Source organism: Schistocerca americana, chromosome 2, assembly GCF_021461395.2.
Source record: "Schistocerca americana isolate TAMUIC-IGC-003095 chromosome 2, iqSchAmer2.1, whole genome shotgun sequence".
Lineage (NCBI taxonomy): Eukaryota > Metazoa > Arthropoda > Insecta > Orthoptera > Acrididae > Schistocerca > Schistocerca americana.
The window spans coordinates 640,134,349-640,206,437 of NC_060120.1; positions in this window are offsets into that span (position 1 = coordinate 640,134,349).

A 72,089-nucleotide genomic window follows, 5' to 3' on the forward strand; every position below is an offset into this window, starting at 1 on the left:
CACATTCTTCTGTAGCACCACATTTCGAAAGTTTCTATTGTCTTCTCGTATAAACAGTTTATCGTCAATGTTTCACTTCCATACATGGCTGCACTCCATACAAATACTTATTAACATTTAAATCTGGGAGTATATTCGGTGTTCAAACGATTTTTTATGCCATTACCTGTCGAAATTTTATATCCTCTCTTCTTCGGACATTATTATCCTGCCCAAATACCAAAACTCATCTACTACCGTAAGTGTCTCGTTTCCTAACGTAATTTGTCATCATCTGATTTAATTAGAATACATTAGATTATCCTTTTTATGCTTTTCTTGATGTTCACCTTAGAGCCTCCTTTCAAGGCACATTCCACTCCTTACAGCTGCTGTTCCAAGTCCTTTTCTGTCTCTGATAAAGTCACAGTGTCATCGACAAACCTTAAAGTTTTTATTTCTTCCTGCTGAACTTTAATTCCTACTCAAAATTTTTCTTTGGTTTCTTGTACTATTTGTTCAATGTACAGATTAAATAACATAGGGGCAAGGTTTCATCTTCTGTCAATGTTCTCCCTGATTTCTTTTTTCCTCTGCACTGAAAGTCTTCCAACTTCAGTGTTTTATTCCTAAAAGTTTCTGTCTCTTATTTACGATTCATTTATGTTGTTTCTTCCTACTTCTTTTCTTATTTTTGAAATCCATTGTCAATTTCTTCTTCCACAAAGACAATAATATTGGTTTCGTGAACCTGTTCTCGTTCATTCGGTAGAATTGTCCAAAATTATCCATTACTTCTGACATTTTCTCTATATTTTTGTAGATCTCTTCATTACTTCTCGTTTCCCAACGATCTGTAGCGCATATTGTATATATTTTTCTAACAATCCCTCTTTCAAGTACCTCTCTTATGCCCAGTTTACAGTTCGTCCCTAGGCACATCCATTTAACGTTCTGGTCGTACCATTGTGATGTAGTGTTTTAGCTTGGTTTTTCTAGATATGCATTTCTTGTTGTAAATATTCTTTGTCAAACCATACAGTCTCTCCATTTTGTTAACTCATACATTTTACTGCAAATTTTTCTAGTCCATTCTGTTGTGTTTCCTCTAAGATATTTACATTTACTTACTCACTCTGTTTTACCTATTTGCGTTTCTATGGATTTTGGTGTATTTTTTATTTTTATCATTAATTTTGTTTTCTTTTCAGCTGAAATTAAATGGTTCAAATGGCCCTGAGCACTATGCGATTTAACTTCTGAGGTCATCAGTCGCCTAGAACTTAGAACTAATTAAACCTAACTAACCTAAGGACATCACTCACATCCATGCCCGAGGCAGGATTCGAACTTGCGACCGTAGCGGTCGCTCGGCTCCAGACTGTAGCGCCTAGAACCGCACGGCCACTCCGGCCGGCGCTGAAATTAGGGAGCTATTCTATTTTCTGTTCCTTCCAGAAGATTTTTTTGAATACCTGCGTCTGCAAAATTTCCTGAAAGTATTTCAAAATTGTCTGCAAAAGCCAGGCAATTCACTTTCATTCCATCTGTTTTCCTTCCTAGAATAGTTCGATGAATTTTATCATTTTTTTACTCCAAGTTTCGGATTCTTATAATTTTTCTGAACTTAGTTAAACAGTAAACACCATTTTTATTTCAAATGGCTTAGATATTTCTCCCACCAATTTAAGATTAGATTATTATTAATATTATTATTACTCTTATTATTATTATATTATTATTATTATTATGGTGCACATCAAATACAACAATAAATCCGATACACATTTAAACAAAAAACTGCACATGTACAGCTATTTATAGTATGTAAATTATAAACGTCTTAATATCACAAGGGAACATCTGTTACGACTCTCAGTCACAGTGCTGCTCTCTGTATGAATATCTCCGTAGTCACATGTACCCTCAGTGCAAACGCCCCAAAGGTGCATGTTGTACTTGCACATACCTTTTCTAGTACGGAATCTGTTAATTCCTGGAGTACCAATGGTGTCTGCTTGAATCCACCATTTTATTATTATTATTATTATTATCATTATTTAAGTACTAGTGCTCTTTGAGTGAAACCACCGATGCTATTGCAAGACAGGGACGTCGAGTAGTACACAGCGGTATCTCTACGAGTATCGTGCATTTTAACAGTCACAACGATCAAAGAAACAATCGGCACTGAGTTTGTGCTACGTGATTGCAGGAGATTATAACGTGTGGTTTATTTTATAATGCTCACTTTGAAGTGGTAACTGACAGTGAAAATAAGTATATCAAAGTCAATTAAATATCATGAAAAGGATAAGTTGCTACTCACCTCATAGTGGAAACGCTGAGTAGCAGAAAGGAAGCAGGCCTTTCGCGGAAAGCTTACTCATTTAACAGTCTTTCTGTTGTCTGCGACACATCATCTCCATTATATGGCTAGCAGCATCTGTCCCTTTCCTAAATTTACCATTATTTTATCCTAGCTAAGCTTACTGTAACATAAATTCGGCTATGTACTTCTGCTGTCATGAGCGAGGTCAAAATGCAACCACTGGAGCAATATTTACTTCTACAAAAATTTATGGAATTTTAGGCCAATTTTTACCTTCTTTTGAGGTCTATAATTTGTTTTAGTGATTATGAGCTCATGGAACTTACGAGTTGTAGCATTGTGTCAAGCAAAAATACTATATTGGTTACAAGAAACGATGGGTGGTGGAAAACTGTTTGTCTCAGTGGTTCCAAGGTGAAACAACAACTTTAAAGCTGATTGTTTACTTTTTGCCAATTTGTTCGTGTATTCGTTGCTTACTTAGCCCTTGGATGGGTCACCGTCAGGGTCCACCGAGTGCTGTTGGCAAGTGGGGTGCACTCAGCCCTTGAGAGGCTAATTGAGGAGGTACCGGATCGAGAAATAGCGGCGCCTGTCACGAAAACTGACAACGCCCGGAAAAGCGGTGTGCTGGCCACATGACTCACCGTATCCGCGTCCGGTGACGCCTGCTGTCTGAGGATGACACGGCGGGCGGTCGGTACCGTTGGGCCTTCAAGGCCTGTTCGGACGGTGTTCGTTTGTTTCTTGGTATTCGTTGCTTGCTGTGATGAGGAAGGTTAATTTTGTGAAAAATTTTGAAATTAATTCTTTTTATATTATTAGGACTCAAAGGGTTAGGCTGCATCCACACCTCTCAAGTATGTCAAAAGTCTGGAACTTTCACAGCAGGGTTACCAGCAAGCTGGTGGTCCCGGGTTTTCGTGGTTAGCCACTGACGTTTCTAGACAGTGTCCCAGCTGAAATCAGTGGAGAGTATTTGGACTCTGCCATATGTTTGTCTTTTGGATTTGACGCGTTTCTTAGACATTGTGAGTAAATCTTTGCGAAAAAGGGTCGATTTATTTTTACAAACTTGGTTGCAGATTTACAGAGGGCCGCCTTTCGACGAAGGTGAGCTGGACAGATGTTCTACAGCACTGCCAGCCAGCATCTGGGTGTAGATCTAACTGTGTCGCTAATGGTTCTCAAGGCTTCATTCAAATCTCACCTGAACTTCTTTCACACGAGCTCTACAGAGCCAAACTGGTGCGCAATTTTCTGCTGTGGAGTATACCAACGCAAGGTATGGTCCACGGGGAACTGAACATCTGCTGCCTGCCAATTTCTTCGCTGGATTCACTCCTACTTGTACCTTCTAAGATGATGTTGAAAGGTGTTTATGATATGTCAGCATTGTGTCTAATTTCACACCAAGGTATTCTGTATTACCATTGTATTCCAGTAGACCAAGAGGGCCAAACCGTGAGATGATCTTTGCTGATCCTAAGCGATTAGACCGGTTGGAAGACACATCCATTTTAGAAACAGTAAGTCTATGTCATGGCGTTTTAAGATATTCATTGAGTTTACTGAGGCTGTTTGTTAGATATACTTCACGTATAAAAAGATCTTCACTTTGATGTGAAATGGCTCTGAGCACTATGGGACTTGACATCTGATGCCATCAGGCCACTATAGCTTAGAACTACTTAAACCTAACTAACCTAAGGACATCACACACATCCATGCCCGAGGCATGATTCGAACCTGGGACAGTAGCGGTCGCGCGGTTCCAGACTGAAGCGCCTAGGACCGCTCGGCCACACCTTTCGGCTAATGTGAAATAGCAACGTCATTGACATATTGTTACTTCCGGCAGGACAAGTTCATCTGAACAATACGGAAGGAAAAACAATGCCTCGAAGCACGTCACCATTGAGGACATACCATCTGCTCTTCCTCTCACTGTAAATTACTATAAATCGCAGACTGCTCAACTTCTTGGTTGAGACGTTACGTAGAATCTTATAAGGCACTGATTTCAGAAATTTCATTATTAGATCCTCGAGCCAGCCCGTTTCATCAGCTGCTGTCAACGAAACTACTCCCGTCTTGAGTTTCTTCTTGTACCTAGTTTCTATGCGAGTAGTCAAGGAGAGATCTTACTCACAGTATCTTCTAGGAGAACTTAATGCAGCTAGTTCAGATGGTACTACATATATCATTTGCCCTTGTAATCAAGATCATTCTTTCCAAGAGTTTGTAAACTCAGTCCGTTACGAGATGTTAGATGCTGATTAATTGCAATAGCATTTTACACAGTATGGTTTCAACTTCAAGAGTTGAAAATATTATTATTACGAGATAAAATATTGAAAGCCTGCCTCTCCTTTACAAACTGAATTTATGTGTTCATAAAGTATTATGAACCTGGTTTCTGTGCTGAAATAAAGCCGCAGACTAAACATGATCCATTACTCACGGAATCTATATTAAGTGGTGAGCGTTTTCAGAGAGGGCAAAAATTTCGGAAAGTGCAAGGAAATGAGAGAAGTTTGTCAATACTAAGACATACGAAATTTGAATTAGAACCATTACTGTAAACATCAGAGCGTAGTAAGTCGATTCTTAAGGTTACATCATGTGCAGTACAAATACGTTTGTCACATGTGACCTACGTTGCTTAAGAAACTGTAAATATATGGGCTGGTGTGGTGGAAGAAGTAAGTTACGATAAGTCCGACTTACTGTAGTATTTAGTCTTTCCTACGGTGCTGAAAGATTCTTACGGAAGATAACTCCTGGCGCTACATATTTATGATCTGTTACTCTCGAAATAATAGCAAAGAAATTGAAAAAAGAAATCGTTTTATGAAGCAAATTTTTAGTGTCTATATATATAGGTTTGGGGCACGTGGTGGAACTCGTGAACAAAAGGACAGGAGTGAAAGATAAGAGCCGGACGCTGTGGCCAAGCGGTTCTAGGCGCTTCAGTTCGTAACCTCGCTGCAGCTACTGTCGCAGGTTCGAATCCTGCCTCGGACATGGATGTGGGTGATGTCCTTAGGTTATTTAGGCTTAAGTAGTTCTAAGTCTAGGGGACTGATGACCTCAGATGTTAAGTCCCATAGTGCTTAGAGCCATTTTGAAAGATAAAAAATTCGCGAAGACCAAATGTATGAAAAAAGTGGTATTATGTTTGAAATAGACAGCATACACAAGCTAAACCGTTATGGATAAATATAGAGTATCAGATCGAACCGTGTAATTTTCCCACTGGGCATCACAGCACATAGAAAATTCAAAATAATGTTCTGAGAACTCATCATATGGAAGAGAAAAAAAAATGTTAAAATGTGTGTGAAATCTTACGGGACTTAACTGCTGAGGTCATCAGTCCCCAAACTTACACACTACTTAACGTAAATTATCCTAAGGACAAACATACACACCCATGCCCGAGGGAGGACTCGAACCTCCGCCGGGACTATCCGCGCGAGAGAAAAACTGTCTGTAAGTCACGTGGATTCACGGCTTGTTAAATTGGAAACAGCTGCTGATCTGCGTGTGTTCTGATGAGATCGAGAGAGAGAACAAAGGCATCAAGTTTCCCCACGCAAGCACAATGCACCACGAAAGGAATAAAATTCTGCATGACCTTAAATCACGCGTAAATTCAAATGATCTCAAAGAATTCGTGACAAATGTCAAGTGAATGCGCTAGTCTAGTCTAGTCTAGAAAACACAAGATAAGTGTCCAAATCACTGTCGATACTACGCTCTGCAAGGAACAGGAAAGTTTTGTACATTGATGCATCGGGCGTTCAAACCGAGATGTAAGCGCCCAGCGCTGTGATTCGCTGACAACGGCCAAAGCTCACGCTTCATAGTAAGACTCACCAGTATCTTGAAAAGACCTAACTCACTGGCAGGCAGACATGTGACTTACGCGAGTGTACGATGTGAAAGAGGCTCTCGCTTTGAAGCGGGTGTGTGTAAATGTCATCGTACAACGTGGAATTGCAATAGGGTGCATTTCGATCCGTTTACTTTTCACTTAACTTGCACAGAGATTTAAATGAATCCTCATGGAAATCCCACTCTACGAAGAGGTACTGTTCTTGGCTTTACAAAAGAAAAGCGCTGTAATGGATTAGAAAAAAATTATTTAGTCAACAATTTCCCCCTTGACCTCTAGACATCTATGGGATCTTTGTTCCAGCTTCTTCAACACACCTAAAATAAGCAGACCACTCATCGACAATCTTTCTGGCTTCCTCATTGCTCAGAAGTAGTCTTCCATTGAGATGGTTTCTTGGGCCATGTCAGCTGAATATGGCAGATGTTTGTGGATTTCCGAGTGAAGATCTGCCAATTTCTGTTGAGTGATGGCTGCTTTGTCAGGAGGGGCATTGTCTTGCAGAAAAAAGATTTGTTTTCTCAGTCTTCTTCCACAACTGGAGAGTAATTGTTGCTTCAGCTTGTGGAGAAGTTTAACACAGTACTTTACCATTATGGTTTTACCACGTTGTGAGTAGTCAATAAGTAGGTTTCCATTTTAATCCCAAAAGACGGATGTGAGCAACTCCTCCGCTTATCTACGTGTTTTGTTCCTCGGACGTTGCGAACGGCACCGGCTAAAATTTTTTTTTGTCTGCTCTTCGACCTCTGGATCATAACTGTACATTCATGATCCATTAATGGTGCCGAGACGATCCCAAAATCCCACAGAATTCCGTTGATATTGAACCAAAATGTACTGTGAAGCAGTTGTCAACTGAGACGTTTGGGAACCCCTTTGGCTAACAGTATTTTAATGTCCAAAATTTCATGAGTAATATGACCCACACGTTTTCAAGGTGTGCCTAGTGTCGCTGCAATATTTTTACCAGTTATCCTTCGCTCACCTTGGATTATTGAATGAACAGCATCCAAGGTTTCCAGAACTGTGAATTGAGTTGGCCTCCTAGGATGCTCTTTATCTTCAATGCTTAAATGACCTGTTTTATGCGCGGTAACCCCATTCTTGAGAAGGCTGTAATAAGAGCAGTTACCACCCATTGTACCAGACATATCATCATAAATTTGTTTGGCTGTGTTCCCGTTTTTTTAACAAAGAGATACTTCATCACAGCACTACTCTTTTCACTGTGAATTCCCTATTTTCTATCACCATGTTCACATCAAAATTGCATAGAAAAATAAAAACCAATGATACTGCTAGCCAATTACTATACAGACCAGACCCATTAGTAGGAGAAACGCCTATTGTTCGATGCCAACTTTCAATAACCACTCAGACACGGCGGCAGATGACAGTAACAGCAATATGGCATACAAAGAGTGTCCGATGGAGGGGGGGGGGGGGGGGGGGGAGGGGACGCGGATAACAGTGCAGCAGTTGTCGTAAAGCGGAAAAGGAGCTATTTATTTGACGTCCTAAAGAGCATGGTCTTTGGTCTTCGGGCCAAGACGTAGAACTATTGAGGAAGTTGCCACCCCGATGAACCAGGGGATACGAACAGAGTCTCCTCAACGACCGTTTAGCGAACGTTGCTGCATGTGGGCCACATCAGCAGGTGCCTGGTTCATGCATCCATGCGCACTACAGTCCACTGGCGACGAAAATTGAAATTGGACCGCCAACACAGCAAGTGGACGTCCAATGAGTAGCGACAGCTGTCCCTTCCAGATGAATCAGATTTTATACTCCATCGGGCAGATGGCCGTTGGCATGTATGGCGTGATATATCTGAAAGCAAACACCCTGCAACAATCGTCGAAAGGATCCAGGCCAGAGGGCATTCCCTTTATGACCTCGTCTTTCTGGAAGGCTTAATGGATCAACACGAGTATTCAGTTATTCTTGTGGACCATGTCAACCCACAAATGTCCTGTCAGCATTATGTCATTTAGCAGAAGGACAATGCAACATATAAGGCAGCTAGTAGTGTACGAAAATGGTTCGAAGATAATCAGTTTGAGTTTACTGTAAACCCCTTGCCAGTATAGCCCAGTCCAGTATCTTAGCACCGCCTCGGTAGGGCTGTTCGCTTCATGGATCCTCAACCGAGAAACCTAGCGCAGCTGACCGTGGCACTGGAATCTGCATGACTCCTCATGACCAGAACCCCACTGACGCTCTTCCTGCTAGTGTGGCAGCTGTCCACGCTGCAAAAGATGGTTATTTAGGCTTTTACCAAGTGGCCCCATTAATGTAACTGGACAGCGTATTACACATAATGTAAGAAACGAGATTTATTGTCAGCACATCAGAATGAATTTACATCAATTTTAGTTGTAGATGCCAAGGACTTGTCTGCGTCCCCTTGTGTCTTTAAGCATAGGGTATGAAAAACAACTGAAGAAGAAAGGATATTCGGGAGCTTTCTCTTGGTTATCATGTGAATGCCGGAACTGGAAAGCGGGAGCACCTCTACCATCACTCATCAACACAACTAAACAAAGAAATACAGTTTTCCATCGACAAACGGTTTCATTTTTTTTCTCTGGTAGGTATGCCCCAGAATTAAATCGACTATAGTTAGCTCTCCACCAGCCAGGTTTTGCCTAAGGATTTCAGAAAGTTTCTCTTGCTTCTAATGTAAATTTCTGGACTGAAAAACCGGACAAAATGTTCCCACTTGTGACTTCCTTTGCCCTGCTTCCAGCTGGCCTGGCTGAAAAACTCTCTGTGGCTTCAATAAGTCATTACTAAAACAGTCCTCTCGACCTACAGAATGAAAAGCTGAAAGCTGTCTGTTGTAAATAACTTTAATGTTTCCAGAATGAGATTTTCACTCTGCAGCGGAGTGTGCGCTGATATGAAACTTCCTGGCAGATTAAAACTGTGTGCCGGACCAAGACAGTAGAGCACTTGCCCGCGAAAGGCGAAGGTCACGAGTTCGAGTCTCGGACCGGCACCTATTTTTAATCTGCCAGGAAGTTTCAGATCAGCGCACACTCAGCTGCTGAGTGAAAATCTCATTCTGCCGGCGTCGAGTCGCTGCACTACGTCGGGCAAAATAAAGTGCGACACGTTATTAGGATGTATCCTATGTCTTTTGTCATCTCAGAGTGGAAGACAGTGTAGTCAATGTTTTTGGAAAAGAGCAAAAAACATATGCCAGTAAATACAATTTCCGTGTCAGACAGACATTGTCTGATACCTTAAAATTGCCTTACAGTCTTGCGCTGAGGGTAATGAATGAATCTGAGCCTGTATAGCGTTTTCATACATGTGTAGTGACAGAGAAACAAGTTATCACGCTCAACACCAAATTCCTCAGGGGGCTTGCCTGGGAACAAAAGTGGCAGTAAGCATGAAAAAGCGCCGCCGCCTTCCACACACGTTGTGGACGCGGCGCAGGTCCCGAAGCCTGCAGACGCCGAGGTAAGAGGCTTAGCGCGCTCTCTGCTGTGCGCTCAGCCCCGGCGGCCAGCTACGGCGCTGTCCACAGCTGAGAGCTGGGGAGCTGCTTAGCGCCGCACGCGCTGCCACACTCGACACCGGTGGCCGGAGAGCCTCTGGCGGTCAGGCAGGACACTACATTACCGAGACACCCTGGTCATGTCAGCACGTGGAGGCACGGCGAAGCAACCCAATGAAGTCTACTGTGACAGAGCAATGTGTGGCGAAAGCGTCGCCCTCAAGCTGCGTCACTGTCCGGTTAATCATGTCCTTTGCAAAAGAGAAGAAAATCTTCCTGTAATTCTAGTTGACATTTCCGCAACAGCTACAATACTGGCCATTAAGACTGCTGCACCACGAAGATGATGTGTTATAGACGCGAAATTTAACTGACAGGAAGAAGATGCTCTGATATCGAAATAATTAGCTTTTCAGAGCATTCACAAAAGGTTGGGGCCGGTGTCGACACCTGCAACCTGCTGACATGAGGAAAGTTTCCAACCGATTTCTCATACACAAATAGCAGTTGACCGGCGTTGCCTGGTGAAACGTTGTTGTGATGCCCCGTATAAGGAGGAGAAATGCGTGCCATCTCGTTTCCGACTTTGATAAAGGTCAGATTATAGCCTATCGCGATTGCGGTTTATCGTATCGCGACATCGCTGCTCGCGTTGGTCTAGATCCAATGACTGTTAGCAGAATATGGAATCGGTGGGTTCAGGAAGGTAGTACTGAACGCCGTGCTGAATGCCAACGGTCTCGTATCACTAGCAGTCGAGATGGCAGGCATCTTATCCGCATAGCTGTAACGGATCGTGCAGCCCCGTCTCGATCCATGGGTCAACAGATGGGGACGTTTGCAAGACAACAACTAACTGCACGAACAGTTCGATGATGTTTGCAGCAGCATGGACTATCAGCTCGTAGACCATGGCTGCGGTTACCCTTGACGCTGCATCACAGACAGGGGCGCCTGCGATGGTGTACTCCACGACGAACCTGGGTGCACGAATGGCAAAACTTCGTTTTTTAGGATGAATTCAAATTGTCTTTATAACATCATGATGGTCGCATCCGTGTTAGACGACATCGCGGTGAACGCACATTGGAAGCGTGTATTCGTCATCGCCATACTGGTGTATCACCCAACGTGATGGTATGGGGTGCCATTGGTTACACGTCTCGGTCACCTCTTGTTCGCATTGACGGCACTTTGACAGTGCACGTTACATTTCAGATGTGCTACGACCCGTGGCTCTACCCTTCATTCGATCCCTGCAAAACCCTACATTTCAGCAGGATAATGCACGACCGCATGTTGCATGTCCTGTACTGGCCTTTCTGGATACAGAAAGTGTTCGACTGCTGCCCTGGCCAGCACAGTCTCCAGATCTCTCACCAATTGAAAACGTCAAGTCAATGGTGGCCTAGCAACTGGCTCGTCACAATACGCCAGTCACTACTCTTGATGAACTGTGGTATGGTGTTGAAGTTGTATGGGCAGCTGCACCTGTACACGCCATCCACGCTCTGTTTGACTCAATGCCCAGACGTATCAAGACCGTCATCACGGCCAGAGGTGGATGTTCTGGGCACTGTAATCACATGTCAGTTCTAATATAATATATTTGTCCAATGAATACCCGTTTATCATATGCATTTCTTCTTTATGTAGCAATTTTAATGGCCAGTATTGTACATCTAAATTCGATTGGAACGGCTTGAGCATTCTACATCACGAAAAGCTGGTAGTCCCTTAGGGACAACCCACTGCTGGCCCGCGGCCTAGTGATGAAAAGCCCTGAAGCACTTGAGTGAAATTCTGTCACTAAGCTATGTTTTGATGTGGTTATTACTAGAGTTCTAGAACTACTGTAAGCTATCCCAGACTACCACAAGTAAGGGTAGACTTCGGTAGTTTTCCTAGTAGCTTTGACCAGTTAAAATCGTACCACTGTTGACTGTATAGTGGGTGTGTTGCGTACTTGTTGAGCGTTACCTCGTAACGAATGCTTTCTTTACCTATGCGATCAGTGTCTTACTAGATTCCCCTAAAAACCGGAAGCAATGAACTGTCTAGAGACTAAGTGAGGGTATATAAACGGCCGGGTAAACCATGGAACATTTCTGTTCTATATAGATATCCTCCAGTCTGTTACTTAGAAACACCCGGCCGCTGTGGCCGAGCGGTTCTAGGCGCTTCAGTGCGGGACCGCGCTGCTGCTACGGTCGCAGGTTCGAATCCTGCCTCGGGCATGGATGTCCGTAGGTTAGTTAGGATTAAGTAGTTCTAAGTCTAGGGGACTGATGACCTCAGCTGTTAAGTCCCATAGTGCTTAGAGCCATTTGAACCATTGGAACTTGACAACAAACAATATTCATAGCAAAACTGAATTTTTCAATATTAATTCAGATTTTACTCTAAAACTGTTGATATCTAACGTGAAACACAGGATGTTGTAGAAAAATTAAGAAAACAGTACAGATTTATCTTAGAGTGCTAGAATAAGTATTTCCTCGACAAAAAGGTAAAATGAAAAAACGCAAAACACATATACACCAAACGTATATAAAACATGTTTCTTTACTCATAAAAAACTAACATTTGACAGTAATAATAAGAAACTCTTGCCTTTGATCACGATGAAGAACGTTCTGATGAATACAAAACAACAACTATAACGAGACATATATTTCCCACGTTTGTGAACATAAACTGTACTTGCATCGAAAGTAACTTCTTTGATTACGTGAAAGCGCAGAAGTTACGCGATCAACTAATTTTTATTGCTTATATAACGCTATTTGTATTCTGTAAGGACATAAAATGGACAATGGACTAACGCTGAAAGATGTGTGGTTCTAATTATGTGAAAAACAAACAACCAAACCACAGAACGCAAAGCGTAGTCGTCAGCTCCCCTTTTCACTCTTACTCATTCATTTATGTTTATTTTTGTACCAGTTCTACCAATACTACCCCTAATTTTATAATTTAGTACGACTTTTATGTAGAGTGAACTGTTGTTGTGCTAGAGCGCAACTCTAAAAAATGGTTCAAATGGCTCTGAGCACTATGGGACTTAACATCTGAGGTCATCAGTCCCCTAGACTTAGAACTACTTAAACCTAACTAAACTAAGGATGTCACACACATCCATGCCCGAGGCAGGATTCGAACCTGCGACCATAGCAGTCGCGCGGTTCCAGACTGAAGCGCCTAGAACCGCTCGGTCAAAACGGCCGGCGATCGCAACTCTAGTTATTACTAAAGCGTTTGCTGCTACTTGTTGCGCGAAAAAGTTAATACGGAAACGTGACAGTAAATTCTTTTTCTTTGTTCGAGCAGTCGGCATTAGTCGATGACGTGAAGTGTCGCACTGACACCAGCCGGGAAGCGTAAACATTGCAACACTGTTACAGGGTCAGGACGACAGCCAATTCGACGCCCTTAAGAGAGACTACGAACAACTTAACAGAAAATGGTTAGAACAGTGCAGACTGAATCGCCTTAGTTACTCCCGTAATATTACAAAAGAGACGGTAGGTATGCGCAACAACGTCTATCCGGAGTTTGAATAAGGAGTAAACATCCTGTAACAAATTTTTTAAGCAAAGGAAGTGGAAACGAAGACCGCTGATAACTCGGGAAGATCATGATCAATTCGTTCAGTACGAATGACGAAGAGCAGAACCTCTATGCCGTTTATATTGTTCGCACTCGATTCTCTGATTATGGTATGGTAACATCTTATGTGTGAGATTGTTCTAGTGTTGGTGTTGTACTTGTTGCCCTACGAGACAATCAACGACCCGACTTCGTGCCTGTTGGAGGGCAGCATCCAGTACCGAAGGCAGCAAAGCAACCAGCGCTGACGGGTAGTCCGAGGGTCCAACGCAGAAGCTGCACTAAACTCCAGCGTGGCTACGGTCCGAAGGTGTTCCGTACCGGCAAGCCAAGTTCAACATTTAGCATGACTGCGCGGCATCCGATATCGCGATCCAGGTGAGGGAACAGGATGGACAGTAATGTTGGAGGGACTGAGTACTCCGGCATGTCCCAGGGGGTAGCTCGGCTTGGATGTAACGCTGACCACGACATGTGTGTTTTCATTCCATTTCTGGGACTGGTAGCAGAATAAATAACATTATCACAGACAGCGCAGTTTTATGCATTTTGTAAAATTTGCACATACTGTTGCCCATCGCCTAAACAAGATGCTCAAAAATAGAATCGTGACTGGTAGCAGAAAAAATTGTCCAGGCCATCAGTAGTGGAGGATGAAGCTATGACCGCGGCAGCCTCTCATACTGGAGAAACGTCAGTTAAATTGCCAAACAGACGTCGGTCGAAGAAACTCGGACAGAAATCAACAGGCAATATGCTAGCACAAAAGGTACTTAAAAGACATACCCATTGTTTTCAATTCGTAGGCCTTCGCCAATCATTTCTCGTGGATCAAATGGAGAAAGAAGTTATTATTGTTATACTCTTTATCTTATCGTGTGACGAAAAGATACTGATTGTTTCAAAATAAGGGTCGCTACACTCAGTTTAGCCGTGGCCATAATGGATAAATTTTTGTAAAAAAAGACGCGTGATGTACTTTGATTACTATCGCTCTGCTGTCTGCCCTATTTCTTACTTTTGTTATTGACTGCAAATGTTGCGCTCGAATACAGTGTTTATTTGTGTAACCTGTGTCCGGAAACGACATCCAACAACGTTACAGAGTCAAAGTTACAGGAGCTGGCGGCTCTGTGTGTGTGTGTGTGTGTGTGTCTGTCTGAAATCTTATGGGACTTAACCGCTAAGGTCATCAGTCCCTAAGCTTACACACTACTTAACCTAAATTATTCTAAGGACAGGCACACACATCCATGCCCGGTGGAGGACTCGAACCTCCGCGGGGACCAGCCGCACAGTCAATGACTGCAGCGCCCTAGACCGCTCGGCTAATCCTGCTGGCGCCTGTGTATGAGTGTATATACACAGGGTGATACCGTGATGTTACAGACATTCAGAAGTGGTGCAGAAGGTGAAATGTATTAGTTTGATGCAAGGGACCATGATCCGGAAACAAACGAGTCGGAAGTTATACAGGGTAATTCGTAAATGCGCAGTCATCTTCCTACAGCAAAAACAAGTGGGTAAACAAAAATATGAAGTAAAGTTCAGTGAGATGGGAGAAGGTGGTTGATGTTGTTGTTGATGATTATGATGATGATGATGATGATGATGATATGCAAATTTGGCGCTAAACAGTGACCTTTATTTTAGTATACGAAATACATTATCATAAATTATAGTTTTTCTGTAAAACTTTCTATTTTCTTGGGCTAAAATCAGAAGCTCTCTCATAAAAAAGCCGTTTTACAAATAATTGCAGTATGGTTTTGCTCCATCTCGAATTCATTTTTCTGCCTAATCGATGTAGGCACATGAAACATCTTTTAGCCATGTTTCAGTTCCCAAAATCTTCGGCTGTTGGCGAGTAGCTCCACAACGTGCCATGGCTTGTAGAACATTCCTTTAGAGTCGTGGGTTGCTTACGATGTTCTCAGTACGAGCAGCTGTCATTTCTTGCATTAATTCATTGGGGAAACGTCTCCCCTTATCAGATATATCTTCATGATAGTTGCGATGTTGTGAAAATAAACACAGAGTGTGTATGGATATTATATCGAATGCGTTTGTAGGTAAGTCTTAAGTCTATCCTCTTGATTGTGTCTTGCATATTTATAAACGTTCCTTCTGGTCCACAGCATCAACTCCCGATTTAATTTCATTTTACGTCCTTCATTTGCCTGTCTCAAAGTTCTCACTGCTATAATCTGTAATAGTTATTCAAATATCGGAGCACCTGCGGAAAAATTAGCCGTTGTATTAATTGCCGGGGTTCAGCTCAATGTCTTTGTTATTGTCGTTACTGTGCTTAAAGCAACACTGGTTTGTTTTATACGATCACGATCAGAAAACTGCATTCATTTCCTCAGACATAATATTCTGCCACTTTTCTTGCTGATACTGTCAGTTCACTTACCTTCTAAATTAGTGCAATGCACTATCTTCTTTAACAGTTATGCGAAATAAAATAGTTTCATCAGATCTGAGAGTGACAGTTACACTACCTGATACTGGATGAAGTGGAATTTTCATGATACTTTGTTCGCGAATTCTGTTACATGGTATTTTCCTCCAGTGCTTTCTATCAAGACCAATACAGAAATCAGAGCTTCTGTCGTCTGTCTTCACTTGAAATACTAGAGGATGTAGATTTCTTATCCTACGAGATCAGTGTCTGAATCACTCTCGTCCTACTGTCCAAAATGAGCTTCATCTTCAAGACATTCAGGGGTTGTTAATACCAAATTCTGATCACTGGTGCTCATTTCAGATGATGTTCTTTTACTTCTAATAGAAAACATGGATTCTGTGCTGTAAGGGAGGGATGAAGTACCTTAAATAAGTATTCTGTTCTTGAAACTAAACCTACGATCATCAGATTAATTTTTGCGTAAACAAATAAGCTTACCTTTCAAAAGAATATTGACTTGTCAACAATGTTTGTAGGGCTGCCGAATCGCCAATTGTTGTCAGTAATTTCCCAAACGTAATCTGCATTCCAGGCAAAAGATAAATAAACTATTGGAAATACGAGAGTTCACGAAGGGACCTAAAAGATTCCTGTCATACGTTAGACGTGCAAGACTACAAAATTGATAAAGGAGAATAATTAATTTCACTTGTACCAAACAATATTTTTCCTAAAGAAAGACAATTGCATTTCCAAATACTACGCAGAACATAAACTAATATAAACAACATTTAAGAAAATTTATTGATAAAATGGAATCTCGTCGCGACCAAAAGACCCGTGTTATGCATCTTTTGGTTAATATCAACGTCAGAGCCGACAAAAAACAACTCCCACGGACAATATCTCCAGGAGGCCGACACACAAGTGTATAACACTGAGGAAAATAAGATTTGACTAAACCTGAAAAAGACCAACATTTACGCGGAAGAAGAGCCAGTACATGTTACCGCTGGTGACGGTTGTACAATAAAAGTTAATTCAATTTGGCACTGAGATAATTTGTGACACTTTCTGCATGAAATAAACGGCAAAAATGTTGGTTGTAGAAGAACTGAGGTAGTACAGAACGATTGGAACTTGACGGTAAACAAAGTATGGGTCTCTCGCGACCCATCCCCGATTGGGAAAAGAAATGCTAATCCTGTGTGTTCTTTACGGAACAGAAACTAATAACCCAGGAGTTCTTGGATATCCTTCGGCTTTTGTCGGTGAAGACCGATGCCTTTTGCATAATACCCGTTTTTGCTTCCTCATTTTACCAATCAGGCACTACCAGCACTCTCAAGTTAAAAGGAGACAGAAGGAGACTAAGGAAAAGAAGGAGATCCTATCGATCGTGAGATCTTTAGAAACGGACAATCAGACTGGTTAAGGTTTCAGAACAAAATCGGCCTTGTCTTCCTCAAAGCAGCAAAAGCGAAATAAAAGAATCTAAAACTTGCTGGCTGAAGTGTTTTTCTCTCGACTGAGAGTCCGTTACTTACCACTCCACCATGTATCTCAGTTGGACTAACAAGTACAGTCTTACTTGTGACGATGAGAAGACAGTACTGCATATTCCCTGACAGCTCTTCCCTTTTTTCAGAAAATCACATGTATTACAACAAGTAATCTAGAACAAGTATTAAAGTATTAGAACGGAACAAGAGGGGTGCAGACAAAAACGTTGCTAATGGGGTGTGCGGTGAGCCAGGAATCAAAGTAAATGCAAACAAAAATAAAGCGAAGTATTAATACGAACAGGAAAAATTAAGAAATAAAGTCACAGTGTAGATTTTCTACTTCATTGTGACGTCCAACCAGTACAGAGAGCACTCGGTATTATCGCACTGTAAGTGAAAATTTCGCAGATATCGAAGCTGTGACAACTACGGAAGCAATTACTTGGCTAAATGTGTGTTCAAATGCTGGCGTATCGGAGCGCCTGTTGCAGTAATAACAGCAGCACTAATAACATTAGCGGTTAATCTGCTGGTACACCGTAATGTGTTTTATAGTAGCTTGCGAGACTGCGTGATGCAGCAAACGTGGATCGACTCTGTGTGGCAGTTTAACTACTGTTCACTGGTCGGAACAGCAGCAATTTTATTATTCTCTGAGATACTCCTTTATGCTGACAACTGTGATTTCAATCGGTCGCCTCAGACGGACACCACATTGACGCTGGATCCAGAGATAACGCTGTACACTGACAGCCACCTACGTTTAAGAAGACATTGAATAAAAAGGAAGCTAATTTGGAAACTAAGAGAGCATTATAGCCACTCTAGCCGTTACTCTACCCCAAGAAAGAGACAACTACCCTGAATAAGAAACAGATATTTCTGAGTGAGTACAACACTCTTTATAAGTGAATGTTATCACAGATAAGTTTACAAACGATATTTATCCAGCATTCGTATTTCGTAAATCATATGTTTCTTATACAGCAAGCTGCTGATTACCATTTTAACATCATGACAGATAAAGTTGCAATTAGAAAAATGGCTGGTTCAAATGGCTCTGAGCACTATGGGACGTAACATCTGTGGTCAGCAGTCCCCTAGAACTTAGAACTACTTAAACCTAACTAACCTAAGGACATCACACACATCCATGCCCGAGACAGGATTCGAACCTGCGACCGTAGCAGTCGCGCGGTTCCGGACTGAGTGCCTAGAACCGCTAATCCACCGCGGCCGGCTGCAATTAGAAATTCAGCAAAATGTTTTATTGTTCACGACACCGAAAAATTCATTTCGATATCTTGAATCTCTTGTGATACATATGGTAGTCCAATTTAAGTTGCACAACCAGCATGTAGTGCCTTAAACGTTAATAGAAACGCTTTTTCTTGAGCAAAAGACGTAGAGGACCATTAGTGGTCGCACATGAAGGCTTGTTACTGCCGGTCATAATCATCACGTAAGGTAGTGTAAGAGGTAATTGGAGGCAACGTGAGACTTTTAGAGCTACTGAGTCTCTGGAAAGAGGATAAATCATTGGACTTATTTTTTGTAGGAGCAGAAGCTAAGTTCTGCTCCTGTCATAATGATTTTAGATTATCCGTTGCCTTCGTTAACCAACTCAAGCAGTTTCTCGAACACGTCCTTCTATCAGATCGTTTTGTCTTTCTGCTGTGCCCCCATTCCACTTAGCTGATGCTCCGCTTGTAATTATGTCTGTGTTCGTTACACCTTAAACTCGTAGTTTCCTTTTCTCACGACTTACGAAAGCTTAATAACAGCAGACAGATTAGAACCGCAACAACTAGTAAACTGGGAAAAAGATACAGAATGTTTCCTATCACACTTTAAAAGTGGCAAGAGACAATGGGAAACTCTAAAATTAATGGTGCTTTAGAAGCCAAAAAATCCGGGAGAACTCTACATCTACATCTACATTTATACTCCGCAAGCCACCCAACGGTGTGTGGCGGAGGGCACTTTACGTGCCACTGTCATTACCTCCCTTTCCTGTTCCAGTCGCGTATGGTTCGCGGGAAGAACGACTGTCTGACAGCCTCCGTGCGCGCTCTAATCTCTCTAATTTTACATTCGTGATCTCCTCGGGAGGTATAAGTAGGGGGGAGCAATATATTCGATACCTCATCCAGAAACGCAGACTCTCGAAACCTGGCGAGCAAGCTACACCGCGATGCAGAGCGCCTCTCTTGCAGAGTCTGCCACTTGAGTTTATTAAACATCTCCGTAACGCTATCACGGTTACCAAATAACCCTGTGACGAAACGCGCCGCTCTTCTTTGGATCTTCTCTATCTCCTCCGTCAGACCGATCTGGTACGGATCCCACACTGATGAGCAATACTCAAGTATAGGTCGAACGAGTGTTTTGTAAGCCACCTCCTTTGTTGATGGACTACATTTTCTAAGCACTCTCCCAACGAATCTCAATCTGGTACCCGCCTTACCAACAATTAATTTTATATGATCATTCCACTTCAAATCGTTCCGCACGCATACTCCCAGATATTTTACAGAAGTAACTGCTACTAGTGTTTGTTCCGCTATCATATAATCATACAATAAAGGATCCTTCTTTCTATGTATTCGCAATACATTACATTTGTCTATGTTAAGGGTCAGTTGCCACTCCCTGCACCAAGTGCCTATCCGCTGCAGATCTTCCTGCATTTCGCTACAGTTTTCTAATGCTGCTACTTCTCTGTATACTACAGCATCATCCGCGAAAAGCCGCATGGAACTTCCGACACTATCTACTAGGTCATTTATGTATATTGTGAAAAGCAATGGTCCCATAACACTCCCCTGTGGCACGCCAGAGGTTACTTTATCGTCTGTAGACGTCTCTCCATTGATAACAACATGCTGTGTTCTGTTTGCTAAAAACTCTTCAATCCAGCCACACAGCTGGTCTGATATTCCGTAGGCTCTTACTTTGTTTATCAGGCGACAGTGCGGAACTGTATCGAACGCCTTCCGGAAGTCAAGAAAAATAGCATCTACCTGGGAGCCCGTATCTAATATTTTCTGGGTCTCATGAACAAATAAAGCGAGTTGGGTCTCACACGATCGCTGTTTCCGGAATCCATGTTGATTCCTACATAGTAGATTCTGGGTTTCCAAAAACGACATGATACTCGAGCAAAAAAACATGTTCTATAATTCTACAACAGATCGACGTCAGAGATATAGGTCTATAGTTTTGCGCATCTGCTCGACGACCCTTCTTGAAGACTGGGACTATCTGTGCTCTTTTCCAATCATCTGGAACCCTCCGTTCCTCTAGAGACTTGCGGTACACGGCTGTTAGAAGGGGGGCAAGTTCTTTCGCGTACTCTGTGTAGAATCGAATTGGTATCCCGTCAGGTCCAGGTCACTTTCCGCTATTGAGTGATTCCAGTTGCTTTTCTATTCCTTGGACACTTATTTCGATGTCAGCCATTTTTTCGTTTGTGCGAGGATTTAGAGAAGGAACTGCAGTGCGGTCTTCCTCTGTGAAACAGCTTTGGAAAAAGGTGTTTAGTATTTCAGCTTTACGCGTGTCATCCTCTGTTTCAATGCCATCATCATCCCGTACTGTCTGGATATGCTTCCTTGTAAACTAATTTTGTTTTTCGATGTTTGAACAGTTATGTACCAGACAAAGCTTAAGAAGAAAATGAGAGTAGAAAATAATATACAGCATAGGCAGCCTTGCTTTTTATTTGAGTGTCTGCTGCAGAAATCATCTTTTCACTTTTTGTATACTTCTCAGAAGAACAGAAAAATCAATTTCTTCTTTAACCCATATGAATTCAGAAACTTTGATTAGTTTCAAAGCCTATGGGCAAAATCTCGTGTTACACGGCGTGCTAACTGCACGTGGGAATAAAATCTGCCAGTATAGGACCACAGTGGTAGTTCTCCACCGGCCAGTGTCAATCTGTTATGTAGCCAGAGAATAAGGTCATGTAATACTACAAAGTTAAGGCGTTACTCAACCAAGACATGAACATACGTAATAATGTCTCAGCACCACTCACAGAAATCACGTAAAGACACTTCTAATGATACCAAATGATTACCCTCAAAGTGTTATAGTGATCCAGCGCGATTATAATAGTCGATAGCTAGGCAAAGATAAAGGTATATATTCTTCAGAAAACGTGGTTTTGCTTCATTTCCTGGAAACAGAAGATATGTAATACCGTTAACAGGGAACCATTTCCTAACAGTCTACACCAGCATTATCTAGTTTTTTTTCCTTCAGATGGTATGTCAGCAAAACCAGCTTGCATACTGTAAACTATACAGAATGTGCACAGTTACTAAAAACCATTATCCACAAAAGTAGTGACACGATACAGTACAATAGCTAATTACACACACACACACACACACACACACACACACACACACACACCAGGTACAATACAATACTTACAGTGTAACCACATAAGATAAACTTTGTAGGTAACCTATATAAATCGAATGCTAACAAAAAAATGGCTCTGAGCACTACGGGACTTAACTTCTAAGGTCATCAGTCCCCTAGAACTTAGAACTACTTAAACCTAACTAACCTAAGGACATCACATACATCCATGCCCGAGGCAGGATTCGAACCTGCGACCGTAGCCGTCGCGCGGTTCCAGACTGTAGCGCCTAGAACCGCTCGGCCAACCCGGCTGGCCAATGCTAACAAGCAGACCTGGGGTACACGAGCATTTACACACGGAAACTTGTCTCAGTGACCATACAGCAACGATGAATGAAGTGGAAAGGGCAGCGAAACAAGCATAAGGATTCAAGTATTCAGTATGCTAGATAAAGAGGCACTTACATCTCAAATAACAGCTTGAAACATTTATCTCTGCACAGAAGCATGTACAAATAATGTGGCTGAAGTTTGAAAGGCAAACATACCGTAGAATAGATAGACAGGACCTGTCACAAATGACAGGAAGGACCTTCCATGGTGTACAGTCACGGTAAAGAAACTTCCAAAGAATCAGCGACTACTCCATAACAGATGTAAAAAATGCGTAACGCGCTACATAGATAGATGCAGGATGAAACTTATTTGACTGTATCAAAGACAATATGTGAGGCCTTCAATGACTATCCTAGCACAGTCTAATTGAAAGATCTCTTACAAAACTAAAAGAAAGTCTAGGCATATGTAAGGACTATCAAATCCCTTAAAAGTAGTGTGCATACACTAAAGGGTAATTTATCAGTTCAAGACAAAAAATGTGTAAATTAGTCCGCGATCATCGTATGGCACTTTCATTGTAAATGCCTGTCTTGATCGTATACGTTGCACAGTTCATAATTATCGGTTTTGGCCTCTGCTATTCTCAGTTCTACTACAAATATAACAATAGTGCTATTAGTAATGAAGTTCATTTACTGAAGCTCAGTCTACAACAAGCGCGGTATCACAAAAGAATAAGTACTTGTGACGGCCTTCTGGCGTCCTGTATTTATACTATCAACTGAGGACACCAGAGGGCACTAATACTAGGGTTCATGAGTAACCAGTATCTTAAATTCAATAGTTTAAACGCGTATCCATAGTCATTAATTAAAGTTATTTGATACGGAAAAAAGTATCATCTGAGAATAAAACATGAACCAACATACAATACGTGGAATTAAATTCGTATTTAAAATCTACATAAAACGTGTAAACAGTAATAATTAAAATGTCGTAACTTGGCAAAGAAAATAAAACGCATGTGTGCAAGAGCAAGTATAAGAAGTTTAAAAGTAGCTTCATATCTATTAGTCGAAACGTTTCTGCATGGAAAAGCAGCTAAACGTAAACGTAAGTATAAATAACAAGACAATGACTGTTAATTAAAATCTCGCCAGTCTGTGACACTTTCGGAGTGTAATCTAAGTGGCGCCGCCTCGTGGCCCCTCTGTAAGAAGTTTTTGTCTTCCTGTGGTGGAGATTGCGGGAGAAGGGCCAGTCTCCTCGCCAATAGAGGCCGGCGCACACGACCGCAGGCCAGGCTGCTCCGACGCCGGACGCTGCTCAATCAAGTAGATTTCTGAATACATCAAAATAAGCATCCAAGTCGAACTCTTCCTGTTCACTCAGCAGTAATGCCGGTTGCCGTTTTCTATCTACGTAAAATTCCATTTCTCCACTACGATCAATAACTATCGGTTTGGTGTTTAATCCAGTACTTCCATTACATCGTCTATATTCTCTTCCACATTTTTTTAATGCAAATGTGAACCGAATGCTCACTTATTTCAACTATATATATATATATATATATATATATATATATATGTATATTAAAACTGCGTGCCGGCCGCGGTGGTCTAGCGGTTCTAGGCGCGCAGTCCGGAACCGCGCGACTGCTACGGTCACAGGTTCGAATTCCGCCTCGGGCATGGATGTGTGTGATGTCCTTAGGTTAGTTAGGTTTAAGTAGTTCTCAGTTCTAGGGGACTGATGACCACACATGTTAAGTCCCATAGTGCTCAGAGCCATTTGAACCATTTTGAAAACTGCGTGCCGGACCGAGGCCCGAACTCGGGACCTTTGCCTTTCGCGGGCAAGCGCTCTACAGACTGAGCTACGCAAACACGACTCACGCCCCGGCCTCACAGCTTTCATTCTACCAGTACCTCGTCTCATACTTTCCAAACTTTACAGAAGCCGTCCTGCGAACCTAGCAGGAGAGCTTCTGTAAAGTTTGGAAGGTAGGAGACGAGGTACTGGTAGAATGAAAGCTGTGAGGGCGGGGCGTGAGTCGTGTTTGCGTAGCTCAGTCTGTAGAGCACTTTCCCGCGAAAGTCAAAGGTCCCGAGTTCGAGTCTCGGTCCGGCACACAGTTTCAATCAGTTTATAACAACTGCTGAAATTACTTCCAGTCTGACCAATGAAGAACTTTTCATTGTCTTCGTAGATGATCTTGTAGTCAACAAATCTACATATTTTCTAAGGTTCCCACTTTCATGGCGTAACCTACAACCAACTGTACCTTTCGTCTGAAGTCCAGTTTTTACTTTCGTTTTTCGGAAGGCTTATGTAATTCCGTGGCTGATTGCACCATAGTGTGACACAGCAACAAACCTCTTGCCCTCTGTACCTGTTGTCCCATTGTTGGAAATTTTTTACTTTATCTTGTTATATAATCTCTTTACATAGCGGTCCCTACATCCGTTTGCCATAGCTACTTGCTTAGTGACATTTAATTCTTCCACCTCTTAGTTATGGGTGGGCTGTAGATTTAGCACCCTGTTCATCATGGCTCTAAAGTATCACTATGTATGATTTGGCGTGACTCTACCATACGTAATTAAGGAAACTTCTGACTGTAGATAAATTGAATCCTATTAAGGGAACTCCCATGTCAATCGCAGATATTTATTTAAAATTCAGGAGATGAATTATCCAGTTACGATAATCTAGAGTTGTGGGGAATGTGAACCAAACAGCTGTTCATAACACAGAGAACATTTAAAGATCAATATAACAGCGACGGCGTTTTGTTTCAGGAACATTGCAACTTTTTGGACAAAGCTGATTTTACGTGACCAACAGTAGGAAGATCTCCGAGTTTTCTTTGTTTGAGAGAAAAGGATTTGCAAAACTGAATTGAATCCATTATCTGATTGAGTTACAATGCTGTGAAGGCTAATTTTTATGCGTCGTCCCTGTTTTTGATTTGCGGTGAAATAAACGTCTGCAGCTGGCAGGCGACGGTCTAATAAAGAAGTAACAGACGAAAACAATTCGTTATATATTTCGAACATCATTGCCGTGGAAGATTATATGCTCACCTTTTCGTTACGGAGAAACGAGGACTGAGTCGTACACCTGAAAACTCACACCTATGACTGGCACGTGGCTTGTTGGTTGGGCACAGTACATTACTTTAGGTGTGCTTCCGCCGACGTGCCTAGTGAACTGTGTGTACCACCCAGTGCCACAGGATACATACTTGTGGAGACTATTCTGTAAGTATTCATCTAAATGTTAGGATGTTAGTGGCAGGAAAACAAATATAATGGATACATGAAGAAAAATATAGTGATAGGTACTGTAAATTTAGATGAAGAAAGGGCATTCCATAACGATTCAGGTAAATGTAATCTGGTATGTACCAACCATTGTTGTTGTGAAATGATATGATCGTATGGCATTTATTGGCCGGGATATCTCCTTCGGGGTTCCACCGCCGTATTGCAAGTCTTTAAGTTGACGCCACTTCGGTGACTTGCGTGTCAATGACGATGAAAATGATGATGGACACACAACACCCAGTCCCCTGCCGGGAATCGAACCCAGGACCACTTGCGTGGTAGGCGGTAATGCTACCGCTGTGCTAGGGATTACGACATTGTTGTTATCAAGAAAGTGGATTAGAACGAATAAATAATCAAACGATCGCTGCACCAAGTGTTTACCTATTCATTTTGTCAGTTTCCCTTTTGCTTTTGTGTCAGTCCACTTGATAGACAATGTGCAGTTAATCTAGATGTGTAAGTATTTTTTAGTGCATTTTTATTGCGTGACTCTCCTCTCTGTCTGTCTGTTCAGTACAAGTTATACAATTGTTTTTAAACTTCTCAATGAAGCAGACTTAGCATTTTGAACGTATCTCAGAACTGGATGACATTGCAATATTTACTCGCTTTCTGGTCTGTCTGATCCATAGTGGCGGAGATGGGGGTGAAAAAGAATGGAAACACGTGACATCTCGGCTGCCCTGCAAACAGGCAACTCGTGTGGGTAGTGTCAGAAGTTGTTCCATGTGATATGTGATCGCACAGGCACGTCTGAGTAGAGATAGGGGTGAACAGGAAATGGATATCGGTTTCTTGTCTGTCTGTCTGCCCTTGCTGTAAATTTTGCAACTGATTTTAAACTAAATTCCTGACGAGCTAGAGACTTGATATTCTAAACGTAGCTCAGAAATGGATCACAATGTAGTATTAACTCGCCTAATTTTTACTTAGTTGTCTTGAACGCTGAGTTTTTTAAATATAATTATCGGTGTCAGCTGTGCAGCAGCCATATTAAGAATCTACAATGGAAGTAAAGCTTCATACATTACTAGCTACTGGATTAAAAGGTTTAAACACATGACAGAAATTTTAACAAAAGAACGATATACCTCCCATTACGCTGTACTGCAGTAGGTAGTAATGTTCTTTCTCTTACTGGCATTATAGATTCTGAAGATGACTATTGCATAGCCGAAACCAGTATTCTCTTCCAAAATCTTCGCAATGAAGACAATTGAATAAAAATTACGCACTTCAGGAACGCTTTCCCGACTGTCATGCCAAGTTCTGTTTAGTGAACTCACTGTCTTGCCCGGCTTGTGGCAGAAGGTACTTTGTATATCACTGTCATATGCCCATTTTCCTCTTCCAGACGTGTATGGTTCGAAGGAAAATCTGTTGCTGATAAATCTGTACTTTTTATCTTCACTTTCTTTTCGCAGATATGTACGGGAGAAAGCACCATGTTGATTGCGTGAAGAAAAACAGAAATAAATTGAAATTTACATCTCTATGTTGTAATCTAATGAAAAGGTGGAAATCGATTGAAAAATTTCATACACACGGGACTGAAGGACACAAAATAATTATTTAAATAAAAATGAATTTTGATGAAACAGGTTTTCAAATCGGAAAAAGTATAAAACTATTTCTGTTAGATCCTACAGACACTTATCTCCTTACAAAAAGTGCAGAAAAATTATGATTTTAAATCCTTAATATCTATTAAATTGCGAGAAACTTTGCGCGCACACAATACATCATTCAAGCCTGAATAGCTCACCTCCTCATTATTATATGTGCTTGACATCACTCAAGTATTGGTGCGATCTAGAATAGTATGAAATATAGAAATAAGATGTTCAAGTTCAAAAATCGCAAATTAAAATTTTATTCATGTTAACCGGTTATGGCAAATCTAAGTTGCCAATCAGCATCGGATGTTACGAAACGTCCATTAGTAATGTGAAGTGTTTTATTTAAAATCTGGAGCCTCTTTCCACTCTTGCTGAGATTTGGGGGAATGTGGTTGGGCACCCCCCCTCCCCCCCCACCCCCGCTTCTCCTTTTTTTAAACATGTTTTAGACATGGATTAAAACACTTTAACAAAATCACGTTTTGTTTATGAAATGTATTAACAATGTTTTAAAAACGAGAATAAAAACGCTTTATTTTAAATATTCCCACCCTGAGTAGTATTCGGATGGACAGACGGACAAACGAAAGATAATATTGTTTGTACCTTTCTTTTGAAAAATATAATAATGTAGCTTTTGAATCTCTTGTTGTATATGATCACTAAGAGAATTCTTGTTGGTGATCTTCAGCTTAGTTTCGTTTCGCAAACGATTAACGTCTTGCTGTCATGAGTGTTCTGGCTTGTCGGCGAGCAGATTAACATATATATTTTGATTCATGTTGAACACTACAACTTCAGCTTTATACGCGTTGCAGAATCACGACTCTCACTGATAGGTACGGAGTGATTCCGGCCGACATAGCGCGGAACTCGTAGAATGAAATCTGACACTTGTGCTGCGCTTGTTTCAGATAGGAGAATCTCCGGCATGCACTGTCTAAAGCATTCATTTCAGATCACAGGGACCAATAAGATTAGTGGGAACTTTGATACGGTCCTTTATAATAATGTATACTCCCTGCATTCAAAATTGGACGTATGATTTTCATTCTCGTACTCGCTTTGAATGGGATCTGGTGAGATTTTGCCGAACACTTCCCCCTCCCTCCCCCAATTTTGAGCTCACGAAATTAGTGAATATCCCGTTATACATTTAAGGTGGAGATTTATTGAGTTGTATCTCCAGAAGATGCGATAATGGCAACTTAAATTTTCCGAAATCGGTCATCATAAATAAACACATAATCAGTATCTTGGTTGATGAAGTTTTTACTTCTCTATTTACTTACTATTACACTACTTGCTAATTGATAAATCAATAGTGGATCTGCTTGTTATTATCTCATTGCATATGCCCCACCTTTGTCGATTTACCAGGGACTCTCAATAAGCAGTGCAACACACTTTTTCTATAAGCAGGTTGGTTTTATTCATGTTTTCAGTACATCATATTATTTCCCCTTCTTTTGGATATAAAATCCTATTTTGCGACATAATCTCCGTTCAAGGTGACGCCCTGTCCGCTCCCGGTAGCTGAGTGGTCATCGTGACAGAATGTCAATCCTAAGGGTCCGGGTTCGATTTCCGGCTGGGTCAGAGATTATCTCCTCTCAGGGACTGGGTATTGTGTTGGCAGGCCCTAGTCACACGACATTTACAACGTGACGCCCTAAGGCCTCCCTTCTGAAAGAGCCGATATGCCCGGAGAGTACCACGCTACTGGTCGTCGTGGGAGCCATCATGTTGTATCAATAAGCTCCACATCAACCACGTACAGCTTCCCGCGGAGTGCAGCCGTCTTTCGGCCATTCATTTGGAAGTCGAAAGGTGCGAGATCCGGCTGTAGGGTGGACGAGGAAGAAGAGTCCAATGACGTTTTATGAGCTCCTCTCGCTTGAGCTGCCTTCTGTGAGGTTTTATGTTCTAATGGAGAAGAATAAGTTCGTTTGAATTTTTGTGGCGAGGAACACGCTGAAATCGTTTCTTCAATTTCCTCAGGGCAGCACAGTACACCTCACAGCTGATCGCTGCACTATGAGAGAGGACATCAAACACAATAACCTCTTCAGAGTCCCTGAAGACGGTCGCCACGGCTTTACCAGCTGAGGGTGTGGTGTCATCGCCAGACACCACGCTTGCTAGGTGGTAGCTTTTAAATCGGCCGCGGTCCATTAGTATACGTCGGACCCGCGTGTCGCCACTATCAGTGATTGCACACCGAGCGCCACCACACGGCAGGTCTAGAGAGACTTACTAGCACTCGCCCCAGTTGTACGGACGACTTAGCTAGCGATGCAACGCTGACGAAGCCTCTCTCATTTGCCGTAGTTCGCATAGCCTTCAGCTAAGTCAATGGCTACGACCTAGCAAGGCGCCATCACCAAGTTATATTGAGATGATAATACTATATCAACAATACCAATGTTCACCAATTGTGGATTAAAGTTAAGTATTCCAGCAGCTACGTACTTTTCTTTATAGCATTCATTACGTATCCTGTTTCAGACCTCACGCCAGCCTGCGTGAGCTTATAGCGTGCATTTCGGCTTCCTCAAACAACACGGTGTTGGCACTTCTGCCGACACTTCAGAGGGTGCAGCTTTGCACTTTTCCTTCTGAGGAGAAATGGTGTGACGTCACTCCATTGATTGTCGTTTTCTTTCTTGAACTCATCTTTCATCGCCTGTGACGATATTCGAGAAAAAATTGACACAATCAGTCTCGTAATGCGCAAGCAATTCCGAACAGAACACCGCTGGTTTTTTTATTTATTTTATTCTTTTATGCTCTACTGTTAGGCGGCGAGGAATCCAGCGGGCACAGACCTTTGAGTATCCCAGATGGTGGACGAGTGTGTCAGCAGTACCAACAGAGACGTCCAGTTGTGCACGGATGTGTTTGGTTGTGACCCGTTCCATTATTGCCGGAGTCAGGGCTGTGTGTGGCTGGCCGGAACGCGGGATACGGACAGGTTTAGGCGACCTTTTGGCGATGATGACAGACACCTCGCCTAACGGCTCACCGTGCTTTTGTTCACTGCCACGTCTCCGTAGACGTTCTGAAAGCGCCTATGAATATCTATGATGGTCAGGTTTCCGCCAAAAGAAACTCAATGACAATTCTCTGCTTGCGAAGCAACTCCTTTACAGACGCCACTTCGAACGCTGTCTATAGCGTCGCCAGCTTTTGGACATCTATGAAACTATAGGGGCTGAAGCGAGTATATTTCATGATGCCCCATAACGAAGCCCGCATTTTTCATATCGAAACTGTCGAATATAAAATTGTTGCACTACTTATTGAACGCTCTTCGTGTATATTATAAATAGTTTCATAGCTATTAGAAATTCACCGTCACGTATTGTCAAAAAAAAAAAAAAAACAATGGTTCAAATGGCTCTGAGCACTGTGGGACTTAATTTCTAAGGTCATCAGTCCCCTAGAACTTAGAACTACTTAAACCTAAGTAACCTAAGGTCACACACATCCATGCCCGAGGCAGGATTCAAACCTGCGACCGTAGCGATGGCGCGGTTCCAAACTGTAGCGCCTAGAACCGCTCGGCCACTGCGGTCGGCTCGTATTTTCAAGATTATCTGTATAGGTTAAGAATCTGTAAGGGGCCAAGGAAAATTTTTATACATTTTAGCACGATTTAAAAACTTGGTATATTAAAAATTAATTTTTCAGAACAATTATTTGCTAGTCCGTTTAGCTGATGCTTCAAGCCGGGCCAAATGGACACCCGGGAATTGCTTTCCTGCTGGATGCGACGGCTGGCCGCGGGACGGCAGCACTTGAGCACAGTGGTCGGCGCGACGCCAAGTGCGCTGTGTACGACCAGCAGAGGGCGGTGGGCGTTGCAGCAGCCGCTGGCCGGAGTGATGTATGCAAACGGCCGTAATAAAGCAGCTGCCTGCTGGATGAAGAGCTCTTCCTGCTCCCCTGGGCACTCTGCCTCTCCACGGCCAGTAGCCGTGCGTGTGCGTGTGTCGGTGAGCGCGCGCCTGTGTGCGTGCATCTTGAGTTACGACGGCGCTCAGCACGTTCCGCGGCGCGAGGCAGATGTCACGCCGGTGCTGCCATCTCGCGACGGCGATGTACGGCCGGCTACCGCTTCCGGCGGCGCAGTGGGCGCCACTCGGGCCGCCGAGAGTCCGCGGCGCTGCCGGGGCGCCGGCCCGGGCATCTGTATTCACTGTCACACGCTGCAGCCCGCCGCCGTGCTTCTCGCTGCCGTTTCCACTGCGTCTCTGCTGGAGTCACCTACACGCTCACTCGACATCCCATTACATTAAAACGGTCCAGTGGTAATTAAACAGCAAGACTAGCTCAAGAACTGTGACTTACTGCACAGTCACCGTTGATCTTTATTTTACAATTGCCATTGCCGACTTTCACCTCACCCATATAAAGAGGTACTCATCAGCATTTAACTTCTTCTTCCTTCTGGTTGACAAAACAAATGGCATGCTTTAACAAGAGTACCACAAGGCTGTTTAGCCTACAGTCCTGTAGTCTCAGCAATACTCCACGTCTTCCATGCCAAAATGTTAGCATCTGGAAAAGCTTCAAGGTCGCCATAATCTGCTTGGTTGCCCCATACAACAGCAATGTTTATCCCATTCGATAATTAAGTTTGTTTATAGGTTCCTCCAACGCTTCAGGAGGCTCCTTTGCGAAAAGTACGAGACATACTGAAAGTGAGACATATTGTGCACTACCTGATCAAAAGTATCCGGACATATCAATCTAAACTGATATACGTACGCCCCTAACTTTCATCACGGATTGAACCCTGCCGGAGACGCCATGATGTCTCTATGTCCGTGGAAGGAAGGCAGCCCATTTTTCCCCGACAGCCGAAGCCAGAGGCGGTAGTGATGTTTCACGATGAGTTGTGGAGCGCCATCGACGTTTTATCTGATCCCAGAGGTGTTCCATTGGATTCAGATCCGGCTCTGGGCAGCACAGTTCTTTTCAGGAACGTTATTGTCCACAAACCACCGCTTCACAGATGCTGCTTCATCAGAGGGTGCAGTGACATATTGATACAAACGATCGTCATGCCCGAACTATACCCTTACTCGACCCTGTACACAATTCTGTGAAATGTGTCCATATCTTGCATTTTAGCGTTTGTATAAGCGCAATAAGTGGACCAGATCCTAACCATGAAAAACACTCCCATATGGAAAGAAGACCTCCTTCGTACTTCATTATCGGTACTAAACATGACAGCAACTAACATTTTCCAGACATTCGCCTAGCCCAAACTCTTCCATCGGATTTACACAGCGTATAGCGTGATTCATCAACCTAATCACTAACTTCCAGTCGTCCATTCTCTATTCTAATCACTCTTTACATCACCTCAAGAGTGAATTAGCACGGACTACAGAAAAGTATGGCTAAACATGAGCTGTTTGGCAGTTGAACCCCAGCCTTTTTAACTCCTTACGAACAGTCACTGTGCTAACGGGACTGCTGGTAGCACTTCGGAATTCGCGAGTGATTCATTTTGCTGATATGATCAGCTTTCTGTTTTTTAATCACTCCACTGTAGCGGCACCACAGTTTATGACCGGAAAATTAGATACGGTGCAACATTTCTGAGTGCACAAGTTACAGCCAGGCACAGGCCTGTTGACAGTAAGTTAGGCTGACCAGCGGTTGTAAAGTAGAATGGAGGCCACAGGGCCGGCGAACCACTGAAAAGTGTAAACGCAGCGGTTACGTGGCGCAAGTTACAGGTGGATTGGGGCCACTGGCATAACCTAGGTGTTATGTGTACATGAATCGGAGCAGCGTAATAGCAAAACAGAGGCACACAGCTGTGTATAAATTCATTCAAGCATGGCAGCTAATGGACAGCAGGGCATGTTACACCACCAGCTACATGCAGCAGCAGGTGGGGCGCCAGCATTCCAGTCCACAGCGGGTCGTTGGTTCGACCCCCTAAGGCTGACAGGGGGTTCATAGTCAGCCTGCCAGACAGTGGTGGGCCACTCTTTGGCTCGCTACCACGGGCAGTCGTCTTGGTTCCCAGCGCACGCTGGAGGCATCCTGAGGCGAGGGTCGCAGATTTGGACGCCGGATTGCAGGCACTTGTGGTCGCCCCGATCTCAGCTACGCCACTGAGGAAGGACGCAAGGAGGCTGCCTGCGGCTCACACCAAGTGGCACTGAGTCATCTGGGACGCAGACTGCTGAGTCGACTGCCGGCAGCCTGATGACACTGCAACTCTGCTGGCGTACACGGGTCGGCACAGCATTGCATTGCACGAGCTGCTGGGGTGCTTCCTCAGCATTGCGGGGCCCTGTGACACAGACTGAGGTGTACAAGGACACTGTGGTTGGAAACAATAAATTATTTCGAAAGCTCAGGCGAGTATTAATACAGTACCTTCTACCTCTTCCCACTACATTTGGTCATCCTGATACGTTTGGTGGTAGAAGCCGCCACTACAGTGCAATGTTCGACGGCGCCTGTCCCTCGTTACATGACATCTGCCTGGTCTTGGGTTAGCTGTGGTTGTTTGGTTGTTCCTTCATGTTTCTCCTTGACAACCACCAACAGTCGATTGGACAGCTTTAAAAGAACTGAGATACCCCTCATGAATAGACCTTTAGACGTCATTGAGCTCTTCAGTCAGAGCCTTTCTGCTGTCACTCTTTCTCCCCTGATAACAGTACTTTCCACCTTCTTTTCTATAGGCGGGTTCACCTCTCGTATTGTGTAGTGACTTATTCCACATTACATAGGGATATCTGGATATGCCTGATTATGTTGTGATTCACTGCATGGAGCATCTTTAAAAATTCTTAACTCTTATCGGATGTGCTCAGTATGGGCACCGCTTGTGCCAAAGAAAACATGAAAATGTGACTGCAGTTCATTGAAATCGCCGCTGCTACTGCCTGCGTGACTGCAATGACAGCAGTCTGCTTAGGAAATCTGTCCATTTCGTTGCCTACCGGCGAGTGCCAATTATTTCAATGCCACATTACGAAGCGTATGGCTTGTCTACATGTTCTAAAGCGCCTGCCCCCTATTGGTGCGCCCTGAAACTACGTCACGGTGCGCGTTTCGACTCAGAACTTGGATGGAAGGTCTGTCCATTGTAATGTGAAATTTTTCTTTGTCTTATTTTTGTGCAGTCGTCTTCTGAAACCACTGAGGTACTTATAACCTCAGAGGTACTATTATCCCTACATTTTCCTCATCTGTGTATCGCTGCGTACGTGGCTTCCATTATTGAAAGAAATGTCAATTGTCACTCTGTTCACCAACTCTTTCTTTTTTTTAACCTCTAGCAGCTTCACGGAGCGAAGGTGGGGTCCTCTCAATGCACTTACCACTTTTGGGAACATGTAGAAAGGAACTAATTCTGGTAAACAGAGAGAATATTGGAGCTCAAAAATGGTTCAAATGGCTCTGAGCACTATGGGACTTAACTTCTAACGTCATCAGTCCTCTAGAACTTAGAACTACTTAAACCTAACTAACCTAAGGACATCACACACATCCATGCCCGAGGCAGGATTTGAACCTGCGACTGTAGCGGTCACGCGATTCCAGACTGTAGCGCCTAGAACCGCTCGACCACCCCGGCCGGCTATTGGAGCTCAACAGTGGGCTTGTCCGCTCTTTTTGTTCCTGAATTTGGTCTTTTGGGTTCACTTTTGCACGAACTTTCGCCATAGTTAATTCAATATGCAAAATTTGTCTTAATATGTCATAATTAAGAAACAAACACAGCCTTCTTGACAGCTATTTATTTACCGACCATTCAGTTTATGATCAATTGGAACAGAACAGCAATAAAAATAGCTGTTTAACAGAGGCACGATATTACGAAACTTGTAACATGACATCCCTATGCGATTTAAAATACATAATTGTTGTGCTGATATGCCGCTTTATCTCTTAACTTCGGTCTCCTCCAGTTCTTACTAGTATACAAGTTAGTAACTGAATCTTTGCCGTTTACATTTGTAATCATGTGCATTTCCTGTTATACGTTGATGTACACATATGAAACAGGGAAAGTGCATTTACATAGGATATAAGTAGACGACCCCTAAAAGAAGGGCGAACTGCTGTATTTTCTGCACAAATCATACTCAGAACTGACATGTGCGTGGTTCCAGAAACGTATCTCACAATTTGCTGACAAATCTGAAGTTAAAAACTTTCATTTTATAATTAATATTTTTGAAACTGTTTCCATGCGGTTTTAATTATGGATTTTTACAGGAAATATAGAGAAACTGTTTTACGTTTCACAGAACAGGTGAAAACATTAGTACAAACGTTTCCTTGGGCCTTCAGATTTCAGAGTTAATCCAAACATATATCAGGACAGAATATGCTGAGGGGTTTAAAATTATTTACTTTGTTATGGAACTTATTTAAACCTAGATGAGTAAGATACGTCTATTTTTGATAACAGATATTAACAACACATACTGCGATGATGTGTCTGTTTGTAGTTCAGTGACTTTGTCTGACTGAGACTGACATTAAGATGGAACGGGAGGTCAATAGCCTATGTCTGACTCGCACATGTATACCGCTTCGGGAAGATTATAACCCTCAACTTCTTCAGAAAAAAAGGGACAACGGAATACTTTCGACGTATATCAAATACGAAAAGAGTTTTAGTTGCAAATCGACGATTATTTAATAACAAGTTTCGCCCTCCTGGGACATCATAAGATTATGGAGTAATCTGCAAATAATCGTACGTCAAAACGTGTAAGATAGGGCGTCGACCTTAAACACAAACCACGTCGCAGGTATTCACGAATGCTTATTTGTCGAACACTAATAATCCAATGATGCCCTAAAAGAGTGAAAAGTATTTTGCAACCAAGACGGTTTCATTTTTTGAACTAATTCATAACGTTTGCTGCACCATCCCGCCAATGAAGTGGAATAGATTTTACATTGCACAGATGTTATTTTAGAGTTCTGTTACAGACTCTCCGTTAACGTTGCATTTCACTGGAACGCCCCTAACCGACTTGCTGACTGTAGATACTTTTATCACAGCGGTTTTAGCGAAGAGCCCTGTCCATCAAACCTTTCGCAAAATATTTCATACTAAAATTCTGTTCTGTGCATTACAATATCTTTTACATATCTTCCATGAATGTGTGACTAAATGCTCTTGTTTGAACCCGGCTTTCCCAGAGAGACTTCTGCATGACCCTCAGTTCCCTCCTCTCCCAAATCGGCGATAGCAGTTGATTTGAGGAAAAGATATGTATTCTAAATACTAAAGTGGCAGAGAACCTAATTTCTCTGTTAGCGAAAGGGAAGCGTAAATTCTGATGATTGGAAATACGTAAACAAAGCGTCATGGATACAGCAGCTATTAATGTACAAAACTCTCCACAAGTTAAATGGACTCATGTAAATTATACAAATACAGAGGAGAAACGTCGGATATGTCAAAAACACAACAAATGCTTTGCAGACTAATAAACACTTATAATGTGGTCTAGCGTTTATCCACGCCATGTGGTGTGGTTTTATCCGATAAGAGCGGACAATACAAAGTATATTTTTGCGTCTGTGTGGATTGGGAATATTTGGCCACACTTTGTTTGAGTTTTCGCGGTTTTCAGAAGATCCTATATACAGACTAAAAGATGAATAGTAGAGAATATGAAACAATTTCTGATGACGTTGTGCAATCATTACGTCAGGTGACGTAGTTCCTAGTGTGGGATCGCATCTTTCAAATGATAATGCAGATTGTCATCTACCAAAATGGTAAATTTGGTTTATAAGTTGTGTGTGGTGATCGCTAGTCACACGCAACGAACCCTAGTAAGATTCTGAACGTCTCGAATGGCGAAAACATCCCTAAACCGCATGTTTGTCAGAACAAACTTTTTTCTGCCCGAAGTTGTATTTTTTACCGGCATATGGTTCCGTAGCGGCTCTGTTTCAGCTGCCCATCGGCGTTCACACAATTGTTTTGTCTCTCCTCTTCATAATGTGCACGGCAGTGAACACAGCTCAATTAAGATTTTGCTGTGAGAATCGTAAATTTCTGACATTCTTTTCCCAGATGAATATTAAATTTACTTTAAGCAAACACTTTTTGTCTCCACAAGACATAAGGTTACAAGTTTTATGTTTCCATGTATTTATGAATGAACGTTAGAACTTGAAAGAGGCAGACAGGAGACGGGTTATCAGGATGAGAAACAGAGTGCACATTAAATTTTCAAGCGAACTGGCATATCCTGCGGGAATCTGTATCGACTATCTTAAAAAATAGTCGTGCTGAATTTTAAACGTGCTTTGTCAAAAAGTAAGCATTATTGAACCATTATAAATACATTAGGCGTGCCGATACCAGCCATTTGCAATAACGAAAACGCTTCTGAATCAACAGATGATGACAAAGAATTGCAATCTGGAATTACATATCTGAAGACAGCAATCAATAAGTATGTAAACACCACCAACATAAATTAGCGTTTTTCACAAGTTCTTAATATGCATGACGCTCCTAACTTACATTCATTAACAATGTGGTTATCTCAGTTTGTATCAGGGCGAAGTAGTGCTTCCTCTTACGATCAGAAATTGACCGGTGACGGCTGGCACTGAAAAGATATTGCTGAAATTACATATGATTGCGCCGAGAATAAACTACTTCTAAAAGATCATATATGGCCCAACACACAAACCCTCGGACATTTGTTTTGGACTACTGTTGACATTTGCAGCACTCTTGCCTTATTCAAGGCTCATTCGATTTTGCACAGCTTTTCAGTTAAATTATATGAACCAATTTAATTTCTTGGAACATGATTTTAAACTTCCGTGATTGCAATTTTAGTTTCCCGACGGCCAAAGTAATATCTATCACGTAACATTAGGAACATTATGGTGCTGTGTGCGGCGTCATTCAGAAGGCCCCATTTTTACTGTGGTAAAAAGGGATTTGGTACCAATTATGGCATCCGTATTTTCTTTCTATACGTATTCGAGCAATGGCATCAATTTTAAATATTCCGCTGGGAACTGGATCAGTTTTAATAAAGTTGCTATAATGGCAAATGTGCTGGGAAGTAAAACACGTTTGTGCCGTGTGTTCATTAGACAGAAGAGCAATTTGGTAGCTCTGGATCCTACTGACGTTAATGGGACGAGTTTATCTGACTGGCGTGTACATTAATGACTAATCTCTATACATTATAAATTCAGCCAGGCTACTGCTGACGTATTGCATATCGTATGAGCGACAGGGCACAGCATCACGAAATGACAGTTATTTATTCACAAGTACTAAAAACTGGAGCGCACATCAGTCATCATTTACACGCAGGCGGAAGCGCGACCAAGAGCACTCACCGCAGTTGCCACAACCCCTACATATTCTTGATAAATCAATGAGAGCAATGGTTGATTCCTGAGTATTAAGTTAAAGAAAATTACCTGATACAAGAAAGGGGAAAAAGTGGAACTAACGGTAGTAACTGTTCCAGTTTATTTATTAATTGTACTTCCATATGAAGAGAAGTCGTTGTTGCAGGTTGTCACCAAAAATATCGAAAATTCTATGATCTTTATACGATGCTGCAGTAAAAATTTGGCCATACGTAGGCTACATATTTTTAATGTATATAACATAAAACGTTTGTAGCACAACTTGAAAAGAAGAAGGGACCGGTTGGTAGGACATGTTCTGAGGCATCAAGGGATCACAAATTTAGCATTGGAGGGCAGCGTGGAGGGTAAAAATCGTAGAGGGAGACCAAGAGATGATTACACTAAGCAGATTCAGAAGGATGCAGGTTGCAGTAAATACTGGAAGATGAAGAAGCTTGCACAGGATAGAATAGCATGGAGAGCCGCATGAAACCGGTCACAAGACTGAAGACCACAACAACAACAACAACATAAAACGTGTATTTAATATACAAAGGGGAAAAGTTATTACCAAAAATCTCAAGAAATACCTGACCCATTTACTTCAGATTTTTACACTTCACATTAATAAATCTTTGGGCGGACATAGCATATATATCATACTAATTTATAAGTACTAATATTTAAAGACACAACGTTGTTTCCAAAAATGTAGAAAAGTTCTTGAACGAGTTACTTAATAAACAGTGAGACGGACACAGGCTACAGACTGACCAATTATATCCAGAATGCAGAAGCAGAATTTTATGTATAGGATATTCGCAACTGAGAGGCCTGATTAATAGAATGGCATCCGCTTGAGTTGTAATAATGGTTTATTGAATCCATGAGGGTTTTGGGATTTTAAAATCCCATCTACAGGTGTAGAAGAAACTGTAGCATACAGAAGGATAGGGTATAGGAAATATAATATATCTGGAAAAAATAGATGAAAAGACTAAGAAGTTTGTCATTCATTTGGATAGCATTGCAACGGTTGTTCAGGAAACGGAAAATGGCCGGCACACTCGGCAAAGATTACACATATATACTTTTATGTATGGCGAAAAATAAAAAAGAGGTTTATTAGGAAACACTGACGACTCCTGAAGCATGAAATGCCTTATAACACGTGCCTGTGCTGCCAACAAGTCCAGATGAAATTCATCACACAGTATTGTTTGTCCAGAATCACACTACAGCGTGTAGCAATGCACAAGGTCCATATTCTGAGCAAATGGTATGACAGCCGTGGTAATACATACACGAACCGTAACTGAATTAGCGTGCTTGCTCACATTTGGTCCATTAGGGCAGAGGTTTTGGAACCTCTTCTCCTGATGACGGGTCAGGGATATATTTTACACTATTTGATCAAATTCCGTTCATATTATGTCGTTTAAGTTCCCTTAGAAGCCTCTTCCAAATGCCACAAAACAAAGTATATAGTTATATTAGAAAAAAAAGTCCACGTCGTAACCCGGTGATTATCAGCGCTAAAAATTACTTGCCTACGTCAGAAATATATGTGAAGGAGAAACGGTGTTAGCAAATTTCTCGAAAGTACTTGACCGCTCTACTTCAAATTTTGGCATGACTGATAAACTTTCAGACAGACGTAGTCTGTATACATTTCTTTCAAACGATATTGTACAGGTTTTCTGTTAAGACTGTGCTGCGAAAATCTGGTGTTTGATTTTCTTCCTCGCGTTCAGTTTTAACCAAGATAGCAGGGTATGTAAACCATTACGCAAAATGTTTCTCCCTTATTTATTCTTTATAAACTCTGTACAGAACAACGGTGTGATGTCTAGTTTTCTTCCTCGCCGTCGGTTTTACAGAAAACAGGAAAATTTAACTTACGACTTATCGGCATACGATATGGAAGCAGAAGAGTCTGAAAGTTAGTAATCCTACCCCTTCACATTCTAAAACTCTGCGAAATATTGTGATCGAAGCTACTATCTTCACAGATCCAGGAGCTGAAGAGGCTTCTCTCATAACCCACTCACCAATGACGCTAACTGATTTACCAATTCATTTTAAGGGACTGCATTTCCCAGTCAAGGTTTCGTTTGTACCAACAATAAACCAGGGTCAAGGTCAAAGAAAGGGGACAAGGCGAGTTGGACATAGAGGGGGAGGAAATCGTCACAGAGAGGGGAAAGGAGAAGATGTGCAGAGAGCTGGAGAGGAGGATGGAGAAAGAGAGAGAGAGAGAGAGAGAGAGAGAGAGAGAGAGAGAGAGGAGTCGAAGGAGATGGACAGATTTAAGGGGGACGAATTGTTGCACAGAGACCGGAGGAAGGAGAGGGAGATGGATAAGGAGAGGGAGAGGACGAGTTGGACGGACAGAGGTGGTTTGAGTTTAGGATGTATATCTAATTCTCATACAGATTTAATAATTGCAAAGCATTACTTGGTCCGCTACTGGATTAGATCCTCAGGTCACACTATTGGTGAGCTGCTACCGTAAAAGTGGGCAACTTTGTGACTCAGGTATTACTTTGTAACAACAGGACGCTGTAGCGTTTTATTGTTTTACACAGTAACACTGGTCAACGTCCCAACATTCAGTTTATTGTTCTGCTGCAGTGTATTCTTGCATACTGCTGTCATTAGTGATGAAGGCTACAGATACATACATTTACTTGAGATGATCACAACGCCATTCTGTTTGCAGATGAAAAAAAAACTTTAATTAATTGAAACCCTCAGCTGCCGACAGGTGTTGTTGATATACCTCGTTGGGTTAACTGAGAATGTGTGCCCCGACCGGGATTCGAACCCGGGATCTCGTGCTTACATGGCAGACGCTCTATCCATCTTTTATTTATTTATTTTGCATTTTGTTCGTTTTTGATCGTTGTGCTTGGTCGTTGCGGACGTCACATGACATCTAGTTAAGTTCGTTTGTTGATCCTTGGACTCATTTTTTTTATTACAGAGGCCATACAGCTCTCTGACCGAACACACTGAGCTGCCATGCCGGCAGTCCATCTGAGCCACCGAGGAGACAGTAAATAGCGGGACTGCAGGGACTTATCCCTTGCACGCTTCCCGTGAGACCCACATTCCAAACTGTCCACAATCTACATACGTAATGTACCTAATAGATATTTGTCCATCCACTTACTACTCGCGCACAGTTAGATGAAGATTCCTGTAAGAGTTCGGGCAACCTGTGGGCCTTCGCACAGACAAAAGTCAATGGCTGGGTAGCCTTTAACTAATGAGGATAATAACTGTTCTCGGAAGAACAGATACCATTGATGACTGTGCAGCTTCTCTGGAATAAATGATAATTAATTGAAACCGTCAGCTTCCGACAGGTGTTGCCCGAACCCTTACGGGAATCGTCACCTTAGTGTGTGCGAGTAATGAGTGGATGGGCAAATGTTTATTAGGTACATTACGTATGTAGATTGTGGACTGTTGGGAACGTGGGCCTTGTGGTGTCACCACCAGACACCACACTTGCTAGGTGGTAGCCTTTAAATCGGCCGCGGTCCGGTAGTATACGTCGGACCCGCGTGTTGCCACTATCAGTGATTGCAGACCGAGCGCCACCACACGGCAGGTCTAGAGAGACTTCCTAGCACTCGCCCCAGTTGTACAACCGACTTTGCTAGCGATGGTTCACTGACAAAATACGCTCTCATTTGCCGAGACGATAGTTTAGCATAGCCTTCAGCTATGTCATTTGCTACGACCTAGCAAGGCGCCATATTCAGTTACTAGTTACTATTGATTTTGTGAATCATGTACCGTCAAAACCGACGTTCATCATTAATGGATTAAAGTTAAGTATTACACCAGCTACGTCCGTTTTCCTAACTTCTAATTTCCTTGTCATGTTCCAGACCTCACGCCAGCCTGAGTGAGCTAAAACGCGTGCCTTTCGGCCTCCTCTAGTAACACGGTGTTGGCTCTCCTGCCAACCACAACATTTGCGACGAGGTAAAACCGCGTTCTTATCGATATGGCCCTGATTTACTTGTGTAATGGCTTCGCCACAATCTCCAGATGTAGTGTCCGAATTTTATCGCTTACAGAATCAGCAGACGCAGGCCTTACTGGATGCCCTTGCACAATTCATCCAGGGTCAATGTGCGATGCAAAACGATGCAGCAGCAGCCGCTCCATCACTAACGCAGCCACAACACGCAGTTGCACCAACTTTTCGACCTTTTGATGCTGCACTGGAAAGCTGGACGGAGTGGTCACGCCAATTTGGATACCATCTCGCCGCCTACAGAATTCAAGGTAACGAGTGGCAGCCTTTTTTGTTATCATCAGTTGGGGTGAACACGTACCGTGTGATAGTCAAATTATTTCCCTGACGTGACGTACCAACTCTGTCCTACGAAGAAATTTTGTCTGCATTAGATTCATATCTCAAAGAATCATTCATGTAGTTGCAAAAAGGTATACCTCCTTTCGAACAAAACGTATGGCAGGTCAGACTAATCGGGAGTGGGTTGCCAACTTGCAAGGCCTTACTAGGGATTGTGCTTTTGAGTGTCAATGTGGACTCCCTTATTCAGATACTATGGTACGTGATGCAATTGCACAGAACGTTTCTGATGTTCGTATATGGGAACAAATTTTGAAACTAGTCAATGCCTCCCTTCAACAAGTGATGGACATATTGGATCGGCAGGACACACTTGACTTTGCTCAGGAATCTTTTGAAACTTCGCCAGCAGTGTGTCAGGTTAACCGGCCCGCCGGGCGAGCTGCACGGAGCAGTAAACATCCCTCGCGCCCGGCCACGCCACTACCGCCAGGCTCTCAGCCTCGTGTGCCGCGCCGGCAAGCAAATGCAGTGCTGAAATCATGCCCGCGTTGCACTACTAGACACTTGCATGAGAATTGCCCGTCACGCCAAGCTATTTGCTTTTTCTGTAATAAAACAGGACATGTTCAGAGTGTTTGCCAGAAAAAGCTCAGATCGGAAACTCAGGCCCTTAGCTTCGCGCCGGAATCGGAATCGAACCAAGGATACTCAGGCTCGCGAAACTTCGCCCATGGAAATTCATGTCGTTCATTCCACTCTCCCCAGTGCCACTCTCTCTAACAGTGACTGTGTTCGTCCCACAAATAGTGAGAGTCGACATCGCCGGAACTCCCGTGAAGTCGCAAGTCATTTTGTACCAGTGTCAGTTCATGTTGCATGAGACAGTCGCAGGACAATAAACTTTTTGTGGACTTGGACATTAACGGCAAAGTGATACCATTCCAGCTCGATACCGGGGCTGCAGTTTCACTGATCAATCAAGACACTTACAAACTCCTGGGCACACCTCCGTTGTGTGCCACAAATGTTAAGTTAACTAGCTATTCAGGTCAAGAGATCCCTGTGTTAGGACAGTGCAGCCTTCTTGCAACCTACAAAGGACAAACAAAACTTGTATCATTTTATGTCCTACGTTCTTCTTCTGCAGTGAACTTGTTTAGTTTCGATTTATTTCAGTTGTTTAACTTGTCTATAGTAAATCAGGTCCTATCAGTGAACCAGACTGTGCCTTCAGACAGTGTTTCTCGTCTATGTGAAGAATTTGCAGACATTTTTGCACCGGGCCTCGGTTCCGCTAAGAACTATAAATCACATTTGGAACTGAAAGTAAACGCGCAACCGAAATTTTTCAGAGCGCGCAGTGTTCCCCACACATTGCGTGATGAGGTCGCAAAAACATTACACGATTTGGAATCACAAGGTGTAATTGAACGTGTGCTGGCTTCTCTCTGGGCATCACCCTTTGTAATTTTGCCAAAACCTTCGGGAAAATTGAGACTTTGTGTGGACTTCAAGGCAACAGTGATCCACAACTAGTGATTGCAACTTTTCCTTTACCATGCCCGGCAGATCTTTTTCACAAACTGTGCCCGGGTAACTATTTTTCGAAGTTGGACCTAGCAGGTGCGTACTTGCAAATACAGGTGTACGAAGAATCCCAGCGCGTTTTGGTGGTTAACATGTATCTTGGGTTGTATCAATTCAAACGACTGCCATTGGGGTGTGCATCCGCACATGCATTGTTTCAGCAATATCTACAAACTGTTTTTGCGTCGGTCCCTACTGCAGCAAATTATCTGGACGATATTGTGATCTCCGGAAAGAAGGAAGAAAAACATTTGGCCAATCTCAGAACATTATTTCAGATCTTGCGACAAAATGGTCTTCGCTTGCGGAAGGACAAATGTGTGTTTTTTGCTCGTGACTTGCCATACCTGGGAGATGTACTCAATGCCCAAGGCATACATCCCAGTCCCGAGCACCTCCGTGCCATACAAGACTTGCCTTCGCCGCCGAATTAGAAGCAGCTACAGAGTGTGCTGGGAAAAATCTACTATTATCACCGATATGTTCCACACGCCTCTTTCATTTCAGCTCCGCTTCATCGCTTACGCCGTAAAGGTGTTCCGTTCGTCTGGACAACGAAATGCGAACTCGCCTTTCGCCAGTTCAGATCGGCGTTGCTTTCCAATACTTGCCTTACGCCATTTGATCCCCAGATGTCCCTTTTGTTGGTGGTGGACGCATCGGATTTCGGGATCGGTGGTGTGCTTGCGCACAAAGATGGATCGCACGATCACCCTATTGACTTTGCGTCCAAATTGCTCTCGTCTGCGCAAAGAAATTATTCACAGATCGAGAAAGAAGCATTGGCTCTCGTATTTGGTGTTACAAAGTTTCATGACTTCTTCTATGGTAGTCACAGACTACAACCCTTTGACATCGCTATTTCATCCGACCAAGCCTGTACCTCCACGTACAGCGCAGAAATTCATTCGCTGGTCTATTTTCCTCTCGCAGTACCGCTACGATATCTTGTATCGGTCCACTGCTAAGCACGGAAACGCTGATGCGTTGTCCCGCTTGTCTGTTGTTGAGGATAGGGCATTCGATTCCTCCGAACTTGCTTGCATGTTCATTGATGCGGAAACCGATGACGTGGTCGAATCGTTTCCGACTGATTTTCGTTGTGTAGCTACAGCCACAGCTGCCGACCCTGTCCTTGCTACCGTTCTGCGTTTTGTTGCTACGTAATGGCCCTTGTCAAAGTCACGGATCGGGGATCCGTTAGTTCGCCGATTTTTTGCTCACCAGGAGAGACTTTTTGTACGACGTGGTGTTTTGCTGTTGGGTTCTGATAATGATCAGTCCAGGGTCGTGGTACCACGTTCGTTACAGTCCTCTGTCTTACAGCTTCTCCACCAAGGACATTGGGGAATAGTGAGAACGAAACAACTTGCTCGTCATCACTGTACTTGGTTCGGAATCGATGCCGCGATTACGAATATGTGCTCTTCTTGCATGGTGTGTGCCGAATAACAATCAGCACCATCGCGGAAATTCTTTGCATGGCCAAAAGCCACTTCCCCTTGGCAACGCTTACACATCGATTTTGCTGGTCCATTCTGGAATTCTCGATGCTTGGTTGTGGTAGATTCATTCAGTAATTTTCCTTTTGTTGTCCGGATGTCTTCCACGACGTCATCTGCCACCATCCAAGCGTTATCTGCTATCTTTTGCATTGAAGGTCTTCCACAGACTATTGTTTCCGACAATGGCCCACAATTCATGTCCGCAGAATTTCAGTCATTCTGCAAGGCCAATGGTATTCAACATCTGACGTCCGCGCCGTTTTCGCCACAGTCAAACGGTGCCGCTGAACGATTGGTCAGGACTTTCAAATGGTTCAAATGGCTCTGAGCACTATGGGACTTAACAGCTGTGGTCATCAGTCCCCTAGAACTTAGAACCACTTAAACCTAACTAACCTAAGGACATCACACACATCCATGTCCAAGGCAGGATTCGAACCTGCGACCGTAGCGGTCGCGCGGTTCTGGACTGCGCGCCTCGAACCGCTAGACCACCGCGGCCGGCGGACTTTCAAGTCACAGATGTTGAAGTCGAAAGAGTCGCATTCTCGGGAGGACGCGTTATTGCTCTTTTTGTCCTCGTATCGCTCTCAGCCCCGAGATGGTCGCTCGCAGGCTGAGTTGCTCCACGGTCGTCATCATCCAACCTTGATGTCTTTGCTACATCCGCCGCATCAGGTTCCTGTGCAGCGCCAGACACCTGCTTTTGCTCCAGGCGACGCTGTCTACTACCGCCACTACCGAGGTTCACGGCGTTGGCTCGAAGGGCGCATTCTTCGCTGCCTCGGACGCGCTATGTATCTGGTTTTGGGGGCCTCTGGTGAGGTTCGCCGGCGTCGCTGCCTTCAATTTTGCCCCATGGCGACGCGTCGCCAGCGCCGCCTGTTCTGCCGCCGGCGACGCCTGCAGTGGACGCTTCGCTGCAGCCGCCGGGCGCCTCCCTGGCTCACGCGCCGCCGATCGCTTACCGGGACCAGTTGTCCTCCAACATGGAACTCTTGCCCGCTCCGGACCATGTGTCGTCTTCGCCCGTCGGGTGCCCCGGCCCGATGGAGGTCGACCCTTCGGCCCCTCCTGTCTCTCTACGGGCGCATATACCGCAAGTTGGCGTGCACCCTGGCGCAGGTTTTCAGGCGTTTCCTAGCTCCCCGCGGTCCGAATGGCAGGGTGCGGGTGGCAAAGCCTCGCCTGTTGTTAGGCTCCCCACCTCGTCGAATACGTCAACATGGGGTCCTCCCCACGCCGGGCGGGAGCCTTATACCACAACCATACGCCGATTTGCGGGGGAGGAATGTGGTGTCACCGCCAGACACCACACTTGCCAGGTGGTACCCATTAAATCGCCCGCGGTTCCAGTATACGTCGACCCGCGTGTCGCCACTGTCAGTGATTGCAGACCGAGCGCTGCCACACGGCAGGTCTAGAGAGACTTCCTAGCACTCGCCCCAGTTGTACAACCGACTCTGCTAGCGATGGTTCACTGACAAAATACGCTCTTATTTGCCGAGACGATAGTTTAGCATAGCCTTCAGCTACGTCATTTGCTACGACCTAGCAAAGCGCCATATTCAGTTACTAGTTACTATTGATTTTGTGAATCATGTACCGTCAAAACCGACGTTCATCATTAATGGATTAAAGTTAAGTATTCCACCAGCTACGTCCGTTTTTCTATCTTCTAATTTCCTTGTCATGTTCCAGACCTCACGCCAGCCTGCGTGAGCTAAAACGCGTGCCTTTCGGCCTCCTCTAGTAACACGGTGTTGGCTCTCCTGCCAACCACAACAGGACTCATGGGAAGCGTGGGAGGGATAAGGCCTTCAGTCGCACTATTTGCTGTGTCTTCAGTGGCTCCGATGGATAGAGTATCCGTGTAAGCAGGAGATCCCGGGTTCGATTCCCGGTCGGGGAACACATTTTTAGCTGTCCCCATCGAGGTATATCAACAACTTCTGTCGACAGCTGAGGGTTTCAATTAATTATCATTTATTCTAGAGAAGTTGCACGGTCATCAATGGTATCTGTTCTTTCTAGAACAGTTTCTATTTTCATATAGAAACGTGTTTGTAGATTTCTTGCAAAGTTTTTGCTACTGCTGATAAATTTGAAGAGATGACTAACTGAACGTATTTTAGAGGTGTAGCTTCGTGTCAGCACAGTTACCTGCGGAAACAACTATGACAATTGATATTGTAGAAAATAAGTATCATTAATGAAATTAGGGACATTTGTAAATGGTCTAGTAAGAAAGGCAAATTTTTATTTTGCGTTATAATTTTTAAAATAACATACAGCTGCTTAGCATGCTTAGATGCGTCATGACGTTGTTTTCCTCACACCACTCAATTTATAAGTGAACATCTAACAGTCTGAATTATCTAAATTGCTTAGAGGCTAATGTCTTGAACGTAAATGTCATGACTTGCTTTTTTTCACATGGTTGCAAAGAACAGATAAGTAAATATTTGTGTAAAAGTTTTAATTCCCTTGCTTAATGCAGTTTTTTTTTTTGTCCTTATTTTGATTCAGTGACGACGGGCCTTTAATTAATTTCGTTTAAGAAAAGTAGAAAAATAAAGCTCCGCAAATTGGCAAACTTAGCAAGAAACATTTTTGTGTATTGCTAAAACAAAACTCATAGTATTGAGCAAATTTATAACGAAGCTATAAAGGAGGAGTGGGTCAAACCATGTTTTTGACAAATTAGTTTAACTTCACTTGCCCTGTCTCAGACGTCATGTGACAGTGTTGTTCTGGGCTGGGAGGTGTAGCACCACTACCAGGTTAAGAGTGAAATGTGTGAGACGGTGATGTGCAACACTGCATTAGCCAACGATGGGCACTGAGCGCGGCTCGTCGGCATTTCAATAAAGACAACAAGCATGTGAAATTACTGCGAGGCGAACTAACCTCACTCGCAAATGCACGGCGCAGGCTACCCCATGTCTCGGTCAACACTGTTTCGGTGATACTCCCGACTGTGTGGCCGGGAGCGGCACTTTTGACACAAGTGAGCTACTATAACCATCGATTTCTTAGCAGATTCATTCGCAGTCCAGCAGTACCACCAGGATGCAGGGTCTACGACAGACGACGAGACGACATGGAGCCACCAGCCACAGCTACGGAACTGCATGTCAGCTTCAGCAGCTGACAGAGTTCTGCCAGGAGGTAGCAGCAGCCACTTTCCACCAACACGGTGGCTCCACCCCTTGCCGTTACCCTAGGCATTTTGGGAGCAGTCATTCACTGAAAGGGGGGCTACCTCTGCAAGAGTCCACTGTGTGCCGTTGGTATCGGTGCTGTGTCTCGCGCAACGTAGCTGCGTGCCCGGCGCCGAGTTCAGACATCATGAAAGGCAGAGCAGCAGCACGTATATTGCACCCAGTTCGACGGACTCTAGCCCATAACTGACCCACTGCCAGCACAATCGTATTGGACTGGTGGCTGATCACCTACCCATTACGTTGCAGAACCAGTGTATAAGTTTGAAATAAAGTGTTAATTTTTACAGCCGCTTTTTCCTGGGCTCCATCAGCTTGCCGTCCAGTCTCACCCCTCAGCTACTTAGCTTCCTGAAAACGTAATCCCCACACCAGCGCTGTGTGTCGGCCTCAAAGTGGTGTGAGAAGTATCGGCATCACCTTCAGTGGGTATCAGAGGATGCATTGTCCACCCTGCAAGACGTCTCGGCCACTATCTGCGGTATAAATATGGAGGGTGATAGGTGAAATTGTTTTTTGGTCTTTATGTGTGTGACAGGCATGGTATCTAAGAGGGAGTGTCAGCGTATCTTGAGAGCTAGTTTGTTTGGATTAGAAGTACCGGCTGATGTATATGAGTTTTATGGGAACAATAAAGAGGAGTATCTAGTACCCATGGTCTGTTTGCAGTGTAATATGCCTGGACATTACACACCGTGTTCTGAATGTGTAACTTGTTTCGTGTCTCACTGTTTTGGTCATGTTGCGAAGCGCTGTAGAGAATCTGGATGGTTGACGATGAGGTGCAATGTGAAATTATTTTCTTTTTGTCATTTGGTAATTACGGTGTTTTTGTATTGTGTCTCAATGACAGATAAAGCTGTTGCTATGGCAGAGACAGAGACGCAGCTGAGGCGGTAATTAATGAGGTAGTGCATCGGAAGACATAGAACACGCTCTTGCTTAATTAGCTTGCAGCTAGAGATGAAGAGTAAACGTTACTAGGGGGACTGAGCCTTGTAATATGCCCAGCTACCACTAACCCACTCAGCCTATTTTCTGGACGTTTGTGTGAGGATGCGATGCCGTTCGCAGAGACGCTGACAATATCTGCAGGTGTTGGGGGTTACTCCGATATCCTTTTATTGCAGTTATCAACGTTAAATTTAACAGGAGAGGCAAAAACCTTTCTGAGATCAGGGAAGCTTTGAACATGGTGGAGACGTTGAAACCGGAGATTCTGCAGAGGTACAAGAAGCACCGCAAAATTATTTTGAGAGCAGCTGAGTGTTGTTACGAATGGGCAAAGGGTAGCCATGGAAGATCTGGTTGATGGTGTGATGTCACCGCCAGACACCACACTTGCTAGGTGGTAGCTTAAATCGGCCGCGGTCCATTAGTACATGTCGGACCCGCGTGTCGGCACTGTGTGATCGCAGGCCGAGCGCCACCACAAGGCAGGTCTCGAGATACGGACTAGCACTCGCCCCAGTTGTACGGACGACGTAGCTAGCGACTACACTGACGAAGCCTCGCTCCTTTGCCGAGCAGATAGTTACAATAGCCTTCAGCTAAGTCAATGGCTATGACCTAGCAAGGCGCCATTAGTAACATTGCAGGTATCTAAAGAGTCTCACTTGTATCGCCACAATCTCCAGATGTACCAAAAGGATGGATTAAAGTTAAGTATTCCAGAAGCTACGTACTTTTCTTTATAGCATTCATTACGTATCCTGTTTCAGACCTCACGCCATCCTGCTTTGGCTTAGCGCGTGCCTTTCGGCTTCCTCTCATTGTGTCTAGGCTGTCTTGTCTAGACACAACAGATGGAATAATGAAAACAGATGTACCAACGTATGAACTGACTCAGAGTAATAAGGCAAATAAAGAGGGCATTCGATGGTTTCCTAAGGGGTTTGCCACTGGATATCTTAAGGAGCGTGTGCACAGAGCCGCCTAAGGATCTCCATTTCACTGGAGATTAGCGATAGAATGTGAAGCGTCCCAATTGTGGGCATACGGCGTGTGCAGCAGTAGTGCTACGGGCCTTGGTGGAGTGGGAGTGGTATGGATCATTAACGCCGGCCGCTGTGACCGAGCAGTTCTAGGCGCCTCGCTCCGGGACCGCGCTGCTGCTACGGTCGCAGGTTCGAAACCTGCCTCTCGGGCATGGATGTATGTATTGTCCTTAGGTTAGTTAGGTTTGAGTAGTTCTAAGCCTAGGGGATTGAAGGGAACCCGAAGTCGACCAAATTGTGTTCCCGTTAAAATTAGAATCAACAGGTACGTATGCAACGGCAGAATGTGCAATAGTGAGAATTCTGAAGGGAAGCAACTGTAAGTTTTTTATTAGACCCTGGAGCGCTTGCGTCGGTAGCCAGTAAGGAACTAATGGGTCTTAGGTGATGGAACCCGCCAATATCTAGATTTGTATAGGTATGGGGAACGTGATATCAGGTAACTGGCGTCGGTGGAAGTAGACTTTTGGTGGAGGCAATCAGATGTAAGAAGTGTGTGCCTCGTGTATGCGAGTGCTACAACACGACTCCGGGATTAGACTTTTCCATCCGAATCATGCCGTAATTGACCTCCAGAAATGTGTGATTGAACTTAGTGCAAAGATATCCCAGCTCAAGGACACCGTCACCAATGTAGATCTGTCACAAGATGCCTCCATTGTACGTTGTAGTGGGCAAACCACTGAAGCCTCAAAAGTGTCTAGTTTACTTGGACGATATAACTGTTTCTGAAGTGACATGGAAGAACATAGATAACATTTCAGAGAAAAATTTAAGAGCTTCCACGCTGTACATGTGAGATTGTATGCGGAAAAGTGTCGTTTTGCATTGGAGTGAGTTAGTTACGTAGGGCACATGTATAGCAAAAATGGAGTGAGAACAGAGTCATGACTGGTACAGACAGTGTGAGATTTTCCAGTGCCGAAAGTGGGTAGAGAACTATATTCGTTGGTAGGGCTCTCGAAGGATTATAGGAGGTTCATAAGGAGTTCACTGATATAACACGACCAGTCATGTAACTACTGAGGAAGGCCGCAAAATTTGTGTCGACAGAAGAATGCCAGGAGATGTTCAAAGAACTGGAGAGAGTTTTTATGTTGAGTCCAGTTCTGGTATTCCCGGATTTCCTGAGGAAGTTTATTTTGTCCTGCAACGCATCTAATCATGTTCTCGGGTGTGTTCTGAGCAGGGAGATCAATGGTGAGAAACACCCTATTGCTCTCGAGTCGAGACAACTTAATAGGGTTGAGAGAAACTATTTGATCATGAAGACAGAAATGCTTGTCTTCATAAGTGGAATGAGATATTTTCAATGTTACTTACTGCTTCCCTCACTAAGTCCACCCACTGGACATAGTGTCACAGTGTAGCAGGCACAGCTGTCCACTCCAGTAACCAGAATCCTACTAGGAGGAAGCGAGTGGCACCCCGGGCACAGCAGCCCCCTTCTGACAAAGCAGTGGGTGTGTCTCTTGCCGATCACGTTGCCCACTTGGGATCAGGCCATTCAGGGAAGGACGACTACCTCTGCAAGACTGTAATAGAACGTCGATGCTGTAGCTCGTGCAACATAGTCCTAGGCCCAGCACCGAGTGCAGATATCAGCAAAGCACATTGGCAGCACCTGTTGCAGCCAGCTGGAAAGACGCTAGCTGCTGACTGACCGACTACTGGCCCACTCCTGCGGGGCAGGTACGTGATAGCCTCCCTACCAAGCTGCGTAACCAGTGTACAATTTGGAAATAAAGTGATAATTTTGACAGCTGCTTCTTCTGGAGCCTCATTGAACTTCCGTCCAGTCTCACCCCTTGGTCACCCAGCCCCCTGGGAAAAAAGCCGCTCCACGCCACCGCCAGTGTCAGCTGCAGACGTAACATCATGAAAATTAGTATTCCATACTCTGAACTAATCAGTGCGCATAAAAAATTTTTGTTATCAGAATTAAAGGATAAGAGATAAAATTTCAAATACGAGGTGTGATCAAAAGTAACAGGAAATTTTTAATTTTTCAGGATTTATACATTCGATTTTGAAATTCTTTTTATCTTATTGGTACACATGATCCTGATGTAGGTATTTTCAGTTGCTTTGAATTTTTAATTTCTTGTTGGCAATCGAACAGATGTGTATTTACGAGTGCTCGGCGAATATTTATTTTCGAAGCAGATGAATCAAATAATTTGTGGTAAACGTTGCTTGAGAAAACGAATAAATTGCAGCACCGCATTCAAAATGTTGACTGTGACTTTTCATGAGTCTGCGAGTAGTATAAACGTTTCAAAGAGGATCGAGAACGTCCTGGACGTCCTGGTTCGTCACTTACTGACGACAATGTGGATTAAGTAAAGAACATCGCTCTGGAAATTCGCAGAAACACCAACAGAGAGGTCGCTTATGATGACGGCATATGCTTTGCCTCGCGGAAAGCAATTTTTTCTGATGTTTTGGGCATGAACATGTAGCAGCAAAATTTGTTCCGGAATTCTTGTATTTAGTCCAAAGACGACATCATGCAGACATCGCTCAGCGGTGAATGAAGTCGACAGTTATCCAGAACTTCTAAAGAAGGTTATAATAGGTGACTGGAACACGGGTATGTCGTCGAAACCAAGACCAATTCGATTCAATGGAAACTGGCTGAAGAGAGAACATCGGAAAAAATTCGCTAAGTTCTCACTGTTTTCTTCGATTACCGTGGGATAGTGCATCATGAGTTACTGCCTTATGGTCGGACAGTCTGTAAGAAATACTACCTGGAAGTTATGCATCATTTGCTTGAATGAATTCGAAGAAAACGATCCGAATTGTGCCAAAACCGCTCGTGGAAACTGCATCACGATAAAGCTCCCTGTCACATCTCAAATCTGTTCGCAATTTTTTGCAAATAAAAAAAAACCAATTTTTTATGTTGCCTCAGCCATCGTATTCGCCATGGCACCCTGCGACTTCTTTCTACCCCCACCCCACCCTCATTTTGGCAGCAACGATGAGATAAAAACATATTCGCTTAGGAGCTGAACACCATAACGAAAAGTGAGGTCCAGAAGTGCTTCCAGAATTGGAAAAAGCGTTTGCACAAGTGTGTTATATCTGAAGGTCTACCTTTGAAGTTGATGTTCATGAATAAATAAAGGTTCTTTAAGAAAAACAAAAAATCTCGCAGTTTTGACCACACTTCGTACGTGGAAATTAAATGTTGCAGTACATGTTTGTATGAGTTTATGTTACAAAAAGTGTTAAGAGTGCCAGAAAGTTGCCCACCTTCACTGTACGTATGAAGTGTTCAAGTCATCTGACGACATGGTACTGATTCGAAATCGCCAATGATACCACAAACTCCAAGAAAGCGTAAAGCAGGGAAGCAGCTCCTCATTAATATTGAGTAAGGTACTAAGTGCTGTAACGCAAATGCACTTCTCCTCACTTTCCTATCCTCTAATCCACTCGACACTGGACTCGCATTCGGGAGGACGACGGTTCAATCCCGTATCCGGCCATCCTGATTTAGGTTTTCCGTGATTTCCCTAAATCGCTTCAGACAAATGCGGGGATGGTTCCTTTCAAAGGGCACGGCCGATTTCCTTCCCCATCCTTCCCTCACCCGAGCTTGCGCTCCGTCTCTAATGACCTCGGTGTCGATGGGACGTTAAAAACTAATCTCCTCCTCCTCCTCCTCTAATCCACTCGCTCCTCTCGCCCCCCTCCCCCTTCCAACTCAGTCCTTCTCCAGAATAAGTATTCGCTGTGATATTCACATCAACACAGTGTGTGATTTGCAATGGGGGGGGGGGGGATGGGGGGGATTTCTCCCCCTCTGCATCAGACCATCCCCTTCTGTGGTTTTAGTTTATGCATCCCAACCTGGGATGTTTATTTCCCAAGCACTGGAGTAAAACTTTACATATAATTTAAATTTGTGGAGCCGAACACTGGAAGTTTACTGTTAATATGTTTGCTTATTAAATTTGAAAAAGTTATATGTGGTAGTTAAGCATTTCGAAACATCTAGAACTAAATGACAAGACGACGCACGCCACATTTCCGTAGCATGCCACAATGTTGCAAGACGTCGCCCCAGCGAAACGAGGCTTTAGAGCCAGGTCTGTATTGTACGGTGGATGTGATGTGTTACGTACGAAACTAAAACCTGCAATGAGATCCAAACGTCGTGGAAAACTGTGAAGAGGTGTCATCCTGCAACAAGATAACGCTCGCCCACATTCTCCCAAACGGACAGCCGACGCAATACAGGAGTTGAGATTCGAGGTTCTGGAACATCCACCACACAGTCCAGACCTGGCTCCAAGCGATTTTCACATGTTTGGACCCTTAACGGAAGCACTACAGCGAAGAAGATTTGAAAGTGATGAAGACGTCATGCGGTGCAAAATTGGTTACAGATGCCACCGATAAACGTATTTTCTGATGAAATAAAAAAAAACTCGTAAAACGTCGGGAAAACTGCATTGAAGACCAGGGAGGTTACGTAGAAAAATAACGCATGTTTCAGTTTTCTATCATCAGAATAAGTACAGCTTTTCACAAATGTGCCTTTACTTTTTGAATTCCCCTCGTATACATGTATGTAGATGATTTTGTAAATGAGCTTTAACTATAATCCACTTTTAAAGATATAACAAGGCATGGCTTTTCTGATAGTGCATACGCGTGAATAGTGAGTTTCGGCATTAACATCTGTTTATAAATAACTGTTTAACCATGGGTAACGCCACGGTCCAAGCTAGTAACATATATAATTATACTAACCCCCTAAGACATCCCCCCCCCCCTGGTAAAAGCACAAATCGCACACTGCGTCAACACAGTCAGTGTAAGAAACATGTTCCTTAGTTAGAAGTAAAGATAGTAGTCGTAAATTTGTTTCACTAGCTTAGTATCAGAAACTGATGAGGTTTCACCAAATTAATTTCTGTCACAAGCAATTATTCGTTAAGCCTTATTTATTGTTTGGGTGGTAGAATACCATATTTTACTCACCTCTGGCAGTAAAAATCAGATAATCTCACGACGCTTACCTGAAACATAAAAACGAAGAATGTTTTAATGTGAAGTATTTTCAGCATATTCTAATAGTAGTTTATGTAATAAACTATCAGTTATGAGGATACATAATCTAAAAAGACGGAGAGAAATGGAATAGCAATATTCGCTTTCTATGGATATAGTCAGAAATGAAAAATGGTTCAAATGGCTCTGAGCACTATGGGACCTAACTTCTAAGGTCATCAGTGCCCTAGAACTTAAAGCTGCTTAAGCCTAACTAACCTAAGGACATCACACACATCCATGCCCGAGGCAGGATTCGAATCTACGACCGTAGCGGTCACGCGGTTCCAAACTGTAGCGCCTAGAACCGCTCGGCCACCCCGGCCGGCTAGTCAGAAATGTTTCCAGGGAAAACACTTAGCCAGATACACTGTGTGGTATTTTTCATCAAATGGAAACAAAATTTTTCAGACCGGAACACCTTGGTTCCAAAGCTGAAATTCTCCTTTTGTTACGCACAACTCTTGCAGTTTCCTTCTGAGAGTTCACTAGAATTCATCTCGTCCTTTTGGCACTTATAGAAAATGAAATATGGTTGTTTGGTCTCCGCCTAGATACATCCTCACCACGAAAGACACACCAACAAAACTTTAATGTGACCAATCAAAACAGGCCTTGGCACTCACGTTCTCATGTTGTAGCTTGTACAGTGAATAACAACAATGAATAATTATTCAGTAAATTTCTTAAAAAGCGACTAATTACTATTGGAAAGCAAACGAGATTTATTTGTTGCAAACTATACGAAACACACACACACACACACACACACACACACACAACACACATGCATAGTATAAAGAAAAGTTCGGTTCGGCCAGGTGCGAACAGGACTCGCGCTCTGAGGGTCCCTTAAAAACACAAAAATGTATATAGACTGTTCATCCATCCCGGAAATCTAGAATCTCGGCGATTTTTGTCTGTTATCGACATTGGTATTGGCAAGAAATGAGTCCCGGGAGTTCCTACAATGTCTAGAATGTTTTAATTTTAAGCTCAAAGTTGGAGAAAAAATTACAAAACAAATACTTCTGTGTGACTTAATTACAAATTACCAGTTTTCTGATTTATTTTCCTTTATTTGTATGGCGAAATCTTTCTTCTTGCCAAATTTCTTGACACTAAGTCAACGGAAAACAGCCCTAGGTTATGACGACTGAGTTCGCCGTATCCTTTGATTGCATTGACTTAATAGCTTAAGTGTTTTATACCGCCAAGGGACTATAGCCTAGACCTTAGCATGTTATGTAAATTTCAAATTGATACGTCTACCAGTTCTTGTGTAAAACGACTCTTATCAGAGGAACGGAGAGACAGACAGAACTGTTTTCGTCTGAGATAGTTACCAAATAACAATTTTCGGATTTTTTCCTTTAATCCTACTGTGAAACGTTGTTTACTTCCAAAATCTATGATTCTAGGCCAGGAGAAAGTACCCATAGGTTCTGACGAGTGAGTTCGCGAGTATCAAAATACATCACGTAATGGCCGCATCTTTTAACTGCATTCACGAAGAAGCTTAGAGTTTTTAGTACGTTGCATTACTTTATACGTCTACTCGTTTCTGAGAAAAATGGTTTTAAACAATCGGAAAAGACGGACACACAGACGGGCAACAAGTGATCCTACACAGTCTCCGTTTTTACCAACTGAGGTGCTGACACCCGGAAAATAACATAATGATGAAAGATGAATAGATCCAAAGTGTCAATAAATGATATTTGAATAAAGCTGTGGGAGAATAATCTACAAAAGGTAAGAAAGGAAAGACTGAAAACACAGAGGAAAAAAAAAGTTTGAAATTAAACATTGTGCACAGTCAGTTGCCAAGTATATCCCTTCACTAGGCCTAACTACCAAAATCCTTAAGAAAACGTGTAACCACTGTCGCAGCGACTGTGCGTTGAGACTATCTCACATAACACCACAGCTCAATCCGCAATCACTGGCAGTTTGTTAAATAACTAGTACAATATGTAAGATTTAGCTTGAAACGACGGAAGTTTCTTGAGAGTACTACGTACGATTTACCTAAAACTGAATATACAGTCTTGAGAGGAAAATGTGCTAAATATCGCACAATGGTGTAACATAAATGTAAACATACAACTTTTGCTCTACAGCAGACAGGTATACCCAGTCATAATAGTTGTCAAAACCTACATCTTGTGCCTTACGACAATCGCGTGCGACTTGGGTTAAAGTCCGCCAAAGGAAAATGGTTTGTTGGTTGATTTGGGGGAATGGACCAAACAGCAAGGTCATAGGTCCGATCGGATTAGGGAATGTTAGGTTAGGTTAGAGAAGGATGGGGAAAAAAGTCGGCCGTCCCCTGTCACATGAACCATACCGTCATTTGTCTGAGGCGACTAAACGAAAATGTACAAACTGAGCAAACAGGACTTTGTGTGTGTGTGTGTGTGTGTGTGTGTGTGTGTGTGTGTGTGTGTGTGTGTGTGTGTGTGTGTGAGAGAGAGAGAGAGAGAGAGAGAAAGAGAGAATGATAACATAGGTAACATTGATACTTAATCCAGTTCGTGGAAAATCATTGCATACTCTAAAAAGAGTGTAGGTCGAACTGGAAAATGCGCTCAACATGACTCCACATTTGTGAAACTGCTTTATACTTGTAAAAGAAATATCAAGAAATCTGGTACGTTAATAAAACTTAACAGTCGTAGCAGTGCAATATAATACGACACAGCCGTGTGGGAGCTCAGATTTGCTTCATTTGAACTATTATTTCTGTATTGATTTTGTTTTACGAATACAGGATCAAGATAAAAGAAAATAAAGACTTATAATCTTTTAATTGGATATTGTTGTATAACAGAGGCTCCACATTCTTTAACATGGTATAATTACTTACAATAATGTAATGAATTTTGTATAAAATAAGAAATTTAGTTCGTCGTTACACAGAAAACAAAGTTAGGAAATATTGTCACGTTAGCTCGATGCATGATGGAGCACATGATCTGTGTGTCAGTAATATTATGAACAATACAGTTTATAGAATATTGTACTGGAGCTAACTTGCAATCATTATGATAGAATTTTAATTTCTGTATGTAACTAAATTTAAATACTTAGTTTTAATATTTCATGACACTAAATAACAATTTAATTTTTGTCTCGTAATGATGTGTTATAAGAAAGATATCTTGTTGACAGATCATTTAACGTAAAGGCACAGTGACTTTCTGCTGGAGGTTTGCCTGAAACATTTAGCCGCTCAAAGTGGTATTTCGCAGTGTCGGCGCATTCCGCTCTGTGTACAGCCCACGCTCCCAAATCGAAGTCCCCGATTCATTTCGTTAGGCAATCACACCCAGTTTGGACAGAGAGTTTGGAGAGTAAATAGAACGCAGAACTACGCCCGAGCGCTTATTCACTCTCGACGACGAAGAAATACGCAGTGGTTGGAGAACGACTCTAGGACACGCAAGTTCGTAATTTCGCCAAGCGTAACAACTGCACTTACTCTTGAGAAAACTTAGTCTTGAGCACTTCTCTCACACTTTTACTGACTGCAAATGTATCGATTGAACTTGCCTTGCTTCAGAACTTCGAATTTCACACAAAATATTTGCTACAAGAAACGTTCAGTAACCAACAAATTTTTATTTCTGAAAGCAGGTTGGTTTTATTCAGTGTTCCAATTCACTATATTACTTCCCACTCATTTTGCTACAAAGTCCTATTTTTCAACATGATCTCCATTCAATATGACTGCCTTACACCACGTTGCCGGGAGGGCGTGTAAGCTCGTGTGGTACCGCTTTACTGGTCGACATCGGAGCTGCCGTCTTGCTGCGTTAATAGCCTCTCAATCATCCATGTACTGAAAACAGAACATAGCATGTTATTCTCAATGGAGAGACGTCTACAGACTTTAAAGTAACCTCTGCCGTGCCACAGGGGAGTGTTATGGGACCATTGCTTTTCATAATATATATAAATGACCTAGTAGGTAGTGTCGGAAGTTCCATGCGGCTTTTCGTGGTTGATGCTGTAGTATACAGAGAAGTTGCAGCATTAGAAAATCGCAGCGAAATGCAGGAAGATCTACAGCGGATAGGCACTTGGTGCAGGGAGTGGAAACTGACCGTTGACATAGACAAATGTAATGTATTGCGAATACATAGAAAGAAGGATCCTTTATTGTATGATTATATCATAGCGGAACAAACACTGGTTGCAGTTACTTCTGTAAAATATCTGGGAGTATGCGTACGGAACGATTTGAAGTGGAATGATCACATAAAATTAATTGTTGGTAAGGCGGGTGCCAGGTTGAGATTCATCGGGAGAGTCCTTAGAAAATGTAGTCCATCAATAAAGGAGGTGGCTTACAAAACACTCGTTCGACCTATACTTGAGTATTGCTCATCAACGTGGGATCCGTACCTGGTCGGGTTGACAGAGGAGATAGAGAAGATCCAAAGAAGAGCGGCGCTTTTCGTCACAGGGATATTTGGTAAGCGTGATATCATTACGGAGATGTTCAGCAAATTCAAGTGGCAGACTCTGCAAGAGAGGCGCTCTGCATGGCGGTGTAGCTTGCTGTCAAGGTTCCGAGAGGATGCGTTTCTGGATGAGGTATCGAATATATTGCTTCCCTCTACTTATACATCCCGGCGAGATCACGAACGTAAAATTAGAGAGATTCGCGCGCACGGAGGCTTTCCGGCAGTCGTTCTTCCCGCGAACCATACGAGACTGGAACAGGAAAGAAAGGTAATGACAGTGGCACGTAAAGTGCCCTCCGCCACACACCGTTGGGTGGCTTGCGGAGTGTAATTGTAGATGTACATGTAGATCCCGTGGACTGCATCCTTTCTTAGGTCAAACAGATGGAAGTTGGAGGGTGCGACGTTCGGGCTCTGGGATGGATGACGAAAAACAGTCCAAGGAAGTTTTGTGAGCTCGTCTCGGGTACGCCGACTTGTGTGAGGCTTTGCGCTGTCATGGAGGAGGGGGAACTCTGTTTGCATTTTTGTGGCGACGAACACGCGGAAGTCTTTTCTTCAATTTCCTGAGGGTAGATCTGGTGTGTGCGGCCAGGTGGCGCGCTCGAGATTGGGCAAGTTTACGCGACATTGTTGCAATGATGACAGACGCCTCTCCCAACGACTCACAATGATTTTGTTCACTTTCATGTCTCCGCAAAACAATCTGCAAGCGGAATCTACGATGTTCTGGTTTTCCGGGAAAAGAAATTGAACGACAGCTCTCTGTTTGGAACATACCATCGCTACAAACGCCATGTTGTGTACGGTGCTGCCACCTATCGGAAAATCATGAAACTATAGGGGCTGAAGTTGGAATATTTCACGATTTCCCACAGCAAACTTCGCATTTTTGTAACCAAAATTGGCCGAGGAGTAATGTGTTGCAGCGACCCTCATGCATTTCCTATCTGTCGAAGCACTGTCTCAGTTCAACAGCGAGAAATAAAATCTTTTTCTCTGAAATAACAACAATATAATACATAGTGCAATACATCGTGCGTGGGGTAAAAATGCTCTGATAGCTAACACAATCTATTTTAAGGAATTTAACTCCAGCATGTCGACGGCAGCGGTCTTCTTCGACGTGCAGAATGCTTATGATAAGATTTGGCAGGACAACCTTGTGTATAAGATGCTGACGCAAACGACCCTCCCTGACGTCTACGTTAAGGTTGTGGATGATTTCCTCCACTAGAGGACCTTCCTCGTTGCTCAGCAGGGTAAGCAATCCAGTGTACGCCACATGTCGATGGGTACACCCCTTAGGGCTCTGTGCTGTCTCCTCTTCTTTTCAATGTCTATATCAATGACACGCCCGTCAACCGCCACTGCCATTTTGCGTAACATGCCGATGACACGGCGCTTCATACGACCGACCGCAATCCTGATCAACTCATTGCTCGCCTGCAAAGGCAGATGGACGCAACGGTTGTCTGGAGTCGCTCCAATAAGATTGCCCTCAATGCCGTCAAAACTACGGCAGTGTATTTCACTAAACGGAGCCCTATCCTCCGCCACATCATCTCCATGGGTGGGGGGGGCTTCCGGGTCCCGTGGGCCCAAGATACCAAGTATCTCGGGGTCTTCCACCGCCACACAGAATACGTCACCCATAAAGGGTTTAAGTTGACAATTGTACCCGCTCCTCTCCAGCCGAGTACTGAATTTAGATACCAAGCTCAGGCTATGTCACTCCGTTGTACTAGCCTCACTAACATATGGTTCCGCTGCGTGGGCCACGATTAGTAAGTCCCAGATGCTCCAGCGCCTACAGAGTAAAGTTCTCCGCTGGAGTCTTCACGCCCCTCCGCTCACCAGGATTGTCACTCTGCATGAGGAGACAAATACGGCCCTTCTCAAGACGACAGTTCGCCGCAAGGCTAGACAACCATAAAGTGGAAGCCGTCCAAGAGACGGTCGCTGGACTATAACCCATCGGCACCATAGTGTCACGGTGCTGGCACCGACACCCCATTCCGCTCACCATCCTGGAGGACTTGGATTTGGGCTATGACTGACGATATGTCCAATATGACCAGGTTTTTATGTCCGTTTCGTACAATAACTAGGAGTGACCTATTTACGTCCAGCCACTTTTTTCCTTCACCGTAGGGTTGGCGCATTACTGCACCCCTTCTCTATATTTCCATTGTCGAAGGGTGGCATGGACCTTAAAGTTCCACCGCCACACCTTCAAAGTGATATTCTCGGCTTTTGTTCAGCCGTTGCTTTGAGACTCCTCTCACTTGTCCACCGAGACAGTTGGACCGAATCTGAACCAGTGACGCTGTGTACTAGTAAACAGCCACACAGACAAAAGAAATTAAGCAATTGTTCTGCACACAATATTAAGAAAAAACATCGGCCATTTGATGTCTACTGACGTATAAACGGCTGATGTAGACTTTCCTACGCCCTGTGGTCTTCAGCGGTAGGCATACAATCTGTTCCTGCTTTCTTTTTTGCCATCATCTACCTACCTCAAGTTATAACGATTTCCTGAACTTTTCTTATCTCTGGAAATTAAGAAATTCAGCAAAGTACTATGTGTATAGACCAACAGTATACAAGATCCATTAGTATGGATATCATTATAGTGATAACTGCGTTTTCCACTGTAGCAGTAGTGACAACTGCGTTTTCCACTGTAACAGAAAGTTCCCTGCTATGTGGGGATAACTCAATAACAGTGTAAAATTATATTTTTATGCAACATTTTAGTGTTCGTAACTGTTTTAATACAAATAGCACGTATATTTAGGAGGAGTAGCAGAAAGAGAGTGTTCCATGTATCGTAAAAAGATTTTTATTTCTAGTGCCTGCTTTGACTTTCGTATTGACGAGATGTCACATAGGCTGTGGTTCAATAAGACAATGACCGCCCAGCTGAGCACACTCTGGGACCATCGGTCAAGGAGGTTATAGCTGAGGTGTCTCTCAGTGAAGCAGTCAGCTTTAATGTTACCCCGTTCATTTATTAGCGATTTACTGTGATGTGTTTCCGTACGTATAATGTTTCGTACATCAGGTTGTCACGGCATTGGTTAGTGCTTCTTGCAATAATCCTTTGTGCGAGTTCACAAGCTTTTATTATGGTCGCTTCTCGGGCGCAATTTTAGTAACTGCTTGGGATTGTGTTACGATGAAATGAGTGGCGTGCTCGTAACATCCTGGAGAGGGAATTCTTGGTAAATTCAGGTTTCTGCGTACCACGTGGTGGCTAATGAGCCCCAGGTATTTTGTTTTATCAGGTAGTGATTACTGAGGCCAGAATCTGTGCAGATCTTACGAAATAAGAATGATCTCTCATATGGCATTGTAATTTGTGATAGTTTGAGTCACCTTGTAGGTGTTTCTATCTTGTGTGCCCCGCTTTAGCAGCACGCGGCAACAGTTAAAGTCCTAACAGGTTCAGCAGTTGGTGCCAGTGCCGGTGACCCTCTACTGCCTAAGCAGAGAGATCGAAAATCATCGAAGCAGACAACCACAACTCCATAGTGAGAGTGACAGCAGGAAAGAGTCTGGGGTGTGAAAGCGCAACCATTCAACCCAGTGCCGGGGCTGTGAGTTGTGAACATTATTCATTTTTCACCATACAGAGAAATCCTTCCTGCAAATTTTTATTATCGAATTACTCTATTGTGTGAGAAATCATCAGGGTAGCGCGATTAATGCCTTGATCGGGTCCTAGATGTTGAACGTAGCCAAATAATCTAAATCAAGTGCCCATTCTCAAGTCCGCAAACGATTTAACCCAATATTCTTCATATTAATTACTGCGATTTCATAGTTCCAAGAAACCTCACGTGCATGTACTTCCTTCTTTAGTAACTCACAAGTAACAATTCATTGTTTCGTTATTAAACTTATCTTACATTATTTCTAACTTTGAGACACACTTTTAGGCAAGACAATATTCAGCACAAAATTTTAAATAGATCTAAATTATAGTCACATTAATAGCACAAGTTTGTTGTTAATACTTCTGTTATCAATGACAGTAAATGGTGTTTGTTTCCATTCCACTACATGTATCAGATTCCATGGCCTGGTACTCTGCTCCCTTATTCCCCTTGTGACTCAGGTGGGGCCTGGTCATAAAAAAGCCTGGCAGAGCCACTATAAATACTTGCTGCTCAGACCAAGAAGTTTATACTGACACCAACACACACCACTTCATCCACCAGCTGCTCATCTGAAACCTGTTGCTGAACCAATGACTCTGAGGCTAAAGCCAGAGCTACCAACAAGGTCCAAGTACAGAATGACTTCGTCCAGTCCTTGGGCGTTGCAAGGGGTCTTAGGTTCTGGAATTGTGTGGCAGTGAGCCACACACCTAACACACTGTCATGCAACTGGCTATCCAATGCAACGAGCCTGCTGGCTGCAGAACGGGAAAAACGACACGTGTGGTCCTTGTGATACGTGTCACCGTACAAGGTACCACGGGTTGATATGAGGCAGTTTATCCTCAAACGGCCATGCAACATATTTTATAGTGTAAGCCGCACATACCAATAGTGAATGTAGCCAATTCTTCAACACTGCTTCGCAGCTGCAGTTAATACTAAATACTGCCAATGACTGCTTAGCTAATTACCGCTCTTCTTTCCTTTTATTATGCTGAAGAGACCTTTTATTTTCTGCAGACTTGAAAGGCCTTTCTTGCTGGCTCACACAAATGGCAGCTTACTTAAAAGAACCAAGAGGATCATAAAAGTGTTCAGAGCTGATGGCTGTCCTCCTGAGCAGATGAGCAATGGAGGATTCACTACATCCAGGCTCATCACAACAAGACCACTCGTGGCCAGTCAGATTGCTACAAAACTCTGTTGAGCAAGATGTCTAAAGAAATTCTTTTGGAAAGATAACATGTAAAGCCAGGTGTAGCTTACAGAAAGGGGGAACTTAGAGGCCAGCTGTATCTTTGTCGTCATTCCACGAAAGAATATTCATTTATATTCAAAGTAATGGTGATTATGATTGGTTCACAATGATTATTTCTGTGGATAGCATGTTTCCCTACATAATTCTACATGCAAAACCTTCAGATGAGAAGTGTTAAAAAACTGTCATGGAGTGGTAGAGATTTACTGTCTTTCTTCCCATATCAGACAGTAACTGATTGACCATGACAAAATATGTGAGATCAGGAGTTTGTTAAACTTATTTACAAACTTATTATTCGTCAGAAGTCACAAGGTCTGCTGCAATTGGCCGACGAGATTGCTACACTTTCGCAAACAGTTAAGATTCGAATAGTTATGTCAGATCTGAAAAGACTTCCTGACAGGCGGTGGAAGAGAGTAGACTTGCCACAGGGAGATTGATGAGTACACACTTGCTACTGAGGCCTCACACAGAAGGACGTCTCCGTATTAGAACTGTGGGTGAGCTGGACTCAGAATTTCAGGTCGTTACTGCTGCTGTCTTTCGTATTCACGTCGTATAGGAGTGGTAAGAATGAACCAACAATGCAACGACCAGATGAAGGAAGATGAGATGGCAGTTAACTTTCGTCGGGGTTTGACTGCATAGTTTTAACGTTCAAAGCTAGCAGCTACTTGCTTCTATCATGCGCTTCGGCAATTCTACTGCTGTTCGTTCTTTCTTGAAACCAGTATTCACTTCCGCAATCATTGACCGTATCTGTGACATATTTTCAAGTCATTTTAAAGTGTATATTCACCTGTGCCAAAAACTAGATGCTCTAATTACAATCCTCTGCTCCACCGATTAAATGTTTACATACTTATTTCAATAGGTAATTCATTTACTCCAAGATTTGTGCTATTGAACCAAATTGCTAATGTGACTGATAGTTTCTTTTGTTGTCCAGGCGAACCCTTTTCTTAAAGTATCCATGTGTGGTGTGGTTCCTGCGCTTTAATGCTTGACTGGATTACCGTAGCGGTTTTCCCTTAATAAGACATTCCTGTTATGCGATATTGTGTTTCATTAAATTTGCTTGGTCGTGTGGGGAGCTTCCCATGGCCGAGGGTCACTGGGTATTGAACTTATCGCTGCTTAGAGATTTGCTAAACCAACAACTCACAAGGTCTAATGAGTTCCAGCAACTGTTTAATGCAGGAAACGAGTTACTATTTCAGACGAGTTGAATAATTCTTAACTGCACGTTAAAGCACATGCAAGCTGTCGTTAAGACAAGAAAGAGTTAAGACATTTAGTGGATCTTTATCCTGAATGTTGATTTCCTTTGAGCCCTGGATGAATCCGAGCTGTATGTAGGGAAAGGCAGCTAGTGTGACGACAAATGTTCGTTGTGCGAGAAAGACAGGCGGTGGTGCGTACACCATAGCATATGACACTGCAGGTCTTACGAGCGCCAACAGCCGTCTTCGGTGGGGTGCTAGTAAGTACACTCCTGGAAATTGAAATAAGAACACCGTGAATTCATTGTCCCAGGAAGGGGAAACTTTATTGACACATTCCTGAGGTCAGATACATCACATGATCACACTGACAGAACCACAGGCACATAGACACAGGCAACAGAGCATGCACAATGTCGGCACTAGTACAGTGTATATCCACCTTTCGCAGCAATGCAGGCTGCTATTCTCCCATGGAGACGATCGTAGAGATGCTGGATGTAGTCCTGTGGAACGGCTTGCCATGCCATTTCCACCTGGCGCCTCAGTTGGACCAGCGTTCGTGCTGGACGTGCAGACCGCGTGAGACGACGCTTCATCCAGTCCCAAACATGCTCAATGGGGGACAGATCCGGAGATCTTACTGGCCAGGGTAGTTGACTTACACCTTCTAGAGCACGTTGGGTGGCACGGGGTACATGCGGACGTGCATTGTCCTGTTGGAACAGCAAGTTCCCTTGCCGGTCTAGGAATGGTAGAACGATGGGTTCGATGACGGTTTGGATGTACCGTGCACTATTCAGTGTCCCCTCGACGATCACCAGTGGTGTACGGCCAGTGTAGGAGATCGCTCCCCACACCATGATGCCGGGTGTTGGCCCTGTGTGTCTCGGTCGTATGCAGTCCTGATTGTGGCGCTCACCTGCACGGCGCCAAACACGCATACGACCATCATTAGCACCAAGGCAGAAGCGACTCTCATCGCTGAAGACGACACGTCTCCATTCGTCCCTCCATTCACGCCTGTCGCGACACCACTGGAGGCGGGCTGCACGATGTTGGGGCGTGAGCGGAAGACGGCCTAACGGTGTGCGGGACCGTAGCCCAGCTTCATGGAGACGGTTGCGAATGGTCTTCGCCGATACCCCAGGAGCAACAGTATCCCTAATTTGCTGGGAAGTGGCGGTGCGGTCCCCTACGGCACTGCGTATGATCCTACGGTCTTGGCGTGCATCCGTGCGTCGCTGCGGTCCGGTCCCAGGTCGACGGGTACGTGCACCTTCCGCCGACCACCTGCGACAACATCGATGTACTGTGGAGACCTCACGCCCCACGTGTTGAGCAATTCGGCGGTACGTCCACCCGGCCTCCCGCATGCCCACTATACGCCCTCGCTCAAAGTCCGTCAACTGCACATACGGTTCACGTCCACGCTGTCGCGGCATGCTACCAGTGTTAAAGACTGCGACGGAGCTCCGTATGCCACGGAAAACTGGCTGACACTGACGGCGGCGGTGCACAAATGCTGCGCAGCTAGCGCCATTCGACGGCCAACACCGCGGTTCCTGGTGTGTCCGCTGTGCCGTGCGTGTGATCATTGCTTGTACAGCCCTCTCGCAGTGTCCGGAGCAAGTATGGTGGGTCTGACACACCGGTGTCAACGTGTTCTTTTTTCCATTTCCAGGAGTGTATTTCAGACGGGTTTCATAATTCTTGACTATGCATTTAAATTCATGCAAGCTCTCGATAACACACGACGATTCAGTGATCAGCTTTTCAGTTAAATACTTATCTTCCGTGGGTCCTACACGGAGCTGAGGGTTCGCGAAGTTCGACGGACAAGCCGTCTAGAGTGACGTCACAAATTCGTTGCAGGGCACTTATATCCCGTTGACACCGTTCGTAGTGGGGCGCTTATTTCTTGTTGGGCTTGCAGCACTCCGTCTGACGTCAGTCTCAAATCCGCAAGGCCTCACACTTACGCTTCTCGTACTTCACCGAGACCTTGCCCCTTGCACTGTGCTAAGATAGCCACTACTGCCTGGGAGTCAACGCACACCAACGTCATCCTGTCAACAGCACAGTCATTAGAGACAGCACAAGTTCTAATTACAAAAGGAGGGAGAGGGAGTGGAAGGGGGCAAATCATCCGTGCCCTTTTCAAAGGAACCATCGTGACATTTGCCTGGAGTGATTTATGGAAACCACGGAAAATAGAAACCTGGAGAGCCAGATGGGGATTTCAACCTTCGTCCTCCTGATCGCTGATCCATTTTGCTAACCACTGCGCCAAATCGCTTAGTGCACATCAATGAGTCGCTGCCCCTACCACGGCGTGGCGTCTTAGTGAATAAAGAATGAATTTGCCATTTGAGCAATTATGATTCCACGATCGCTGTGGTCCTAGTGTTACGCAATTCATCATCCTGCACACCTCGCCCTATGTTAAAGAAGACCATACTGCCAATTGGTACCCGCACGTCCGACACAGAATAAGTTGAAGGATCTGAAACCTCTTTGGACAATAGTGAGCACTGTCTTCAACAAATTTTACATACTCACATACACCTTTACCTTTAACCCAAACGAATACAAACTCATTTACAGATATTTTTCTCTTACTACGAGTATACAAAGACAATGCAGAAGGTGACATATACACAGATTTACCAAAGTCTTTATTTGCTAATTCTCCAATGTGATAGGTACGGTAGGCATGAGACATCGCTTTGAGGTAGTATTGCGTTGGTTTAATAATTTTGCAAGATCTAATTATTTACGTGAAAGACATACATATTATAATTTGAGACACGAGGCTGTGTTTAATCTCAATAACATACAGACACACGTAGAACCTAGAGGTCAAGGTCATAATAACAGTTGGAGTTGGAGATTTTATGTTGACTGTGGTAATAAAGTTTTCCAGACGTGATGTTCAAAGTAAAAAAGCAAGTCATGGGCACGCTACAGATGAGAGATATTACTAATGAGCTGATAAATAAGCGGCTGATATTGTGCCCAGCTTAACTGTGTAGAAATACAGTGAGGGACCAAGATAGAATCCCAAGAGCTTCTATGGTACTGAAAGAACAGCAAAGCTAGACGTAATTAGGGGACACTCGGCAAGATAATTGTGCCTATTAGCCATATATTATGGAAGCCGTTAAATGGTTGAAGGGTTCAGTGCAGAGTACATCTCTGCTCATCAATTGACATCTCTGCTCATCAATTGACAGGCAGTTTTTCTCCACGATATTTACTTACGACAAGTATTCAGATGGAGCAAGTTATGTCGCGTTGTTTATTCTAGAACTGACATCTTACGTAACGTAGAAGTCGGGTTTGTAATCGGGAATGGAAGATGAAAATGTGCATTCTTGTAAGTGACGGAGTACTCGAGGGTAAAAATCTTAGTTTGGACTGGAGCATACGTTTTTCAAAAACTGTGTCCTTTTGCACGTTACTTACTCCACTCTACCCAGTTTGTCATTTAAGAAGTTAGCTTCATCGTTGACCCCTGATACGTCTAGATACGACTGTGACAGGTGGCAAGTACGTAAGCACTCTGTCTGATAACGTGCATCCATTCATGTCCATTGTGCATTCCGATGGACTTGGGCAATAGAAGCAGGACAATGCGGCACCCTACACGTCCAGAATTGCTACAGAGTGCCACCAGGAACACTCTTCTGAGTTCCGTTCGCCACCAGACTCCAGACATGAACATTACTGACTATAACTGGGATGCCTTGCAACGCGCTATTCAGAAGAGATCTCCATTCTCTCGTACTGTTGCGGATTTATGGACAGAACTGCAGCATTTATTATGTCTGTTCCCTCGAGCACTACTTAAGACATTAGTCGAGTCCATGCCACGTCGTGTTGCGGCACTTCTATGTGCTCGCGGGGGCCCTGCATGGTATTATGCCGGTGTAGCAGTTTCTTTGATCCTTCATTGTGTAACTTTATTTTGCACTGGTATCATCAGATAGTTAACAAAAGGAGAGCATCTCAGAGACGCTAACTTACAACATTTTTGATGCAGTGGGCCTATGTATTTCACTGATCTCGCCTTTCGCTATATTCTTGTCGGTGTACCTAACAGACAAGCAATCTTTCAGATATTTTCTTCGATACACAGCACAGGAGCTTTCTGCAGTCGATTAAAGTCACGAAAGTATTTACTTTTTCTTAGCGCGTCACGACGCGTCTTGAATTTGACACGCTACTCTCACGTTGACGTTAACTTTTCCGATCCAGAGTCATTGCTTTTCTTTCGCTTAGGTCATCGATTGTAGTCACCAATGTGTACTTTCTTAATCGATGTGAATGTTCTCATAGTAGATCACTCTTGCGAACCTGTGTTCATGATTAAGTTCACACACGCAAATTGCTCTTGATCGTGAGCTCAGGTCTAAGTGCATAGACACACATTTCAGAAGACCAGTCAGTTATTAATGGACGAAGTAATATCCTTAAGAGTGAACTTTGAACTTGAGGAAGTGAATTCACCTCCACTATACGAGATGAGCTTGCCTGCCTTACCTTTTTACATATTTTATAGTCTATAGCCATGAGGGTAGAGCAGGCTACCCTAGAACACCGTCCTGTCTAGCCAAATACCAACAATATGAGGGTGTGACACAGAGGTTCCAAATATTGGAAATACTTTGGAGCGGATTTGCAGCTCTGCATTCACCTCATAGTCAAAGAACCTTTGGAGAAGACAAAATTTATTTTTTTATTTGGTCGTCGAGAAGACAATCACAGTTTTCAGTCATACGATGGCTCCTTTCGCCAGTAAAATTCACCCACCATGACATCTATAAACAATGGAAGGAAATAATGTATAAAAATGTTGAAAACGAAGAATAACGTAAAACGTATAGGTTGAAATGTGATAACATTTTTTGCAGTGTAATTATTGCCTTATAATCCGAGGCGCATGCTTTATCATATTGCCTTAGATAGCGCAACACTCGTATAAGCGTCAATTGTCAAGTTACTGTATCAGACCCATAAGAAATTTCAGAACGGGGACCTGTATGAAAGGATATGCGATGAAATCTTATCCTGGAGACCAGTGAAACAGCCAAAGTTAGCAGCTTCATATTTCAGATCTCTTTCATATTTTGTAATACTTTAACTCGCTAACCAAAAAGGCAGAGCAACCTGATGAAGAGCTCGCGATTTCCAAACAAATCCCTTCGAGTGGGCAGCTGGATTTTATACGTTAAGGAAACAGCTCTTCTATGTTGGATGCTTTCCAACAACGAGTGTGGAATCCTGAGAGGAGCAATCGCCTTAAATGCAACGAAAGAAACTGCAATGAAAACTTTACAGCCTGCGACAGTAACCAATTGTCCAGCCATATACACCTGTTAACGAAGTTTAATGAAATATTAAGGTAAAAGCAAACTGCAGGT